Raw genomic sequence first — 58,674 nt, forward strand, 5'->3', positions numbered from 1 at the left:
GAGATCTTAAGGCTTCAAGTCGGGAAAAGTTCCATTAGGAAGAAGAACAGCCGTGGTTGAAGGCCTGCAGAGAGAAATTTTCCGGTATGAAGAGGAATACTAACTTTTGAAAGCTTCAAGTGAGAAGAAATCCATCAGGAAGAAGGCTAGCAACAGATTTTAGCAAGGCTTAAAGTGGGAAACACTCTGATACGAAGAAGAAGAGCAAGGGTTGAAGGTCTGTGCAGAGAAAATTTCTGGCGGGAACAGTTATAGAAAAGATTTGAAGGGCTTGACGTAAGAAGTAATCCTCGGTGGGGGTGGGTGGGTGGGGGAGGACCACATAGATTTGAGAGCTTGCTGCGAGGAAAGATCCGCAAAGATTGAAGCCTTAGAGCGAGAAGTTTTCCTGTAGGAAGAATCCCGGAGATTTGAATGTTTGAAGTAGAATCGTGGAGATTTGAAGGCTTGAAGTGTGGAAAAAATCCACAGGAAGAATAATACCGGAGATTTGGATGTTTGAAGTGAGAAAACATCCGGAATTGTAGATTTGAAGCGAGAAAAAAAATCTAGGTGGAACAAGAATCCATAGATTTCAAGGCTTCAAGTGAGAGAAAAAAGATACAAAGAAGGAGAAGAACAAGACCAGAGATTCGAAGGTTTGAAGTGAAAACAAAGAGAACGGTAGGCAGGCTCTTTTTCTTCCCAAATCTTCAAATTTTTCGGGTTCCTTCCTGCTTCGGTTCTAGAAAGGGACGCCTGATAGGGTTTGGGTCGGCAGAAGCGCTCTTACTGCGGTTGCATTGTGAAAATTACTTCTTGAAATATTTAGCTTTAGGGCGTACCGTTGTTTTGTTGCTGTCTCTCTGTGCAGAACAAGAGATTTATCTTCAAGATCTCTCAAGTGGCTTCACTTGTGTCAGATTCCTCAAAATCTGTACTGGATTTCATCCAGTGCTGCTGAGCGACAACGAACCCCAACAATCCCATCATCTTTCACCTACCATGGTAGGGGAGGAGAACGGTTTAGGAATTTCAGGTGTGTACATATTGCAGAATCCATGCTCTTGCTTCCCTTTTGTTTAGGAATATAAGTGGATTTTCAAAGGATTTTCTCATGCTCCTGATAAGAATTTCAATTAATTGATTGGTGCATTAGTGTCATTAATTCATTGTGTTTTCCCCGTGTGCTTTCCAAATATAGGAGGTGATTCAGTTTCATTTGTTTTAGTTTGAAATTCATAATTGAAGTCAGTACCAGTTAGAATTTATTTGTTAGGTTGTCATTTGTCATTTGATGAAAAAAGGATTAAATAAGACGAATGAGCTCTCTTATTTGTTTCATTTTGTTAATTTAGCATCTTTATCAACGGAGTGCAAAATATTTCATATTAAAAGCCAAACGGTATTTCATATTAAAAGCCAAAATATTTCATATTAAAAGTCAGTACCCCTTTTGTTCTTTTGGTGCACCATAAATAAGTGAAGAAATGACCAAAGAGAAGACAATGTGAGAGGAGGGGTTGTGACTTTATACCTGTGCGCTTTCCCTGCACTTGCATTTTCCTCTCTACTGATTACTCCTGTCAAGCTTCTTGGTCACTTACTACATCTTGTTGGCTTTTGAACCTTTGGTTTTTTTGTGATGCTTTTGAGAATCTTGTAGGGATTCCAGTATCTTGCGCTTGAAAAGTAGTTCACATTTCTTATCATCTATTTCTAATCAGGCTATGATTAACATGTTCATTTTTGTGCAGTTCAAAAGTTTGATGAGCTAGCTTACTGTAGTGAGGTCTTGAATCATAAATCATTCACTTAGGAGTTCATTAGCTTGCATGCAATAGAAAGTGAGCTGCAGAATTTCTCATGCATTCACCATTCTTTCATGTCACAGTACTGAAGGAATGGCTTTCCAGACCATGAAGAGTTCAAGATGAAATTTACAGTGTATTGCTTACCACATAATGCCATCCTTCTATAATTGTGGTGGTCATCAGTGGAAAGGTGTCAGACTGTGGAGCGCATTGGAGAGAAGCTTCTTTGACCAGCATGTGGTGCTTACTGAATACTATTTTCTTCTTATGGTGGTCAGCTTTTTCCCCTGAAAGGCATGAGTCATGATTCTTCCCATATTTCTGGCACTCTGAAGTTGATTGTTGTGCACAGTTGTGGCACAGAATTAATTTTGATTCTAGCCTGTAGCCTCTAGACTAGAAGGTTTCTTGCACGTATTCATATAAAGTTCTGGACACTGAAACCTGAAGAAGTATTTCATTTTGGTAAATATGATCTGTTCCAAGGTGCTGATGAACTTCTCTCATTTGAATAAAAAGGTCCATTCTTTGATTTGCTGGTTTTCTGGAAAAAAGTGGAAGTGGTCTTTCTATATTCTAATTGTATTTGTACTTATGTTGCTTGTTATGAGATATAATATGATGGAAAGTGCAATAGGTTCACAGTATTTTTTTGGATTCTTCACAAATGTTACGACAGATCAACTTCACTTGAAGCATCTTGATGTTGTACCTGCACCTACTGTTCAAAATCCTGAAGGCTCATCCAAAGTTGTGTCCTATGATAATCTAGTTTCCAGTCTATTCATTCAGATAAATGTCTCAGTGGAGGAGAAAAAATCTTTACAAACATGGAAATACCTGAAGCATTTGATCACTCATGCTGGGGTCTTACCTCATGCTGTTGACGCTATTAAAGAAGCAAAAGTTGCATGGGAAACCCTTGTGGCTTCAGTTGAAGAGGAAAGGCTGCTTGGTGCTGGAAATGGAAGTATTGGCCGAAAGGCAAAGCATAAACAATGCCCATATTCTCTTAGTAAGATGAACACCACGGAACTTGGTGTTCCTGAGTTTAAGCTGCAGATTCCTTGTGGCCTGATTCAAGGTTCTTCTGTTACCATTATGGGTACACCAACTGGGCTTCTTGGCAATTTTCAGATAGACTTGAGAGGAACTGTACTCCCTGGGGAACCAGATCCTCCTATCATTTTACACTATAATGTCCGGCTTCATGGTGACAAAATCACAGAGGATCCTGTGATTGTCCAAAACACGTGGACTGTAGCAAATGACTGGGGTCTAGAGGAGCGTTGTCCTTCTCCATCTGGCAACACTGGGAAAGGTACTTGTATGATTCTCTGTTTCCAACATGAGGGGACTCTACCACTTGAGGTAGTTGATCAAAGATTCTTTGTCAAGATAGTGTAGGAAGGCCTTTGTCAGTACCTGGAAACTAAATGCATTTGATGAACTTAAAGCATACTACAAATCTTCTAATATGATATTTGGTTATCTATCTGCTTTAACATCCATACCCCCTTTCACCATGGCATCCATGTCTGATATGTTTTGATTTATTCGATTTACTGAATTTCTGTGTGCAATTTGTTTGCTGCAAAACCTATGCCACGTGGTGTTTCTTCAATCAAAGGAATTGCTACAATTGTATCCAAATATGAGTTCTTTCAGCAGATTTAGCAGCATTATGTCTCCGGGTGTGTTGTGAGTGTTGTGGTGGATGCAAGAATGTTACCGGTGTTGTTTCTGCTTTTTTGCAAGTTATTGCATTTATTTTCCTATTATTCCTTGTTGGAAGAATCTTATAGAATTTTTGTTGTGGTTTTTGAGTTCTATGTTGTGGGGGTTAAATTTTTAATATGGAAGCTACCTATTCACAGGGGCCTTATCCATATAAAGTAATTTACTATTGTAAGGTCAAGGAAGCATTTTTCTTGCAACAAGTGTCTCTTTTCTTCATTTACAAACTGTGGGTATGAAACGTTTGAACATCTGATTTTTCTATTATGAATGACTGTCACCCATTGTGAAAATTGTTCTTCTTTTATGGCTAATGTTATTTGCTGTAATCTGCAGAGAGTACTTATTTCAATCTGAAACTTTTATGGGTTTCTATTTCGTTTGTCATTTTCAGTATAGAATTGACAGTTTACTCTTAATTTTGTATGTATGAATGTCTGCACAATTAAATTGCTGGTTTCATCTGTGTTTTTGTTTCATTGTGTTCATAAATTGTTGCTGGCAATAATCTTTACATGTGCTTGCAATTCCTGTCAATTTAGAATGCAAGCTTCTCCTAGGCAGTGACAGATAGATAGTTGTAAGCCAATGTCAATTCAATTATATGAACTAGGCCATTGCTCTTAACTAATTTTTTTTGAGAAAAAGCAAACAAAATTCCTCATTTCTCATAATAATTAGAGGACAATCCAATATTTGAGTTTCATCTGAACAATAAATTTGTCATTTACCTTCCTAACTTTTGCCATGCAAGCTATGGGGTAGCCTTGGCTGCGACTGAGAACAAAATCACTGGGATAAGATTGTGTGATTATGCATATGTTTCTAAAGAACCTGTACTGGAGCTGTTTAAAAGGCCATGCTATGTTCAGATACCAGGGCCATGGACCTATATCTCCTTTGATCCTAAACCAACCATTTAACTTCTTGCCATATGCGTGTCGAAGTCTTGATTATTGTTGTTTCTTATGGCCTATGCTTGCTATTGTTAGACATAGCCATACCTTGCGGCTTAGAATGGATTAGGTCCAACTTCGTCGAACATAGTTGATGCTGTATCCAAGGAAATCTCCCCTTTTTAGGATGACTTTCATACTACCCTTGCTCTAACCTCTAGGTATTAATCAAACTGACCTGGCCTTGTAAAAACCACCTTAATGATCACCCAATGAATAAAAGTTTTGTATAATTCAATATTTTATAAGTTCTTAGAGTTGTTCAAAAGTAAGATTATAGGCATGCTTTATTGTGAATCTTGGACACATTCACAAACATATGTGCAGTTGTTTCCTTCTTTCCTAGTTTCAGAAGAATACTACCATACCAATTGATGTCTTGTTCTGTCTCTCTCTCTTTGTCTAACATTGATCTAACTGATTGATTCTCCTGTCTTTTGGTCCACTTTCTTACACTTTTACTGAAAGGATTTTTTCATGCGTAGATCTCCTTCTTTAGGCCATTTGATTCTAGACTCAAGTTAAAAGTTCATATTCTTCATGTCCTGTAGTAATCCTTTACCTGCTCACGAAGGTAAATTATTACATCCTCCATAGAAGGGTTGTCTGCAGATAGAGACAATTTCTTACACAATTCTTTTCTTACCTTGCTGCATGCAAGTCTATTGAACAAATGTAATCAACTGTACTAGTTCATGGTTTTGCCTCGATTTCATGAGCTTGTCATCATATTCTCTCTCCTAGTATGCCCCATCTATATTATCCCACTGAAATCCCCTTTCCTATTGATTAAGAACAAGACTACTAATAGTCCAAATCAAATAGTAGAAATAAATTCTTGCGAGTCTTGGATAGCATATCTATGGGAAAAAGTTGTGGATACTTAACCAAAGCAGTTATTGTTCAGACTGCTAAGGTCTGCCTATTGAGATTCATCTGTAGCCACAGCAAGGTAGTGATAAATGCTCTCTCCATCTCGTTTGAGGTGTCCAACACTCATGAATTACCTCAAGAGAGGGTTTCCTGTAACTCTTTCTATGTGGAGATGAGATGGTGGTGGTGTTCATTTATCTTTGCTCAACTTGGTCTTCATCTTATCTCTAGCTAATAAATAGAGCAGTTGGTTGAAGAAGAAGAATGGTGAATGAGTGGAATCAGCTTTGGAGAAAAGGATTTTATTATTCATTTTGAGATGTCGTGTCAAGCCAAAAAGGGTTCAACTTCCAAAAGATAGATCACACAATGCAGTGGGTCAAGCTGGACAATCACTAAAATTACCCATTTTTTCTTTATTTGAATTTGCCCTTAAATTGCTTGCTTTAGTTCATGTTAGTTTGTTCATGAATGTTAGTATCTATCCTGAATCTGTTTGGTGAGTCACTGTAAAAGTTGTAGTTGCATTCCTAACCCTGGGGGAAAATGTAAATTGCAATGTTCTACTCTGATAGGTTTTTCATTATGTGTAAATGCAAAGAGCAATGGTCATTGTTTGGGTACATTCTGGCTTATGTTAGTAATCATGGTGTCACACCCAATTTTTTTTTACCAAGTACTTTTTTTTTCAAACCTTGGTGAAATACTTTTAGCTTTATTCAAAAACATAAAAGCCATATAAAGGTTCTTTCTAAACCATTTCAATCAAACCTGGACAACTAATTGTTAAAATATACATGTAATCAATATATATATATATATATATATATATATATATATATATATATATATAAGTATATTCACTCATACCCGATAAGGGGTATTTCTGTAATATCGCCCAAGGGGCAGTATAGTCTTTTTTCCTCTTTTTACTTTTTCTTTTCTTTTCCTTTTTTTTCTTTTTCTTATTTTTTCTTTTTTCTTTTTTGTGCATTAAATGCACCTTCATTGGGGGCCCCAACAAGGAGTCGTTGGGCCCCCAACGGTCACAATTGTGACCGTTGGGAGCCCAACGACACCTTGTTGGGTCTCCCAATGGTGCCTTTCCCTCTCTCTTCTCTAACTCTCTCTCACTCCTCTCTTGCCTATAAATAAGTGGGGTCTCCCCCTTTGTAAGGCGTGGCTTCTTCAAGCCCTTTAGTGCATTTATAAGATTTTATGCTTTCTAGCCATTATTGGCTTTTGTGTATGTCCTCTTTCGGACTTGTTCTTTGATTTCTATGTGTGAATGTCCATTGTAGGACATACATTTCTTTTCCGCATATTTCATTACATGGTATCAGAGCCTTGGTTGTGCTCTTGATTCATTTTGCTAGTTGTCTAGTTTTATCTCTCTTTGTTTGTCCTCCATTCTTGATTATATAATGGAAGGAGAACAAAAGATTGATCTCTCCTTCAAGCTCAATGGTACTAACTACATGATGTGGGCCGCCGCTATGGAGAACAACCTCAAAGGTAAAAAGCTTTGGGGATACGTTATGGGCACCATTAGGGAACCTCAACTTCAACTTACGAAAATTGATGGTGATCAAGAAAAAGCTCTAGAAGGAAATGCTCGCATGAAGGCTATTGAAGATCACCAATCCAAGGTAGAAGATTGGGAAAGTAAGCATGCAAAAATTCTTGCATGGTTCATGAACAACGTGGAGCTAAAGATTTGCGCCAATATTGCTAAATTCCGCCTAGCAAATGAAGCATGGTTCTTTATGAAAGGTATGTATACCCAAAAAGACCTTGCTCGTCAATTCTTTATCCAAGAAAAAATTCGTACCATTAAGCAAGGTGAAATGAGTGTAAGAGATTACTATAGCACTCTTGGCCCTTTATGGGATGAGCTATCCCTTCTTGAACCCAAATGGGTATCAAGTGAAGATGTAGAAATGAGAAGAGAACAAATGGAGAAAGAACACTTTTTCCAATTTTTACATGGGCTTAGGCCCGAATATGAACAAGTTAGGTCCTCCCTCCTTCATAGATCGAAACCACTTCCATTGGAAGATGCCATAGCCGAAATATGCCAAGAAGAAACACGTCTTGGCATGATTAAAGGAGGAGATGAAGTTCTTGCCGTGTCTAAACCCGGCAATCATATGAAAGCCTACAAGCCTCCACACTTTGGGAGGCAAAACAACTATAATGGCAATTATAGGAAAGCCATTTGCCATCATTGTCAAGAACCGGGTCATATAAGACCTAATTGTCCAAAGATAAATGAACCTCCAAAAGGTAAAGTTGCTATTATTGAAGAAATCCCACAAAAGAAGGAGGAGCCAATGAAAGGGAAAGAGTCCTTCTCCCTTGCTCAACTATCCGAAGCACTTCAAATTCTACTCAAGTCGCCATCAACTTCGGGAGCCGCCATTGCTTCTTCTTCTCCTCCAGGTACGCCTTCTTGGATTCTTGACTCTGGAGCATCTTTTCATATGACCCCTATTGAAAATGGACTATCCAATGTATGTAGCAACTCAAAAAATTCTTTTGTTTCCACCACCGATGGTACCTCTTTACAAGTTAAAAGTTTTGGAACCTTAGATTTTTCAAAAGATTTTTTTGTACCAAATGTAAGAGTAGTACCTCAACTTAATTTAAATCTTTTATCTGTCTCTCAAATATGTGATCATGGATGTGAAATCTCCTTCTCAACCAAGGATTGCTCTATACAGGATCTCCAGTCCGGGAAGCGGATTGGGCAAGGCCATAGGAGGGGAGATCTCTACTACATGACCAATTTGAAACTCCCTACTAACTCATTTTGTAATCATGTCCAAGATAAAAATATAGAAACTTGGCATCAAAGACTTGGACATCCAAGCTTCTAAAAAATGTACTCCTTTCCCTTTGGAAAGAAATTTTGTAATGAGAAACATTTTGTTTGCAAGAGTTGTATTTTTGGAAAAATGAAATTAACCCCATTTCCAAAAAGAACATTTGTGTCAAAAAGACCTTTTGAATTAGTTCATTCGGATGTTTGGGGTCCTTCTCCGGTCATATCAAAAGGAGGGTACTCATATTATGTTACTGTCATTGATGATTTTACTCGATATGTGTGGATCTATTTTCTCAATCTAAAATCCGAAGTTTTTAACTTCTTTAAAAAATTTCATATGATTGTCAAAAATCAATTTTCAACTAATATCTCCATTCTTCGATCCGATTCCGGTGGAGAATATCTATCAAATGAATTTCAAGAATATTTAGAAACCAATGGAATTTGTCATCAAAGGTCATGTCCTAGGACTCCCCAACAAAACGGTCTAGCCGAAAGAAAGCATAGACACATCTTGGAAACCACTAGGACCCTTCTCATTTCCAAAGAAATTCCAAAATATTATTGGGCCGAAGCCGCCTTAACCTCCACTTATTTGATAAATAGAATGATATCCTCATCCCTACAAAATATATCTCCATATGAAAAACTTTTTGAAAGAACACCCGATTTTAATAGATTAAGAATTTTTGGGTGTAAGTGTTTTGTCCTTACACATAAAAGAGATAAGTTATCTCCCAAGGCTATCGAATGTGTGTTCTTAGGATACGGAGAAAATCAAAAGGGTTTTAGGTGCTTCGATCCCAAAAGCAACAAACTATATGTATCCAAAGATGTTACCTTTTTAGAAAATGAGAACGGTTTTGAGAAAAATAAAGATATTGATGAAAGCGAATATGCTTTCTTATTTGATCTTCTCTCTCAAGAAGATGTGACTCCTCACGAGGAGGATATTCCTAATGATTTAGAGGATACTCCTCTTAGTAATGTTGAAAATGAAAGTAATGATGTTGAAAATAGGTCAATTCAAACCTATGTTAGGCATGGTCAAGAAACTCCCATTAGCGCTTTAGAAAAATATTCTCAAAGTTCCAACATAGAAGAAACCTCTTTAAGGAGATCTAGCCGGATCTCCAATCCTCCTAATAGGTTTGTTTCCTATGAGTCCCTAACACCTAAATATAGAGCATGCCTTATTGCATTACACTCTTATCATGAACCGTCACACTATAATGAAGCCAAAAACATTCCTCAATGGGTTGAAGCCATGAAACTAGAACTTAGTGCCCTTGAAAAGGCTAAAACTTGAGAAATAACCTCATTACCCACTGGAAAGAAGTCTATTGGATGTAGATGGGTCTTCAAAATTAAAACTAAAAGTGATGGGTCCTTAGAACGTTATAAAGCTAGGTTGGTAGTCAAAGGATATGCTCAAGACTACGGAATAGACTATGAAGAAACCTTCGCTCCCGTAGCTAGAATGACTAGTGTTAGGACTCTTATTGCGGTTGCATCCGTTAAAAAATGACCTATCTATCAATTGGATGTTAAGAACGCATTTCTTAATGGCGAACTAAGTGAATAGGTCTATATGGATCCTCCACCAGGAGTATCTATTGGTGAAAACAAAATTCTTAAACTAAAAAAGGCGCTATATGGGTTAAAACAAGCTCCGAAAGCTTGGCATAACAGATTTAGCAATGTAATGACTAGCTTGAATTTTCGTTCTTGTTTGAGAAAAATGCAGGGTTTTCAGTAGTTATTTTACTACTATATGTTGATGATATGATCATCACTGGAAGTGATGAAAAAGGAATCCATGATATTAAGAAAGTTTTAAAAGAAAATTTTGACATGTCTGATCTTGGTTTCTTAAGATATTTTTAGGTATTGAAGTAGCCTACTCTCCCCGAGGGTATATTCTCTCCCAGATGAAACTCGCTGCTGACATTTGTTCCAAATCTGGCATTTCCGATGATAAGAAGACAGACACCCTTGAGGTCATCAATGCAAAGTTAAGGTTGGAAGATGGAATACTTCTCGAGAATCCTACTCCCTACCGTCAACTTGTTGGGGCCCTGACATACTTATCCATCACTCGGCCAGACATAGCTCATGCAGTTCACTCAGTCAGTCAGTTTCAACATGCACCTACATCTGTGCACATGAGTGCAGTCTTAAGAATAGTCAGATACATTAAAAACACCATAACTAAGGGAGTTTTTCTTTCCTCTTCATCATCTCTTGATTTAATTGCTTATACTGATGCTGATTGGGGAGGAAACCCCAATGATAGAGTCTCAACTACAGGTTTCTGTGTTTTCTTAGGTGACTCTATGATCTCTTGGAGGTGCAAGAAGCAGCAAAAGGTGTCATTATCCTCAACAGAAACAGAATATCGTGCAATGGCCACTACAACCATGGATCTTGTATGGCTTAGAAGTCTCCTCAATGATATGGGCGTAATCATCTCTACTCCTTCGAAGATGTGTTGTGATAACAAAAGCGCCATTTATATTGCAAGCAATCACACCTTCCATGAGCGGACTAAACACTGTAATGAAATATGCGGAAAAGTAAAGAGTGCTCTAAGCACTTACAACATCCACTAATAAACAAACAACAAGGGCTAATACCCAAACCCAAAGGAGACAACACAACATAAAAATATAAATGCCTCTTATTGAAAAAGAGAGAACTCTCAAGAGTGAAAAATACAAGAGGGGTTCACCCCTATTTATACACAAAAGGAGGAGGGGAGGAGTGGCCATATGGCCTTAAAAGAAGAGCCACCTAGGGGCTCCCATGGAGTCGTTGGGAGCCCCCAACGGTCACAAATGTGACCGTTGGGGGCCCCATCGACTCCATGGTGGGGCCCCTATTAGGTGGACAAAAAACCAAAAAAATAAAAGATAAAAAATAAAAAAGAAATATGCAAAAAGAAAGAAAAGAAACAAGTACCCCTATCGGGTACTTGTGAAATGACTAAAATACCCCTATCGGGTATTTTAGATTATACAAATATATATGTATATAAATATATACATATATATGAATTACATATATTTTAACACCCTCCCTCAAGCTTTACGGGGATATAACCGAAAGCTTGTTAAGGAGAAACAAAAACCGAGGAGCTGCAAGAGCCTTAGTGAAGAAGTCCGCCAACTGGTACTCTTATGTGACGTAAGGTAGTGCTATGGTTCCTCTTAGGTATTCATCACGAACGTAATGGCAGTCCATCTCAATATGCTTAGTACGCTCATGGAAGGTGTGATTGCTTGCAATATAGATTGCGCTTTTGTTGTCGCAACACAGCTTCGAAGGAGTAGAGATGACAATGCCCATATCACTGAGGAGGCTTCTTAGCCACACAAGTTCCATGGTTGTAGTGGCCATAGCACGATATTCTGCTTCCGTCGAGGACAAAGAAACTTTGTGTTGCTTCTTGCATCTCCAAGAAATCATAGTCACCTAAGAAAACACAAAATCCGGTAGTTGAGACTCGGTCATTGGGATTTCCTCCCCAATCTGCATCAGTATAAGCAATTAAATCAAGGGACGAGGCAGAGGAAAGAAAAACTCCCTTAGTTATGGTATTTTTGATATATCTGACGATCCTTAAGACTGCACTCATGTGCACAGTTGTAGGTGCATGTTGAAATTGACTGACAGAGTGAACGGCATGAGCAATGTCTGGCCGTGTGATGGATAAGTAGGTTAGAGACCCAACAAGTTGCCGGTAGGGAGTAGGATCTTCGAGAGGTGTTCCATCTTCCAACCTTAATTTTGCATTGATGACTTCTGGGGTTTCTGTCTTCTTATCGTCGAAAATACCAGATTTGGAACAAATGTCAGCAGCAAGTTTCATCTGGGAGAGAATGTACCCTCGAGGAGAGTACGCCACTTCAATTCCTAAAAAATATCTTAAGAATCCAAGGTCAGACATATCAAAATTTTCTTTCAAAACCTTTTTAATATCATTAATGCCTTTCTCATCACTTCCTGTGATGATCATATCATCAACATAAAGTAGTAAAATAACTACTGAAGACCCTGCACTTTTCACAAACAAAGCAGTGTCAGTATAACATGAACGAAAATTCAAACTTGTCATTACATTACTAAATCTATCATGCCAAGCCTTTGGGGCTTGTTTTAAACCATATAATGCCTTTTTAAGTTTAAGAATTTTATTTTTACCAATACATACTCCTGGTGGGGGATCCATGTAAACTTCTTCATTCAATTCGCCATTTAGAAAAGCATTCTTAACATCGAGTTGATAGATAGGCCATTTTTTCACTGACACAATAGCAATAAGAGTCCTAACACTAGTCATTCTAGCAACAGGTGCGAAGGTTTCTTCATAATCTATACCATATTCCTGAGCATATCCTTTAGCTACTAACCATGCTTTATAACGTTCTAATGAACCATCACTCTTGGTTTTAATTTTGAAGACCCATCTACATCCTATTGATTTCTTTCCAGTGGGTAATGAAGTTATTTCCCAAGTTTTTGCTTTTTCAAGGGCACTAAGCTCTAAGTTCATGGCTTCAACCCATTGGGGAATATTTTTGGCCTCATTATAGTGTGAAGGTTCATGAAATGAATGCAACGCAATTAGACATGCTCTATATCTAGGAGTTAGAGACTCATAGGAAACAAACCTATTAGGAGGGTTGGAGATCCGACTGGATCTCCTTAAAGATGTTTCTTCAATGTTGGATCCTTGAGAGTATTTTTCTAAGGCACTTATTTGAGTTTGTTGACCACGCCTAACATATGTTTGGATTGGTCTATTATTCTCATCTATAGCATTATCAAGAGGAATTTCCTCTAGGTCATTCAAAGACTCATTAGAGATTTCCTCTTCTTGAGGAGTTTCATCTTCTTGAGATAGAAGATCAAATAAAAAAGTATATTCACTTTCGTCAATATCTTTAGTTTTCACAAAACCATTTTCATTTTCCAAAAATGTTACATCTTTGGATACATAGAGTTTGTTATTTTTCAAGTCAAAACATCTAAAACCCTTTTGATTTTCTCCATAACCCAAGAAAACGCATTCAATAGCTTTAGGAGATAATTTGTCCCGTTTATGAGTAAGGACAAAACATTTGCATCCAAAAACTCTTAATCTATTGAAGTCTGGTGTTATTTCAAATAGTTTTTCGTATGGAGATGTATTCTGTAAGGATGAAGATATCATTCTATTTATTAAGTAAGTTGAGGTTAAGGCCGCTTCGGCCCAAAAATTCTTTGGAATTTCTTTGGAAATAAGGAGTGTCCTAGTGGTTTCCATGATATGTCTATGCTTTCTTTCAGCCAAGCCGTTTTGTTGGGGAGTCCTAGGACACGATCTTTGATGACAAATTCCATTTACTTCTAAATAGTTTTGAAATTCATTTGATAAATATTCTCCACCCGAATCGGATCTAAGAGTAGAGATATTACTTGAAAATTGATTTTTAACTATCATATGAAATTTTTTGAAAAACTCAAAGACTTCGGATTTTAAATTGAGAAAGTAGATCCATACATACCTAGTGTAGTCATCGATGAAAGTGACATAATAGGAGTATCCTCCTTTAGACATGACGGGGGAAGGACCCCAAACATCCGAATGAACTAACTCAAAAGGTCTTTTGGATACAAAAGTTCGGTTTGGAAAAGGAGTAGATTTCATTTTGCCAAAAATACAATTCTTGCAAACAAAATGTTTCTCATTACAAAATTTCTTTCCAAATGGAAAGGAGTACATTTTTGAGAAACTTGGATGTCCAAGTCTTTGATGCCAAATATCAATATTTTTATCTTGGACATGGTTACAAAAAGAGTTAATGGGGAGTTTCAAGTTGCTCATGTAATAGAGATCTCCCCTTCTATGGCCTTGCCCAATCAGCTTCCCGGACCGGAGATCCTGTATAGAGCAATCCTTAGTTGAGAAGGAGATTTTACATCCATGATTGCATATTTGAGCAACAGAGAGGAGATTTAAATTAAGTTGAGGTACAACTCTCACGTTTGGCACAAAGAAGTCTTTTGAAAAGTTTAAGGTTCCAAAACTTTTTACTTGTAAAGATGTACCATCGGCAGTTGAAACATAGGAGTTTTTATAATTATTACATAAATCGGAAAGCTCATTTTCAAGGGGGGTCATATGAAAGGAAGCTCCAGAGTCAAGGATCCAAGACGACATACCTGGAGGAGAGGAGGAAGCTACGGCGGCACCCGAAGTTGATGGAATCTTGAGTAGAGTTTGTAGTGCCTCCGATAGTTGATCCAGAGAAAAAGAGTCCGTTCCTTTGATTGCTTCCTCTTTCTTTTGAGTAGCTTCTTCAACGGAAGCAACTTTATTTTTTGGTGCTTCATTCAACTTAGGGCAATTAGGTCTTATATGACCCGGTTCTTGACAATGATGACAAATGGCTTTTCTATAGTTGCCATTATAGTTATTTTGCCTTCCAAAATGTGGAGGTTTGTAGGTTTTCATATGGTTGCCGGGTTTAGATACGGCCAAGACATCATTTCCTCCTTTAATCATGCCAAGACGGGTTTCTTCTTGGCATATTTCGGCAATGGCATCTTCTAAAGGAAGAGGCTTTGATCTATGTAGGAGGGAGGATCTAACTTGTTCATACTCGGGCCTAAGCCCATGTAAAAATTGGAAAAAGTGTTCTTTTTCCATTTGTTCTCTCCTTAATTCCACATCTATACTAGAAACCCATTTTGGTTCTAGCAAGGATAACTCATCCCATAGAGGGCCAAGAGTGCTAAAGTAGTCCTTAACACTCATTTCTCCTTGTTTGATAGTCCGGATTTTTTCTTGAAGAAAGAATTGACGAGCAAGGTCTTTTTGGGTAAACATACCTTTCATGAAGAACCATGCTTCATTTGCCATCCGAAATTTGGCAATGTTGGCGCAAATCTTAAGCTCCACATTGTTCATGAACCAAGCAAGAATCTTGGCATGCTTACTTTCCCAATCTTCTATTTTAGATTGGTGATCTTCAATGGCCTTCATGCGGGCATCTCCTTCAAGAGCTTTTTCTTGATCGCCTTCCATCTTAGTTAGTTGGAGTTGTGGTTCCGGAATGGTGCCCATAACGTATCCCCAAAGCTTTTTCCTTTTGAGGTTGTTTTCCATGGCGGCGGCCCACATCATGTAGTTGGATCCATTGAGCTTGAAGGAGAGATCAATCTTTTGTTCTCCTTCCATAATAATCACACTTAAAAGGATAAAAGAAGAGAGAAACAACAAGAAACAAATATAGCTACACAACTAGCTATATTAAGAAGAAGAGCATACACAAGGCTTTGATACCATGTAATGAAATATGCGGAAAAGTAAAGAGTGCTCTAAGCACTTACAACATCCACTAATGAACAAACAACAAGGGCTAATACCCAAACCCAAAGGAGACAACACAACATAAAAATATAAATGCCTCTTATTGAAAGAGAGAGAACTCTCAAGAGTGAAAAATACAAGAGGGGTTCACCCCTATTTATACACAAAAGGAGGAGGGGAGGAGTGGCCATATGGCCTTAAAAGAAGAGCCACCTAGGGGCTCCCATGGAGTCGTTGGGAGCCCCCAACGGTCACAAATGTGACCGTTGGGGGCCCCATCGACTCCATGGTGGGGCCCCTATTAGGTGGACAAAAAACCAAAAAAATAAAAGATAAAAAATAAAAAAGAAATATGCAAAAAGAAAGAAAAGAAACAAGTACCCCTATCGGGTACTTGTGAAATGACTAAAATACCCCTGTCGGGTATTTTAGATTATACAAATATATATGTATATAAATATATACATATATATGAATTACATATATTTTAACAAACACATAGAGATGGACTGTCACTATGTTCGAGATGAATACTTAAAAGGAACCATAGCACTGCCCTACGTCACATCCGAGTACCAGTTGGCAGATTTCTTCACTAAAGCTCTTGCTGCTCCTCGTTTCATGTTTCTTCTCAACAAGCTTTCGGTTGTATCCCCGTAAAGCTTGAGGGGGGGTGTTAAAATATACATGTAATCAATATATTTATATATATATATATAAGTATATTCACTCATACCCGATAAGGGGTATTTCTGTAATATCGCCCAATAGGGGCAGTATAGTCTTTTTTCCTCTTTTTACTTTTTTTTTTTTTTTTCTTTTTTTTTTTTTTTCTTATTTTTTCTTTTTTCTTTTTTGTGCATTAAATGCACCTTCATTGGGGGCCCCAACAAGGAGTCGTTGGGCCAGCCCAACGACACCTTGTTGGGTCTCCCAATGGTGCCTTTCCCTCTCTCTTCTCTAACTCTCTCTCACTCCTCTCTTGCCTATAAATAAGTGGGGTCTCCCCCTTTGTAAGGCGTGGCTTCTTCAAGCCCTTTAGTGCATTTATAAGATTTTATGCTTTCTAGCCATTATTGGCTTTTGTGTATGTCCTCTTTTGGACTTGTTCTTTGATTTCTATGTGTGAATGTCCATTGTAGGACATACATTTCTTTTCCGCATATTTCATTACACTAATGGGAATGGGTTTAAGAACTTGGTAAAAAATTGTCATATTTCATTCATTTACAAAATATGAGTTTTTACATCACAACCCCAAAATCCCAAAAGGTTCCCTAGAAGGAAGTCCCATAGTCCATTTGTCAAGATCCACGAGCCTCTAGTGTCTGTTGCATTGTATTCTGCCTTCGCCTTAGTCCTTGAAATTTTTAATGATGACGGTAAAAAACAACTTGTCGTCGTACAGTCCCATTACTCACGTGATCACCAGTCAGTATGAGCCAAACCAAAAGTCCATTTGTCAAAGAACCTTAATTCTTAAATACAAAGTGTCGACCCCTCCCATAGGAGTTGACCTTCAGGTTTTCTTAACACAAGAACACAAGAGAACAACTTAAAAGAGTCGACTCACTCACCCCAACTAGGGTCGACTCACAGACCAAAGTGTACATACACATATTAGAAACTCAAAAGGAGTCGACCCTACAAATCTTAGGAGTTGACCCTCAGAAACAGGCCTAACATCAATAGACCAAAAAATGAGTTGACCCTAAAGACACGGGGGTCGACCCTTGGAACACAAAACATTAACTACACAAGCAGAGTCAACCCCCCAAACATAGGGGTCAACTCTTAGAACATAAAGTTATAACTATAATCAAAAGGAGTAGACTCCCCAAACATAGGGGTCGACCCTCAACTACAACAAAACCTCAATTCAAAACAAACAGGGATCGACCCTCCCATCTCAGGAGTCGACCCTCAATACCCAAGGCACCAACTCATGGACTCATGTCATGCCTATGTTTACATGCATGAGTATTTCATTTAAATCTTTCATTTAATTTTTGTTGCTTTATATGTGATGCTTAACATACACATTTTTGTTACGATCTTGCTTTATATATAAGGATCACCACTCTCTTGGCTACTATAGGCATCTTCGGCTTGTTCAAAGGTATTCATTCAACCATTTTCTTATGTCTTTTAACCTTGAAAAATACTGAGATGCTTGCACCATAGTTCAGGAGCCTTCATCAAGGCGCCCCTCTCTCTGAAACCCAGAATACAAAAACCTTATCCCTTTCTGAAATCAACGTAGTGCACTACTAAGCATACTGCAGTAGCTCCACCTTCACCTCAAGTATCAGAGTTCAATGTCCCCTAATCCCTGTGGCTAGGGACGGTTCACAATTGACCAACTAGCATTACCCGCTTTGCCACAAGGTTGATGTTAATGCTTGTTCACAATTGACAAGCTCGATCTAGCCAGATACTTTGGCGAGCACAAATCAATCCTTTAGTATAGCTTATTCTTAATTAATTCTTTATGCATAATATATATCCTCTCTGTACCTCGGGCCGGTGCCCACACAAGCCATACTCAACTGATATCATTCTTATGGCATGCATTCGGTCATGTATTGTACATTCTTGCAATACAAGAACTAAAATCCCGTACTTACATAAGTACTATGACACATATTGCAACACTTGCAAATACAAAAACAAGCAAAGTCGTACAAGTGCAAATCACATAGTGCCACACTTACACTGCTGACAAAACAACTCTTTTTTTTCAGAAATACTGAAAAGTAAAACATGCACAACCATATGCATCATACCATGCATGTATGCTCATGTACCCATGCATTTCAATATAACCCGAGTTCCTCATTAGAGTACCAAACATAATTTTATGCAGTAAACTCAAAAATACCATAAATATAAGCCTCCCATTCTATTCCCAAGGTGATCCAACCCAAACCCAAACTCAAAATACCAAGAAAACCCATTTAAGAATCTTAGGAGTAGACTCTTGGTTCACAGGTAGACTTTTTTCAGAGAAAGTCTACACTCAACATTCAGGGGTCAACTCTTTGAACATGAGGGTCGACTCTCTGAACACAAGGGTCGACTCTCAGCTAGCTTTACATAAAGAACAACAAAGGGGTCGACTGTCTAAACATGAGAGTCGACTCCTATGCATGTTTGTATCTTACTAGAATGATTCAAATATGGAAATAATATGCCAGACTTGGATTGGATATTTGACGATATCAAATCCATTTGGTAAGTCTAAAACCAAACTGAGCATTGATGATAGAGAAGATAGTTAGGGTAATGAATATCCTCTATAGTTTTTCTCGTGGAACTCATTTAGAAAATAAAAACCAATAAATTTTTTGTATAATTATGTGTTAGGAAAAAGTAATTATGTATAATAATTTTTTTGGTATTTATTTGAGATTTTCTATCTTATTGATTGTTGCTTTATCAATAATGCATTTATTTATTTATTTTTATTTTTAGATATTTTTTAAAGTATTTTTTAAGTTTTCAAAAAAAAAAATTGAAGCTTACGCTTTACGCCTCGCCTCAGTTTTTGGTGGAGTGCTTCGCTACGCCTCAATGTTTTAAACAACATTGGCTGGGAGTTTGTACTGTGAATGTGTTGTTGCTTGTTCAAGTGATATTTCACATGCTTAGTTGACTATTGGGGTCTGAATTTAGATACTGGTACCATGGAGTATGTTGAGGAGCTCTGCAATGTATACAAAAAGGGAAAATATTGCGTGCTTTTAGTTTTGGTGATATCTTGCAAGCTTCCTTTGTTTGTTGTCTGACATTATTGGATTCTTGTATGTCTGGAGTGATGCCATGCATGATGCAGTTTCCAGTTAGATTTCACCAGCCCATATTCGTATGACCTCTTATCTGATTGCCTCTTTCCTTGCAAATGTAGTGGACCAGTTGGAACAGTGCAATCATATGGTGGGTAAGGAAAACAAAAGAAAGCTTGCAATAAGTAAAATTTCTCTCAGTTCGAAAAGATCACCAGAATCACAGAATGATGATAATCCAAGGCGATACTTTCCTTTCACACAAGGGTATCCATCTGTCGCTACCCTTCGAGTGGGATTGGAGGGGATTCAGATGACAATTGATGGAAAACACATAACATCCTTTGCGTATCGTGATGTAAGTATTGTGGCGTTGAAATGGGGCAACTGTCACTGTTTTTTTTCAAAAGCAGGCTTCTAGTACAATGCTTTACATATTTATATGCGGCATTCAAATTTCAGAGTCTGGAGTCGTGGTTGGTCAATGATGTAAGAATTTCTGGAGATCTGAAATTGCTTTCTGTGTTGGCAACTGGGTTACCATCATCAGAAGATGTGGACCATGCTGTGGATTTAGATACACTAAAGGCTATCCCACTGCCATTAAAGAAGCAGGTGGATCTTTTTATTGGAATTTTTTCTACTGCAAACAATTTCAAACCTAGGATGGCAGTTCGGAGGACTTGGATGCAATATGATAGTGTGCGGAATGGGAGGGTTGCTGTCCGTTTTTTTGTTGGTCTGGTAATTGTATCCTGTCTCTCTCTCTTTCTGTCTCTTTCTCTCTCTCATGTTGAAAATATCTCCCTTGCAGCACAAGAACAAGATGGTCAATGAAGAACTTTGGAATGAAGCACACACTTATGGAGATACACAATTGATGCCATTTGTTGACTACTACAGTCTCATTGCTTTGAAATCTATAGGCATATGCATCTATGGGGTTAGTTTGGGCTTTTCTTTTGACTTTTAACATGCAGGCAGATTTCTCTCTCTGCTGATACACACATTCATGCAAGTCGTATGTATTGAGTATCCCAATGTAAACTCATGCTGGTTTCTCCATCATTAATCTTTGCAGACAAAGATTGTCAACGCCAAGTACGTCATGAAAACTGATGATGATGCATTTGTTCGTGTGGATGAGATTCTTACTTCTTTAAATCGGACAAACATTACGCAAGGTCTATTATATGGCCTTATCAACTTTGACTCCGAACCTCACCGAAATCCAGAAAGCAAATGGTACATCAGTCCAGAGGTATCCATTTTCAAACAGCTTCTGGTTTCTATGTTGGATCTGTAAGATGTTATGCTTCGTTACTACCATCAGTTGGCCTCTACTTGTTCCATTTTGAATTTTTTTTAATTTGATGAGGTAATTATATGATATCAATAATTGGAAACATTTTCTGCATGTTATCGTGTGCAACAATGTTCTCCTCTACCATAGCATGCCATATAGTGCTTATGGAACATGTGTTGAAATTGCATTATCATAATATATTGTTTTAAGGGTTTTGTCTCAAAATTACGAGGGATAGAATCTAAGCTTTGCCTACCAAATACCCTACATTTACCTAAGTTAGCTTTTTGGTGCCCATTTCACTTCTTTCAGAAAGTTGTTAGATGTTGAGCTGGGTTATCTCTCTCTCTCTCTCTCTCTTGTGCTATCGAGCTCACTGGCTCTTTCAAGCTCTGGAGCCCATGCTCTCCTTCTTCCTACTATTCTCCTTCCCTTTAGCATTGACTTAGTCAAGAGTCTTCCTAATAGAGTCTAGGGTGTGCCTAGTCCTAGTTGAGTCAAAAGGCTATTCAAGGTGGTTCATGTCCAGTTGCTCGGTCTCACCCAGGGCATGGGCTGCCCTTCGCAAGTAGGAGAAAACTCAATTGTATCCTGAGAGTGAAGTTGCACGAATACCCATTGTAAAAAAAAACATCCTAAGTGGGGCAACTATCACTTGAAAGATAGTGCAGTCAACGCATGCCTCTGAGCCTACTTGGTTGAAGCTCAGTTGTCATACCCATTGAGTGAATTTTTCCAACATTGTTGTGTTTAATTTTGGGTGATTAGGCAAAGTAATTGCTATTGCACTTACACAATTGATCCAAAAAGTTTCTTATTTAATGATGTAAGCTGCTAAATTTTTGCTTGAAAAGCTTGTGATGGACTTTTTTTTTCTTAATTTCTTAATGTGGAGCACTTTGTTACCCATTTTCTGGTGATTCTATCATGCTTTCTTTCTATATTTCCATACCTACATTGAATCTTTACTGCATCATTGACACAGCTTCCATTATGGTTTATATAGGAATGGCCAGAGAACACTTATCCTCCGTGGGCTCATGGTCCTGGGTACGTTATTTCGCATGACATAGCTGATTTGGTTGTGCGGAATCACAAAAAAGGGCGATTAAAGGTTTGCTGACCATCTTTTAACCTTATTGTCGTTGAATGATGTGAGGGTGGAGAAATATTTTATCCACCATTTGTGGATGTTGATATTTACCACTTCTTTTTTATGGACCTGTGAGGTTCCACCAGCAAAATGAAATGCTTACGTGATGAGTCTCGTAATGCTAGTCTTTGGTTAATCACTTGGTACTTGCCATGTCTGAATCAGACTTAATAGGTCATAGCTTTAATGTCCTGCAATACACGGGATTTTGGCATGGGCTTAGTCAAATGGATCGAGTTGTAGTCTCTGCAGTTCCATATGGACTTAAAGCCAGTCCCTGAAGACTTGGCTATTCCTTCAGAATTCGGTTGAGTTGGCCACTTGTATCAAGGCCCATAGGTTTCAACTTTGAATCACCATGTGTGGACCTTAATTCTGGTCTTGCACTTGAAAGATATCCAAGTTACTCGGTGATGAGCGTGCAAGGGCTCATCCTGATGCTCTCTGTAAGTTGGGTAGGTCTTGCTTGTGTTTTCTGTCGTGTTGACTTGACCTGCATTTGCCATCTCTGTGAAGGCCACTTGACTGGATCAAGTCTATCCAAGAGTCAGTCCTCAATGCAGTCCAAGCCTATGGACCACGAGTTCTACCAAATTCAGGCATGCAGCCTTACTAAGCATATCACCCTGCCGATTGATGGTGTTCCTTTTTCATCCATGATTATGCTTCCTTGTATGAAGACTGACTCCTTGCACATTTCATCACAGCTATTCAAGTTGGAGGACGTGGCGATGGGGATGTGGATAGCTGACATGAAGAAGGGTGGATTAGATGTTCATTACGTGAATGAGGAGAGGGTATATAATATGGGCTGCACGGATGGTTATGTTGTCGCACACTACCAGGAACCAAGAAAGATGCTCTGTTTATGGCAGAAGCTAAATGAGGGACGTGGGGCCATGTGCTGCAATAGACAACGATAGGGCAGATTACTAACACAACTTGTAGATGGATTCTGCGGATTCTTTTTGTCGCTCAGGTATGTACAATATGTAGAGAGAGAGAGAGAGAGAGAGAGAGAGAGAGAGAGAGAGAGAGAGAGAGAGAGAGGCTGCTTCTTGTTTACCACTTTCATCTTATATTTTTCAGGAAAGAACGTCTCAATAGTATCTGTTTCATGATTTATTCTTTGAATCATCTCGTCATGTTCTTGGGGCTGGGTACTTTGTAAATGTGCCAACTTACGTATGGCCTTCAACATTGGTCTAAGTCAATGTGCAAATTTAATCCGGATGAGAAAATCCTTGCCAAGGATCGCTATTGGATACAACTGCAGCGGAGCTAAACATTGACTTTGCTTCGTGACATGGGGGACACCGGGGGCCTGCCATCATCACACACACACACACACACACAGATGTACTGGAGCTAGGGCTTAGGCCTGCTTTTCAAAAACGTCACATCTGACCTGTTCCTTTTCTCAGGAAAAAGGCCGGTGAACGCTGCCCTTTGCCCGGCCCAACCCCGTGTTCTCATTTTCAACCAGTCGTCTTTTGAAGGGGTTGCGTTGCACCTCGTTGGGCTGTCCTGTCCCAAAAATATAAAAGGGTGAAGCCAGCAATGATGGCCACCTTGGCAGAATCTTGAGGGGACGTTTTTTCACACCCCCACTTTCATGTGAAAGGGATCCTTCACACCAAAGTGGTGCTCTTTCTCGCCTGGTTGAAACAAACGCCAAGCGGGAAAGAGCGAGTGGAGCCCACACCTTTTCCTCCCAAATAAAGAGTTTCATGGAAGCCCGTGTCACACCTCTTCCGTTCCGATATCCCTTTTTTTAAGCGAGTTACTTCAGTCCCAAGGAATACTTCAAAGGTCCATAAAGAAAAAAAAATGAAATAGGGACTTAAATGGATTAGGTAATAGGTATATTATTCATGATCCACATTAAATCTAAATTTGGGTAGAAATTTTGATTCCAAGTTTAGACCAATTAAAATTCAATAAACCCCATCCATTTGCGCTCGGTATGACAATTGAAAATAGGTGGATATGGAGTGACATTTTAGAACTGGATAGTTAAGTTCTTTCATTTAGATCCTTCCATCATAATAGATGGGTTGGCTATTGTTCTATCACGGATGGGTTGAATAATGTTTACATATAATATGACAAATTTTATTTGAGAAATCAGAACTTACATTTGCTCATAGTTTCATTGAAGTGCTATGATTGTGATTTGCAATCACAAAAAAGTTCAGAAAATTCAAGAATCACAAGGCGCTGCAAATGTTATCAAAAGATATTTTTGGATGAGATTTTTTCAAGAATGATAAATTATGTGACATTGCCTATTTTTTTTTTTGACGATGAAGGAAAAATTACACAAAGAACCAGGAATGGGTCCGCCTACCTGCGAGGTAAAACTTGGGGTTGAGGACACGATCATCCAGCCTTACATGCCCCAACCGTGATTAAGCAACGGGTAGCCCCCATGTGGCAGCATGATTCGTCCTGCACCTTCAGATTGACACAAGACAAGACCCCGCTGACCAACTGAGTAACCACCGGCGTGGTGGTTGACGTTGTTGAATTTTTAACATCACGTAGTATCATAGACGCAAAAGTGCCAGATATGGGTTGGGTCAACCTAGACCCGAAACTGAATCCATATGTGGAAGAGAAACTCAAAATTTGGATTCAAACCTGATTCGGACCTCATGATAGTGTCTCAGTTCTAGTTATGGCAAAAGAATTTATGGTACTGGATCCGTTGAAAAACAAGTACAACATACCGGTTTTCAACTCAAAACACCAAAATGGGTTGATTAGTGCCGATTCAGACCCAGATCCTAATACTCGCTTATAGTTCAGTCTGAGTAGATGAACATCTGCTCTAAAACGGACTTGGATTGGGGAATATACCATCTGGATCCGTCAATATGGTTCGGATCAAGTTCAAACCGATTATGAGATCCTACCCGTTGAGATCATACGTAACGTATACGCCTATACGGTATGACAACCTTTTCCGGTAAGATATTTTTAAGTATCTGACAAAGACAGATCCGGACCCGACCCGAACTGGATACACAAAACCCTAATTTTTTGTTACCCACATGATGCCACGACGATCGCCGTTTTATATCTTCGACTGTCACGAGTCTCTCTCTCTCTCTCTCTCTCTCTAATTGGGGGAAACTCTTCCCCTCTGTCCTCTCGAGGTTTTCGGGGAAATCGACCTGACTGGGTACGCCATCTGTCTCTCGACTCTCTTCCTATCTTCCCTGAACGATTTCCCATTTTATCCCAAAATCATTTCTCCCCGTTTCGCTCAGGGTTTAGAGAATTGGGGTTGTCTTTTTTTCTTGTTGTTGCTTCTTTTGTTTTACGTTACTGTATGATCTTTGTTAATGCTGGTAGATTTGGTTTTGATGGATGGTGAAGTTGCATGCAGATCGTTAAGTGATGCTAGGGTTTGTGTTTTCGAGTGTCGTTGATTGGATTTTGATGCTTGATGCTGTGATCTAAACCTTAGGTTCTCAAGTTTTAGCTGTGTGGGATTTTTGGGTTTCCTTATGCCTTTTCTTATCGAGGTTGGAGATTTAGGGCTTCGGATGAGTGTAATTTTCTCGCGTGTTCGTACATACTGAAAATTTGGAAATAACAGCATCCTGACGTGGGGGGTTCAGGTATCATTGTTCTTAGTCTGTTTGAATTCTTGTGGTATAATCCAAATACCGAAATCTTAAGAGAGAAAGTGTGAGTTGTTCTTAGAGATGATTAGAAGTTCCTATTTTCATGATTACCGTGTCAACAACGAGTCCGGATCGGGTGCAATCACATGGCACAAAATTTGTGCATTAAGCACCTGACTGCCCTCCATCAGGCCTTGGCCCCCACAACTGACAGGCCTGTCCCCAAGATGAAGGGTGATCAGGTGCTTAATGCACACATACTTGTGCAATCATATTGCACCTGATCTTTTCATGTCAACAACTAAAGAAAATTTTCCTTTGTACTGGGACATAGGGGATCGGATCCTTGGAAGGGGGAACGCCAGTAGGGAGGGGGAATGAATGGTGGTAGCTGTCAATCCGGTCTTAAGGTTTTCTAGAGAACCAATACCCTGTTATTACTCGATGGATAGATTATTGGAATCCAATGTTGTCAGTAACTAATCACCTGTATCAATTTTTGAAAAAAAGACCTGAATCGCCCATATCGAACAGAATCGCCCTATTTCAAAAACTGTTTGCTTAATTAAAAAACTCATGAAAGTCAGAAAAAATCAGAAAAAAATTTAAAAATTGGAAAATTCAGAAAAATACAAAAAAGTCCATAATGACCTGTAAAGTAAACAATAACATAAGGCTCGAGCACGTCATAATTCATAAAGTCTAAAGAAATGTTATCAGAATCGGTTTCAGGGTCGAATCTATTTAAAAAAAAGGGTAGCCAATTTTATGCACATTTAATGATTGGTAATCCTGATTTTGATGCACAATTTCAGTGAACAGACAAAAACCCTCAAATCAATGCATCCACGAAGGAAAACAACCATAAGTGGTGATTTTATTTGATTACATGATGAACAAAAGATGAAATCACCAAACTTTTTCAACAATTGGCCAAAGAATCAGAGCTATTTCCCAAAATCAGGATTATATTCTGCATGTATTAGGCTGATTTGGCCCGATACCGGCAGAATTGGGCCTGAATCTGCCAATTTTCTATGGATATGAATCACCACTCGTATTGAATCAATAAGGAGCCGATTTGATTCGATTCTGACAACATTGCTAGAATCGACAAACTAAGGATGAGTTCATTTGATTCCTTGGCTTGAAATGCTTGGTTCGAACGCATGCCAGTTCACTCCTTGTGTCAACCGGTGCTATGATTTGGTTAAAGCACCTCTGTTCATTGTGTGGTTTGTTTTGAAAGTGAATAACATGATTACTTTTTAACCACCACTTTCTGTTCTTGAGCATAAACTGCTTCAGAAATATGTTGATTCTTTTTTTTTTACTTCATTTTTCTTACTTGTTTTCATTTATCACATCCTTCCCAGGCCTTGGTGCCGAGAGAGGTCTATTTTTGCTTGAATGGCTGGTCAGAGATACAACTCTGGTAAGCGATCTTATCATCAAGTAGATTCAATGGCCATGAATGAAAATGGTGTTGGCAAGAGGAGACATTCAAGGGATGAGAGAGATGAGTATGTCCCAGGGCCAGATGACACTGTTTACCGTTATTTGTGTCAAGGGAGAAAGATTGGGAGTATTATTGGTAGAGGAGGTGAGATTGTTAAGAAATTGAGAGCTGAAAGTCAAGCAAAAATTCGTATTGGTGAAACAGTTCTTGGATGTGATGAGCGTGTGGTGACCATATTCAGTCCACGCCAGCATGGTAAAGGGACTGACGTTGATGAAGAGGAGATGGACTTTCTCTGCTCCGCACAGGATGCACTTTTCAGGGTACATGATAGGATAGTCGCTGATGAGACACCTGATGAAGAAGAGTCTGACCCGGAGAACTGTGTGGTTACTGTTCGTTTGCTTGTACCTGCTGATCAGATTGGATGCATCATTGGAAAAGGAGGTCAAATCATTCAGAACATGCGTAGTGAAACCGGGGCTCAGATTCGCATCTTGAAGAACGATCAGCTTCCTCCATGTGCCATGAATACTGATGAGCTGCTTCAGGTAATGGTTCATACTTTTCTGATGGTGCCTAAATTGTTTCAAAAAGTCCAGCAGCTTTTATTTTTTTTTCTGTCAAAAAACTGCCAGGTAATTAAATAAATTGAACATGTTAATCTAATGACGTAAAAACTTGAGAGAATAGGAACATGAACATGATAACAATTAGTTGAGTTCTTGGTTTGGGTGAATAATATATTTGTTTATTTATTTCAGTTTGTTATTACCCCAATAATGGTCAAGATCGGGATTGGGCTTATTAGCCAGTGGACGGGGAAATGCTAAATTTTTGTGTTAAATTCTTCCACATGTTCGTTCGGTTGTTCCATGGTGAATTATAATGTGTGAGGGTCAATGTGCGTGGTCTCTGAAGTCTGAACATCTGCCTTTTATCCTCTTATTTTCTGTTTTCTATTGACAATCTGACTGCTTTAATTTGATTTGGTATCAGATATCTGGAGAGCAATCTGTTGCGAGAAAGGCACTCTATCAGATTTCATCTCGTCTACATGATAATCCTTCAAGGTCGCAGACTATGCTATTTCCAAGATCATCAAACATGTATCCTGCTGGTGGTCAGTTCATGGGTCCTAATGCAGCCAACCCAATCATGGGCCTTGCTCCACTTTTAGGTTCATTTGGTGGGTACAAAGGTGATGCTGGAGGGGATTGGTCCCTTGGATCCTCCAATCCTTTCTTTCCTGCTCCAATTAGGGATGAGAATTCTGCTAGGGAATTTGGTCTCCGTTTGGTATGCCCGACTGGCTTAATTGGTGGTGTTATAGGCAAAGGTGGTGGTATTATCAAGCAAATAAGACAAGAGTCTGGAGCAGTTATCAAAGTTGAAAGCTCTACTGCTGAAGAAGACTGTATAATATCAGTCTCCTCTCGAGAGGTAAATTCCTGACCTTTTCTATTGTCAGGATGTGGCATTAGATGACAGCTCCTGTTTCTGAAATTTCTGTTTTACATGGTTTTTGTTTATTTCTTTCAGTTCTTTGAGGACCCTGTATCAGCAACTATTGACGCTGCAGTTAGACTTCAGCCAAGATGCAGTGAGAAGATTGACCTGGAATCTGGCGAGCCTTCATATACCACCCGCCTTCTTGTTCCAACAGCCCGCATAGGGTGCTTAATTGGTAAAGGTGGGTCAATCATATCTGAGATGAGGAGACTGACCAGAGCTAATATTCGTATTTTTTCCAAGGAAAATCTCCCAAAGGTTGCATCTGAAGATGATGAGATGGTCCAGGTTGGTTGACAGTTTTCGGTCTTATGAGAAGTGGTAGATGAGATATATTAGGAATATGTACTAGAGTAGTGGTTTTCTTAACTGCTGCTATAATCAGATCTTTGGAATTCTAGCTCTGTTATTATAGTTCTATGTCAGATTTTGATAACTTATACTGTTTGACTGGCACTGCGTTGCAGATCAGTGGAGATCTTGATGTTGCTAGGAATGCCCTTGTTCAAGTGGCAATGCGGCTGAAGGCTAATTGTTTTGAAAGGGAAGGTGCATTGCCTTCATTTTCCTCAGCTGTTTCTTATCTTCCTATTCCAAGGGGCCCTCCAGAACCTCTGAAGTATGGAGGAAGAACGGATGCTAAATCTAATGGGAGGGGATACTCTTATACTGGTGGAGGTTCTTATGGTGGTCATACTGATGTGTCACATTCTGAAAATTACAAAAATTATGCTGGCAACCAGGTGATGTTTATAGTCATTCTGGTTTTCCATGGAGGTTCTTTTTCTTTTCTTTTTCCGGAGCTTGTGGGAGGTGGGGAAAGTGTGGATGGTGGGGGTTTGAGTCTGCTTATCTCCAGCTTTGATTTGTCTGCTTATGTTTCTTGTCTTACATATACCACTTGCACTAGTAATCTTGTTAAAAACTAAAAATGGTTCTCTGCTTACAGGGTGGCAGTGGCTATGGATCATATGGCAGTTATGTATCAACCAAGTCAGGTAGTTCAGGGTAAGAGACTGGTTTGTTTGTTTTCATTCCATACTAATGAGTTTGTTCTTTGAATTTGGTTGCCGAGGCCTCTTTTTTTACTTTGCTGTATGATTTATGCATCCTCTGCAGCTGATGCATTTTCTGTTGTAGCCTATGTCACATGGGTGCGGGTGCGGGTGTGGCGATGCAGCACTTTAAAAAAACTTGGGTGCGGGAGAGTATATATAGAGTTACCGGTGTTAAAATGTAAAACTGTACATATATGTATATATAATAATATTATATTATTATATATATATATATAAATACATTTTTAATTTCTTTCTTTTCTGTATTTTTTTTCCTTTATTTTTATTTTTTTGTCTTTATGTCATCTAGTTCAGTTTGAACTAGAATGACTGTTGCTAGTCAAGTCCTGTCCAGACTTGACTAGCAATAGAGCTGTTGGACTGACTAGAGCTGTTGGACTGACACATTCCAACAGCTCTAAATAGAGCTGTTGGACTGTGCCCAACAGCTCTATTGAGTCCTCTTTCAGCTGTGTATATAAAGGGGTGCAGCCCCTCTTGTATTTCACCCCAATGCTTCTTAAGCAATTGGTTTTTCATATCAATAAAGAATACATTTTTATTTTTATTTTGTTTCCAGTTATACCCTTTTTAAGGGTTGTGCTTTACTGTCATTCTTGACACTTGCTCTTGTTAATCAAAGCACGTGTTTCGAAGATCCCCATTTCATTTCATGGTATCAGAGCCGCGGAAGTACTAAATCTTGAGGAAAAGCTGCATCGGTTTCCGTGCCCGTTTGCAAAAGTGTTCGCCACTTGAAGAGAAGTGTTTTATCACTTCATTGGAGAAGATTTCACATCTTGTTGTATTGTTTTTTTTTTCTTTCTTTCTCATTTTCCTTCTTGTTTCTCTTCTATCCCTATTCTTTCTCTCCTTGTAATTGATGGATGACAATGATAAAGTCACCATCATGCCTATGAAACTAAGCGATACGAACTATGTAACATGGGCTTCAATCATGAAGCACCATATATGGGGAAAAGGCTTATGGGGGATTGTGGATGGTTCCGATTCGGAACCTAAGCTATCTCTTACTAAAAAGGAGGGAGATAAAGAGGTCCCTCTATCGGAAGAAGAGAAAATCAAGGCTATTGCCTCATACGAGAAGAAATGGAAAGAATGGAGAATATCTCATGCGAAGATAATGTCATGGCTTATCAATAGCGTTGACATTAAAAAATGCTCAAGTCTTGCCAAATTTGATCATGCCGATAAGGCATGGGAATACCTTAAGAATATGTATTCCCTTAAAGATATTGCACACGTGTGCAACCTCCAAGAAAAAGTTCGAATGATGACACAAGGAGACAAAACTATTCGTGAATATTACAATGGGTTGTCCAAACTTTGGGAAGAACTTTCCCTTTTAGAACCAAAGTGGCATTGTGCCGAAGACATCGAGCTTCGTCAGAAACAACTCGATGCTGAACATTTTTACCAGTTTATCACTGGATTAAGGCCGGAATTTGAAACCACTAAATCGACCCTACTTCACCGGGGAAAAATTCCTTCTATTGTTGAAACTATTGAAGAGTTAACAATGGAAGAAAATCGTCTCCGGAAAGGTTCTTTAAAAATTGAAGATGATTCCGTTTTAGCCGTGTCTAGACCAGGGAATCATGTTCGATCATATAGGCCTCCTCACTTTAACCGACAAAATGGTGACTATGATAAGAAGAAAGTTATTTGTCATCACTGTCATGAACCGGGACACTACAGGCCACAATGTCCCAAACTTAAGGAGCTGAGAAAAAAAAGAGCTGCAATTGCTGGATCGGAGCCTAAAGATCAGGATGCACCAGTTTCCCTAGCCCAACTAATGGAGATTCTTCAGCCTCTCATCAAAGGTGCCTCTTCCTCATCTGAAGCTTCAACCGGCGCAGCAGCCTCATCTTTTTCTGATTTAGGTAAAATTTCTTGGCTTCTTGACTCTGGTGCATCTTTTCATATGACCCCAAATAATCAAAGTCTATCCAAATGTGTTAAAAATAAAACAAGTGTGTCAAAGGTTTTTACTGCTGATGGGACTTCTCTTGAAATAAAAGGAATAGGAAATTTTGAAAAAATTTATAAAACAAAAAATTTTTTTATTCCAGAAATTAGACATGTTCCCAAATTAAATTTAAATCTTTTATCTGTATCTCAAATTTCTGATTATGGGTGTAATATTTCTTTTTCTTCTCATGGTTGTTGGGTACAGGATCGCCAGTCAGGCAAGCTGATTGGGGAAGGCCATAGAGAAGGAGGACTCTATTACATGGATTTTTTGGAAATGCCGAAGAAAGCTTTTTGTTATAATATTCAAAAAATAGAGTTGGAACTGTGGCATAAGAGACTTGGTCACCCACATATAGCCAAAATCCAACATTTTCCAAATCTAGGAAAATTTTGTAACTCTGAATCATTTGATTGTAAAGATTGTATTCTCGGCAAAATGAAAAGATTACCATTTCAGAACAGAACCTTTTTCTCTTCAAGACCACTTGAATTAATACACTCGGATGTTTGGGGTCCTGCACCAGTAATTTCTAAAGGAGGATTTGTTTACTATGTTATTTTTGTCGATGATTTCTCCCGACATACGTGGATGTACTTTCTCAAACATAAGTCTGAAGTATTTTCATACTTTCAAACTTTTCATAATATGGTTAAAAACAAATTTCAAAATGATATTACTATTTTTCGCACAGATTCAGGGGGAGAGTTTTTATCCACAGATTTTCAAAATTATCTTAAATTGCATGGCATCACACATCAAAGATCTTGTCCTTATACACCTCAACAAAATGGACTGGCAGAACGAAAACATCGCCATATTATAGAAACCACTAGAACTTTATTAATAGCAAATCAAGTCCCTAAAGACTTTTGGGCAGAAGCTGCCTTAACTGCTACCTATCTCATTAATAGGATGCCATCTTCTTCGTTACAAAATATCACTCCCATTGAAAAACTAATGAACATTTCTCCAGACTACTCTAGATTAAGAATATTTGGGTGCAAATGTTTCATATTTACTGACAAAAATGATAAACTTTCCCCTCGTGCGATTCCCTGTGCCTTTTTAGGATATGCTGAAAACCAGAAAGGTTATAGATGTTTTGACTTCAAAAATAATAAACTATATGTGTCTAGAAATGTTTCCTTTCTTGAAAAGGAGAGCTTCTTTGATTTTAGAAAATTAAAAGACGTCACTGAGTACTCCTTTTTGCTAGATCTAACATCAACATCTGATGAATATGACCTTGATTGTAACTTTGATGATGATCAAAGAATTATTGATCTTAATGTTGAAAATGAAGAAGTTCATAGAGATACTAGTATTCAATATTCCAGGCGACAAGAGTCTAATACTCCATGTGCACTTGAGAAATATTCTAACATTCCAACTAGACAATCATCCCGAATCTCAAGGCCTCCAGAAAAGTTTGTATCATACGAGTCTTTCTCACCCACATATAGGGCAGTTATTGCATTAATTCACTCATATGAAGAACCATCCACATATTTTCAAGCAAAAAATGATATCAAATGGATAGAAGCCATGAAAGTTGAATTAGATGCACTTGAAAAGGCTTCTACATGGAATATTCAAGATCTTCCTCCAGGGAAGAAAACTATAGGATGTCGATGGGTTTATAAAATTAAAACCAAGAGTGATGGTACTCTTGAAAGATATAAAGCCCGTTTAGTAGCCAAAGGTTATGCCCAAGAATATGGGATTGATTATGAAGAAACCTTTGCTCCGGTGGCTCGTATGACTACTGTCCGAACCTTAATTGCCTTAGCTTCTATCAAAAAATGGTCTATTTTTCAAATGGATGTCAAAAATGCTTTTTTAAATGGAAAGCTAGTTGAAGAAGTATATATGAAACCCCCTCCTGGTCTAAGTATTCCTAAGGGTAAAGTCCGCTTAGAAAAAGCTCTTTATGGACTTAAACAAGCACCAAAAGCTTGGTATGATAGGTTTAGTCGTGTTATGATTGATATTGGTTTTCAATTCTGTTTAACTGACACTGCTTTGTTTATTAAGAATTCTGATGCAGGGATCATTGTGCTTCTTCTCTATGTGGATGATATGATCATCACCAGAAGCGATAAACAGGGAGTTAAAACAATCAAAACACTTCTTAAATCTCATTTTGAAATGACTGATTTGGGCTTGTTGAGATATTTTTTAGGTATTGAAGTTGCTTATTCTCCTAGAGGATATTTATTATCTCAGACTAAATTTGCTTTTGATATTATTTTCAGGTCTGGTATTACTGATGATAAGAAAGTTGACACTCCAGAAGTTGTTAATGTTAAAATGAAGATTGATGATGGAGAACTTCTTGCAGACCCTACTCCTTACAGACAGCTTGTCGGGGCACTTTCCTATCTATCCATTACCAGACCAGATATAGCACATGCTGTTCATACAGCAAGTCAATTTCAACATGCTCCTACTTCTGTTCATATGGGAGCAGTCATGCGTATTATCAGATACATCAAGTCCTCTCTTTCACGAGGACTTTTCTTATCTTCCTCCTCTTCTCTTGATTTAATTGCATATACTGATGCTGATTGGGGAGGTGATCCCAATAACAGACACTCAACCACTGGCTTTTGTGTCTTTTTAGGGGAATCATTAATCTCGTGGAGGTGTAAAAAGCAGCAGAAGGTATCTCTCTCATCCACCGAAGCTGAATACAGAGCCATGGCAACCACGACCATGGAAGTAGTTTGGCTCCGACGACTGCTTGCTGACATGGGAGTTGAAGCAACAAAGGCTTCACAAATGTGTTGTGACAACAAAAGTGCGATCTACATTGCCAGTAACAGAACATTCCACGAACGCACCAAACACATCGAAATGGATTGTCACTACGTCAGAGAGGAATATCTACACGGGATAATTGATCTGCCATATGTCACTTCAGAATATCAGTTAGCAGACTTCTTTACAAAGCCGCTCGCTGCTCCCCGATTTCACTTTCTCTTAGACAAACTTTCGCTCATTGTACCGTAAGTTTGAGGGGGAGTGTTAAAATGTAAAACTGTACATATATGTATATATAATAATATTATATTATTATATATATATAAATACATTTTTAATTTCTTTCTTTTCTGTATTTTTTTTTCTTTATTTTTATTTTTTTGTCTTTATGTCATCTAGTTCAGTTTGAACTAGAATGACTGTTGCTAGTCAAGTCCTGTCCAGACTTGACTAGCAATAGAGCTGTTGGACTGACACATTCCAACAGCTCTAAATAGAGCTGTTGGACTGTGCCCAACAGCTCTATTGAGTCCTCTTTCAGCTGTGTATATAAAGGGGTGCAGCCCCTCTTGTATTTCACCCCAATGCTTCTTAAGCAATTGGTTTTTCATATCAATAAAGAATACATTTTTATTTTTATTTTGTTTCCAGTTATACCCTTTTTAAGGGTTGTGCTTTACTGTCATTCTTGACACTTGCTCTTGTTAATCAAAGCACGTGTTTCGAAGATCCCCATTTCATTTCAACCGGAAGCGCCTAGGTAAAAGGGGAAGCGCGAAACATCGCACTTCCGAAGCGTGAGGGGAAGCATCCCCCTTTTTTGGGAAGTGTGCTTCCCTTTTATGGGAAGCGCACTTCCCCCACACTTTCCCATTTTTTTTATTTTTTTCGCTTCCACCTCGCTTTCGGTTCACTTCCTAGGTCACTTCCGGTTCGCTTCCTAGGTCGCTTTCGAGACAGTTCAGAATTTTCTTCTAAGTGGTCCCATGCTTCCCCGCTTCCTAAATTTTTGAAAGTGCTTCGCTTCCCGCTCCCGCTTCTTATATCGCTTCTCGCTCCCGCTTCCTCGACTGGTAACTCTGGTGTGTGTGTATATATATATATATATATATTAAGTTTTATTGGTCAACATCAGTAACACTAAGGACATTAAAAACAATTAGCATAATATCGTCAAATCAATTCATCATCATGCATGCAATAAATCAAATTAACAATCTACAATTCTATTCTACATCATAAAAACTAACACAACAATTTTGACAGACTCCCGAACGGGCCATACTATTAGGATTCTAACTTGCAACGTCCCAACAGATATATTATGTATAATGTTTAAATGTATATTATGTATAATGTTTATATTACATAGGTTTTACATGTAAAAACTCTTAAAAGATAGATTTTTGAGAAAATGAGTCACTTCGTGATCAACTCTTAACCAGTCGAACTGAGTTATTCCTAAAATAGGTATAATAATTTTTTTTAAAATAGGCAACAATGGTGTTTAGCCGAGATTGAGAGAGAGAGAGAGAGGCATGCGGTAACATATGAAAAAGGGGAACATAGAGAGAGAGGTAGCCGAGAGACTGAGAGACGAGTTGAGAGAGATATTGAAGGAGAGAATGAGAGAGAGAATGCGTACCATGGAGATGAAGAGGAGGTGTTGCCGGACGGTGGCAGCTCGTAGGTGTCGGGGTTGGGAGACAGGTCGCAGGATCGCAGCATCGGGGTCGGGAGATAGAGGAGAGAGCAAAAATATTTTGCCCTAATCCTCAGCCCATTTCATCGGGCTCTTTTTTTTTTTTTAAAGTTCAAAATTTGGACATATATGACCCTGGGTGTGTTGACTGCACCCAGGGTCAGGTTGACCGCACTGGGTGCAGCACTTGGTTGGCCGAATTCCTGTGACATAGGTTGTCGCTGTTGTCATTATATCTGCTGATGGGACTTTCACTTTAAGCAGATGGCTACAAATAATTTCATTCTTTTAATTTCCTGAATCTGAATTTAGTTTTTTTATCAGGATATCTGGTCAAACCCCTATTTCCCATGGAAAACACCACGGTTATTAGGGTCCACGCTGATTAGGGCATGCAGGTAGACTGTTGTGTCCTTCATCCATCTTTGTGTGGCATCTCTAGTTGCTTTTGACTTTATGAAGCCAAATCATCTATTTTGTCAAGCTTGCTTATCTTAACCTAGCCAGACCTGCCAGTATGTAGATTTTCTAATACTCCTTTTTTTTTTTACCTTGTTGCCTTTCCCTTCCTATACGCACAGCTGAGATACAAGAAGCCTGGAGCCAGACCCACTGTCTTTTGTTGATGAAGCCTCCAGCCTAAAACTGAAGACCAGATGAGTAGTGCTGTGTAATTGAGCAAACTATAATATTTGAAAGCAGTTTTAGGAACCTTCTTGAAGTATCGAGACCTCTAATGTTGCTTTCCTATCGCAGCTTTAGCCTTCTTAATGTTTGTTGGTTATTTTTGTTACTTAGATCTCATTGAGTTGTCTTCTACTGTGCGTAATGTTAGAAACTGAACCCATTGATGTTTAGCCTTTTCCGCCATGAGTGGTTCTGCCTAAAGAAAATGTTCCAAAATCGCTTTAGCTAAGATTGTTGTTTGGTGCATTCATGTGCTCCCACCCCCTCTTCTTTTTTCCTCTGGGCAGTGTTTATCTGAGCGACCTTGTTGCTTCTGTGTCAATTTCTAGTTTCTTTACAGAAATTAGAGAAAAAAATTAATGTGTATGGGTTACTGCCTTGCTGACCTATATAATATATTTTTTCGTGGATGAGAGTTGAAGCCATGTTGCTCGAATATGTTGCTGAGAGTTTGTTTATTTTAACCTGAGCATCTTATCTGTGCTTGTGGGGGATAGAAAGTTTGCAGCGTTTCCAACAATGTTTTGCAGCTAACCACCAATGCAGGCCTTGGATGTGATTCAAATTGGCGCTACATGGGGAGCAGCAGGTAAATCATAATGTGCCATATTAATCTGGGTGTGCCTGTCATGTTGATAATTAGCCATCATGCATGCGTTATTGTCCGATAAGCCCTCCTAGAAGAATTCAATCGGTTGACCTGTCGAGTCTTCCCCAGAAGCTGCATTGGCTCTCCATATTTGGCTGGCCTTGCTACTCTACTCCAGGATTACTGCATGAAAGATGCCCAACACATTGGACAGTTTAGATGCAAAACACTCGTTTTAATGCTGTCAAGATCCATCGTTGAATTCATTACTGCATTGTCTGCTTTTGTTTGCAAGTGGTGTGTGTATCACTGGAGTTCATGATGGTCCCTTGCAGCTCTTAGTTTGGGAATCCTAAAAGTGTGATTCCATAGGAAAGATGGCAAGACTCTGATAAGAAGAAACCATGTGTTTTGTATGGTTAGGGCCCTGGCGCAGAGTGAAAACTCCTCTCTAGTTTGTAAATTCTGTCCTTGTCGAGAGAGAGAGAGAGAGAGAGAGAGAGAGAAATTTCTGCATGTTACTCAAATAGTCGAGAGAGAGAGAGAGATTTCTGCATGTTACTCAAATAGTCGAGCTTCAGTGTATGTGCGCCCTTGTAGTGCCTGTGTAATGTGGTGTTTGATTGTAAAGGGTTGCGGTTTAGCCAAGGAATTGTTTGAGGCTGCCTGCCTGCCTGTTGGATGCTCTGGCTGTAAGCTTGATGGTTCCGGTGCTTTTGTGGGTGTAAAGATAACGAGGGGTCTTGAATGTTCCGTTCCTAGTCAGGTTTTCAACTTGAAAACTAGGACGTTCTCGTGAATGGCCTTGGAAGCAACAAAATAACTGAGCAAATGAATACGAGTAGTATCGGTTAGGATCGTTTGGACTGTGACAAGAGCTTTGTAACCCAGTCTATTGACCCCATCGGATCGTTATTACCTTGGATCTCTGGTTTTTGTTTCGCCTGTTGCATCAGTCGTTTGGGTTTTGTCAATCAATTACCATGGCATTGATTTGGGTCCGGTGTAGTGGAGGCCTCAATCTCACTGAATGGTATGACATGGGATCCAAAATTGGCCATGTGGGCTACAGTGAAGCTCTGTTTGTGTTGTGGTCTAGGTTTGAGAGTTGTAGACTAGGGGAGGTGAAAGGTCTGGGTTCTTTGACCCGTCTGGCCTTGTCTGCTCCTTGAATGCTGCTGCTGCTGCAGCTCATAGAAGGTTCACACTAGGTTAACCTTTTTTTAAGTAATGGTTTTTCCTTGTGTTTTTGGGGCTCAGCAAATGCCATTGAGTTGGCCCGTAATCCTATTAGATGGACTCGGTTCAGATTAAGAGCGCGATTGCAACACCTTGTAAAAGTTGGATGTTCTCAAGCTCGTGATTTATTGTAGTGAATTATATATACTTGCCTTGCCTCCGTGGGGTGTGATTTATTTATTTATTTTTTATTTTACTTGAAGAAACTGCTGCAGGCTCAGGGACCTAATCGTGCTGGCTCAGCCTGCCGTGCTAGGGTCCCTGTCCATGTCGGCTCAAAACTTCAGAGGGCTTACCCCTTGACCCCAGGGAGTTGCCAAGCTTCACCTTATGCAGGGGGTGATCCTCATGGGATTTGAACCTAGACTGCCTGTCAAATAGTCTAGGCCCTCATCTCACTACGCCAAACCCCTTGGATTTTCTTATATTTTACATGTCTGGTCTGATTGGTTTCTATTTTGTGCTTTTTTGTGCGACTCCAAACAGTTGACAGTTGCTGTTCCAGAATTCATGCATTCTCTAAATAATAATTGTTCCAATTTGAGTGCTCCTAACTTTAGCCTACCCATGATTAGGGGTGGCAATCGTGTTGGGTTGGCGGGTCAGCATACCTCAACCCGAAACGGGTTGGCTGTGGCAAACACGAACCCGGCCCGTTTAATAAACGGGTAACCTGACACGACCCGCCAACCCATTTAATAAATGGGTTGGGTTGGGTAAGCGGGTTCTCAGGTTGGTGGGTCAGGTTGGCGGGTTCGGGTTGGGCTTAAGCCAACCCGTTTAATAAACGGGTCGACCCACCTAACCCGTTTATTAAACGGGTCAGCTGGGTTGGCGGACTGGCATACCCCCAACCTGAACCCGACCCGTTTAATAAACGGGTTAGGTGGGTTGACCCGTTTATTAAACGGGTTGGCCGGTCGTGTCAGGTTTTGCCACCCCTACCCATGATCATCTATGAATCTGTGAACAAAATGAATCTCTCCACGAGGTTGAATCGGCTTGAAAGATGAAAATGCAATGCGCAATGCCGATTCTTCTGTTTCGAAGTGTTTAAATACGCATATTCATCGATTGGCGCACAGATGACATACAACACATCACGAGAGGGAGATGTGTTCGTCGTGCTTGTCATGCGTTTGTCATTGTTCTTATAAGATATATCAGTGAGCTCGCAAAAGAATTTGACAAATAACAAAATAATAATAACATATTATCTAAGTAGAAAGTCAAAGTTGCAGGGTTCATTTGGTTAATAGATGTGTTTGGCATGGGTTGTTTGTTAAGATGCTTTAGGTACGATTGTTTTGACATGAAATGACAAGTTGGGGATGCGTATAATAACAACTAATATCATAAGATAATTCTAAAACATGTTAGTTATGTCTCATTATTAGATTATTAACCCTTTGTGTTAAGAACATGAAAATGATAGCGGTGACTTATTTCTTTTTCATGTGATGTGGAAGTTGATTATATATTGTCTTTTAAGACATGTGAGTCTATTAAGACTTCAATATTTATAAACATTAACTTTATGAAGTATGTATGAAAAATCTAAAAAATCTGTGACCAGACTACAAGTAACATCAATATACAAAGATAAGCCCATGAATGAAAGAAAACTGTGAGAGTATTCGTCCTTATGGCCAAGTGAGAGATGTTTAGAATATATGGCAATAAAGTAACCATTTAGGAGAGGGTCACTTAGAACAGTTACATGTCTTTCAAGGGATGCAACCCTTGAGTTGAAGGGGCATTTCTCTATTATACATGTCTCAATTCAATCATCTTTCAGGATTACAAGAGCCCTAGGGGTCAGTTATACATATGATAAAAGTGTAGGGATTATAGGATTTCTGTAACAATAGAAATCTAACAATGAAAAGCAAGAGGTTGTGAAAAGATACTCTCTTTGTGGCGATTTCTTTGCATAACAGCGTGTGCCGTTCAACTTGGGTTCACCCTCTTTCATAATCTAACAAAATCGCGCTGATGCATGAGGTGACCATTGTTTTATCACAATTGGGGCATGTAAGGTTGGTTGGTTATGTCCTCAACCCAGAGTTTTACCTTGTAGTGAAGCAGGCCCATTAAGTGACCCAATTTTTGGTGAGTCCTGCGTTATAAAAACAAAAAAGATTGCCATTATGCACATATTCTCAATGTATTTAAACCATAGAATGTTCATCTCTCCTATTTTTTTGGGATAATCAAGCTTTAGGTTAGTCGGACCCCTACCAGGTTGCATGAATCACATTACAATTATGTAGAAAGACTCCAAGAATGCCAATCTGGTGGTTTATTCATCCATATACGATCACAATTCAGGAATCATAGTTTTGATAAATACAAGGAATATAATTGCTTTCCTTAGGAATCCATTTGCTTCTCTAACTGTGAGAATATTAAAAAAGAAATCAACGACTTCACTGTCCACCCCTCTTGCAGATTCTCTACCTTATAAAGGCTCTTTTAAAACTTTTTTTTTTAAGGCAAGCTGGGGTTAGGCAAACCCCTATCAATTATACAACTGTACCATTGGGTTTTGAACCTGTAACATCCCAACACAAGGCGACCTGCACTAGCTGCTCCTACCGAACAACCGGAGCCCCTGTTTGTCCATGTGCTATAAAAAATGCCATACACTGACAACTAGCACTCAGGTGGCTGCCTCCATCTGTTAGTGTAGAGCCAATTGCTTCTAATTATGCATTCAACATTCCACAAAATTAAGCAGGGATCCAGGGAGCTGCTATGTGCCATGGCACTTAGCCATAGCTAATCACATGCAGCATTTCATGTGGGGCCTGCACTCTGTAACTGTAGGCCCCATGCAATGCTGTCATGTGATTGGCTATGGCACATATGTCACTTAACCGCTCCTTTGATCTCAACTTCATAAAATGGCCCTAACACCATTGAGGAAATCAGAGAACCTTCTATCCGATGATTGCTCCTTCTCAAACAAAACTCTCTTCCTTAACTCCCATATCATCCTTACCACAAGTTGAAATGCCACCATCCATGCTCTCTTTATCATTTTCTGGCCAACCTGCCTACGGTTCCACAGTTGGATGGATACACTTAATGATTGTCTAAGCCCTGAACCATTTACCAAATAGCTGACCCACTTTCCTCCAGACCTTTCGAGCATCTGCACACTCAACAAACAAATGGTTATTGGGTTCTACCTCACACTTACATAAACTGCATCTACTAGCCAAGATAACATCGAATCATTGAAGTTGATCTTAAGTTAAAATTTGATCCTGCAAAGCAAACTTTTGACCCAAACCATACGAAGGATAAGATTTTATTCCTTTCTCATGACACCTTTCACAAGTTTCCTTTGAGCTCGGCTCCTCTGCACCATGTCAAAGAAGGTGATCTCCCATCTGGTTATCAATCACCAACCTATTGCATGCTTTCTCAACATGACTGTGAACCTGTAACAACACACTTGAAAGATACAAAGTCAGGTAACCATAACTAGATATAATATAATGCACCGTAATATGCCTAAAAGCTTGACTAGCTGCTTGTTTCGTCCATCATCCATCAAGGGCCTGTTTGGTTAGTACAAGATATTCGGATATATTAGATACTAGAAAAATGATGTCTTGGATATCTTTTTTTTTACTGTTTCGTTAGCTAAATAAGATTTTTCAGAATCAAAATAAAAAACATATATATGTTAATCCAGTGGGTACGGATTAATACAAACCGAAAAAAAAACAGGTTTCTTTTTATCCTAAAACAAGGGCTTTACACCCCCCTCACCCCTGAGCCAAACCCCAACCCACCACCCTTTATGGCTCTCTAATCATCTTGGTTGATCTCTTCAATTGAAAGTACACAAGCTCTCTCTTTGAATCATTTTTTTTTTGTGATTTTTCCTCTGTTTATCATGATTTTTTATTCTTGGTTCTACTGGTCGGTTTGATGACTTGTTAAATAAGTAATTTAGGGTCTCATGATTTGAAATTAGTTTTTTTTTCTGACCTCTACACGATTGATTTCTTTTCTCCCTTCCTTTTTCTATGATGGGGATTTGCGATTTTGACATCCTCTTCCAGTCTTTCATATGTTGTGTTTGATTCCAAAATCTTTTGGTGATTGGGATGGAAATTGTTGTTCGAACAAGAGATCACACACCTACTTTAGCTACCGTAAGCTTTCACCAGAGACAAAAAGCATAAGGTTGTCATTAATAAGTATGGATAACCCATAGAGCAAGAGGTACAATAACTTAACAACTTCATAGGGACCATTACATGAGATCCTTACGAGACACCTTTACATTTTTCAACATATCGTGTAATACCACATTCTTACATGTAGCTCTTGGGGTTTCGGTGTGAAATGGTCTCACTGGCTCAAAATCCAAGATCCAACAAATATTTCCTTGGCTAATAACCTTATCCCTTGTCTTTCCTTCTTCATACTTCATCTACATGTCGAGTCTAGATCTTACTTTGAGTTTGGATCTAGATACGTTCCTCTAATACCTAACACCTGCTTTTTGTGCAATTCTCCTCTCACTAATTCAGACAGGTTTTGTTTTGGGAAGGGGGACCTCCTCCTCTATCTCATGCTTGATTTCATGCTTACTCTTGTACTCTAAAATTTATCTCAGTAAAAGGAACTTAAACCCCAGCATCTCATATTGAAAAGTGAAAGAAAAACTCGAAATCTGCTTATACACAGAGATCTAGACTGTATAACAATGGTGGTGGTGTGAAAACACTCAATGCACAAACAGGCATCTTTGTCCATAGGGATGTAAACTGTTTGGATTCAGGTCAAATGGGGTCAATACTAGATCTGATACATTTGGTTTTGGCTTACCAAATTCGACTAAATGGAGTTGGAATCGGTCAGATATCGGATATAATCCAATCCGACGATATCGCTACTTGTTGAATTTTGAGACGGGCAGGGGGTGGTCCACTGTCATTCCTACAACAAAGCCCATTTTAAGCGTGAGAAAGTACATGGGAAATGCCTCTGCATAGATAAAAAGGAATCTCCCTGTATCCTACGTCAGATGAATGCCATGTGGAGACAGAAATATGTGATTTTTATGAGAAGTTAACATATTTTTTTAAAATATTAAATTTATAAAAATATGTTTAGTTTACTTTTATGTATTATAACTATTGAAAATAGTTACAATAATGCACATATAGTTATTAATAATAAAACACAACAAAAATATATAAAATACAAAACATAGTAAACGTAGCATGTCGTTTGGTGCGTCTGCATTTGGGGTTGTCCCCTATACCTAAATGCAGGTTCCCCCCCCCCCCCGTGAGTACAGATACCTCTCACCCTGCCGGTGCCGTCCACAACGGCGAGCTCCTATGAGCCGGTGAAGCGGGTGCCGAAGGTCTGGTCGGCCACCGCTGAGCTCGGGCCTACCCGTCGCCGGACGACAGGTTTGCGGTGGGAATTGTGGCGAGGTTGGGAATTGTGGGAGGGAGGCCCAGATCACGTGACCCAACTTTAGGTGCATGAGTGCTCATGCACTAACACCCCCCTCTTGTTTACTTGAAAGAGGTTCCGTGGTCAACTTTGGTTTTCCTACGCGTCTTGCCTTTCTCCCTTTTTGTTTTTCGTGAGTTGGATTTATCTATTTTTCAATGACTGAGAATCTTGATGCAGATCCTTTGGTTTTGGGTATGAAAACCAAACTTTGACTATGGCTGCTGCAACCTCATCTATGGGGTACCACAACCATGCTTTGCCTCCTTAGTTTCCAAGCTGTCTGATCCCACTTCCTTCCTCTCTCTCTCTCTCTCTCTCTCTCTCTCTCTCTATATATATATATATATATATATATATATATATATTCAACAAAACTAGCACCCTGTTTTAAGACACGTCTTTGTCACAAAACCACCATTCCAAGGACAAATACATGTTACCTCTTTTTCAGGACGCAAGCTAAGAAGTTGGTTTTTGTAAAAAGGGAAAAGTTCACGAACAAGAAAAATTTGTATTTATGAATAAAAAATATTGAGAAATTTTCAAAAAAACATGCGCCTAAAGTTTTGAAAATAATAAAAAACACAACTAAGTTTTGGAGAAAATTAAAAAGTCACCTTAATTTTTGCACTGTTAATGAAAAACAAACTTCCATCCATTTAACCATGGTTATCAATAACCCAAGATGAGTTAAGAGAGTTAATTTACTAGTTAACCTCTTTTCTAGGTGCACTTTTTAAGAATATGATATTAAGGGTAAAATGATAATTTTACATCATATTTAACAGGAAATTTGATGGTAGTGGAATCCTGGGCTTTTTTAATTAACCATGATATATTTCAGTAGTGTTTTTAAAATTTTCCAAAATTTAAGTGCCTTTTTTATTAGTGCACAACTTTAGGTGTCTTTTTGAAAATTTCCCTAAAAATAGTTTTCAAGAAATCTTTAACATAGATTTAATTTCACGATAATTTACTTTGAACCCTTCACAGTCTTGGATTCGGCCGTTTCTTTGTACGTCCTTTTGAATGCAAAAGATTGTTAATCTGTTTCCCATATGGCTACCGTGGACTCAAGCGCCAAATAAAAGACCCTGCTTCTTTTTTTCTTTTCGTTTTACTAAATTTCTGGGACAACATTAATGAGACTACAAAGGCTATTCAAGCGTCTATATCCATCTTTTTGTCTAGTGTGGAATATCTTCATCATGGTGTCTTTTGAAAAACTCTTAAAACGATGGAAAGGAACGACCTAGCATTGCAAGCCTCCATATCCATCTTTTTATCTAACCCATGTAAAAATTAACCCCCACACTAATAAAAATGCATTGCAAGTTTTTCTTTGCTTGTTTGTAGAGTTTATTTTGTCATATGTACTTTGGTTCACAGGTTAAAAAATACCTTAAAGGGTCAGCCCGTACACTACAAGAAAACACGTTGTTAGCGACGGACGGTAACGACGAAATATTTCCGTCGCTAGTTAGCGACGGATTAACGAGCGAAAAACATCCGTCGCTATAATCCATGAAGCATACAAAACCAGCGACGGAATATAGTCCGTCGCTGAGTCCGTCGTTATTTAGCGACGGATTTTGTGGCATACTATTTTGTCGTTACGGCCGCACGATATACCAATGACTCTTGCGACAAACTCTAGTCTGTCACTACTTAGCGACAACATATAGTCCGTCGCTAAGTTTCGAATAACCTTAATCCCAGACAGCTTTTCCTTTTCTTCTTTCGTTGTTCCCGCCGCTCGTCGGTCCCACCGTCCGCAGGCCCTGCCGCCCGGAGAAAGGTAAAGGACCCCCCCCCTCCGCGCGCATTTTTCGGCAGAGGGTCGACCCCCTGCGTTTTCCCGCAAGGGGTTAGCCCCCTGCCGGAACAACAAGGGTTTAACCCCCTGTGTTTTCCGGCAGGGGGTTAACCCCCTGCCGTTTCTGGCAGGGGACCCCTGCCCCCTGCCTTTTCGGCAGGGGTTAAACCCCTGCCCCCTGCCTGTTCCGGTAGGGGGTCGACCCCGACAGGGGGGTAACCCCCTGCCTTTCCGGCAGGGGGTTTAACCACCTGCCGGAACAGGCAGGGGTCAACCCTCTGCCTGCTCAGGCAGGGGGGCGACCCCCTGCCGGAACAGCAGGGGAGTCGACCCCTTGCCAGAACAGTTTTTTTTTTGTGGTGACTTCATTTTAAAACAGTGTTTTTTTGTGCAGATTTTTTAACGGAACCAACTCGTGCCACCTGTGGTAAGTAAGTGTCAAAAACAATGCAAATCGGGTAAATACCTGTGGTGAGTAAGTGATGCAAGTGTATCATATGTTATTTAATTTATTAGATGTAACACTTTATTGTTCACACACTCACTTAGTTGTTGTTATTTAGGGTTGCTTTGTTGGAGTTCGGAGATCATGTTGAGCATGATTTTAATGTATGAATATTGAAGTGTTCTTATTTTTGGAGTACGGAGTCCATGCTAGGCATGGTAGTAGTCAGTGAGATATTGAAGTGTGTTTACTGCATGTACATGTTTGCCATTTGTTTGATATGAATGATTACGATGTATTGCAATGTTTGATGTAATTGTATCCATGCTTGCATGTAGTTACTTTCAATTTGATTATGATTTCCATGTGAAATTGTATAATGAAAGCATGTTTTAATTGATTGTATCGTGTCATTAATAGTTTGGACATGAAAATATTAAGTTATCAATGCATGCATCAAAATTCTTGTTATTGCATGACATCATATATTGCATAATAAATTTGATATGTTTTTCATCGTAGCATTCTGATTGTTCTCTTTTAATTCGTTAGGTTATTATTCGTAACATCATAACAAAATGACTGCAAACCGTGAATGAATGTATCGTAGGATAGTGAACAATGAGTTATCGCATGAATATATAGATGGTGTTTACTGTTTTATTTAATTTGCAACGACAAGTGTCAGTACAGTGGATCCGACAGGTCAGATTAGGTGTCCCTGCAAGATTTGTAAGAATAATCGATTTGTAGAACCTCATAGCGCTAGACATCACCTATACATGAAGGGTTTTATGAGTGATTATCAGAACTGGACGTTTCATGGAGAAAAATTTAGAAACAATTTTGATGCACGGGTGAATGTGGTGCACGATAATCCATATACAGATTTGATATTTGATGCCGCAGGAACATAACTGGGTTCTGCTATGAGTTCTAGTGATGTAAGAACAGTCGTAGATGAAGAATCACCAAACAATGCAACTAGTAGATTTTATGATTTACTTAGAGATGCTGATGAGCCACTTTGGAACGGTTGTGAGAGTCACACTATCTTGTCTGCAGTTCTTCAACTAATGAATTTGAAGTTCGAGTATAATTTGAGTCAATCATGTTTTGACCGTTTGTGCATGATTGTGAAGAGTATGTTGCCCAAAGATGAGAAATTGCTACAAAATTTTATCGTGCGAAAGTTATGGTCAACGCTCTAGGTATGAGTTACAAAAAGATTGATGTTTGTCCAAATCACTGCATGTTGTATTTCAAGGAGCAGGAAACAACATATCATGCCCGTCATGTGGGCATCCTCGGTTCAAGCCAAAGACAAGAGGCAATGGTAGCACGAGATTAAAGGAAGTTTCATACAAGTCACTCTGCTATTTTCCTATCACTCCTAGATTGTAGCGATTGTATATGTCTTCAAGGACAGCTAAACACATGAGATGACATGCAAATAAAGTTCGACACGATGAAAACAAGATCACGCATCCTGTTGACGCTGAAGCTTAGAAGCACTTTGATCGTACTCATCAGAACTTCGCAATGGAAGTGCGAAAAGTTAGACTCGGTCTATGTACATATAGATTTAATCCATTTGGGATTACATAAACTGCATACTCATGCTGGCCAGTATTTGTAACTCCATACAACCTTCCACCAAGCTTATGTATGAAACATCCAAATCTTTTCTTGTCTCTGTTGATCCCTGGTCCGACCTCACCTGGCCAAAATCTTGATGTATATTTAAGGTCATTGATTGATGAACTAAAAGTACTGTGGGATGACGGTGTTACCATGTATGATGCCCATAAAAAACAAAATTTCAACATGAAGGCCGTTGTTCTATGGACAATCAGTGACTTCCCTGCATATGGTATGCTATCTGGTTGAAGCATACATGAGAGGTTGGCTTGTCCATACTGCATGGAGGATTCCAAAGCTTTTAGATTGAGGCATGGAAGGAAGCCTTGCTGGTTTGAGTGCCATCGTCGATTTCTACCCAGCGACCATCCATTCCGATGACAAAAGAATGCGTTTAAAGCAGGCACAACTGAAACAGAAGGTCTATCCTCAAGATTGTCTGGCATAGAGATTCTAAAAAGATTGTGATATTTTCCAGATGTATTAACAAATGCCCGATGTCCTACACCCTTCCGTGGATTTGGGAAGGATCACAATTTGACGAAGAAATCTATTTTTTGGGAACTACCGTATTGGCCGACCCTATTGATACGACATAATTTGGATGTGATGCATGTGAAGAAAAATGTGTTTGATAATGTGTTCAATACAGTAATGAATGTTAAAGAAAAAATGAAGGATAATCCGAAGGCCTGTATGGATTTAAAATTAATATGTAAAAGACCAGAATTGGAACTCAAAGAGTATAATGACAAAGTATTGAAACCAAAGGCAAAGTACGTGCTCGGACCTGATCAAATAAAACATGTATGTCAATGGTTGAGACAACTGAGATTTCCAGATGGATATGTCTCTAACATTGCTCAGGCTGTGAAGATTGACGATGAACAGTTATATGGGTTGAAGAACCATGATTGTCATATCTTTATGCAACGATTGATACCCCTAGCATTCCATGATATGTTAGACAAACCTATATGGGGGGTATTGTCTGAGTTGAGCGGATTTTTCAGAACATTGTGCGCATCGGAGGTTGTAGTATCAGATATAAAGAATCTCGAGGACTCTGTCATCACCACTGTTTGTCTGCTAGAAAAGATATTTCCGCCAGCATTTTTCGATGTTATGGAACATTTGATCATACATCTGCCATATGAACTAAGGGTTGGTGGCCCTGTATAATATCGATGGATGTACCCATTTGAAAGGTATATGTTTTTTTATATTTGTCTCTTTAATGACAGATATTTAAAATTTGAAATGTATATTCTTGTCAGATGCATGTTCGACCTAAAAAAAAGGTTCGTAATAAAACAAAAGTAGAAGGCTCTATTTGTGAGGCGTACACTTTAGAAGAGATTTCAAATTTCTCATCTATGTACTTCGAACCTCATATTGCAACACATTACACATGCCTGCCCCGTAACGATGATGGAGAACAAGTAACTGTAGTTGACAAGCTGTCGATATTTCAACCACTTGGGCATGCATTTGATAGTTGCCGATCAAGGCTATTGACAGATCAAGAGCAAGATGCAACACACATCTATATTCTTTTTAATTGCTTAGCGATCGACCCATACATCGAGTAAGTATATGTAGATGCAACACAATTATAAATCCTTTTATGTTTTATATGTGGATACATGGCTCGGTAATATAAGTATTTGTGGTTTGCAGATGATTTGATCTGGAGTTGCAAAGAGAAGTTTCACATCTCACTGATGCAGAAGTACAAAAAGAACGTGAAACTAAGTTTATGGAGTGGTTGAAACAGTTGGTAAAGAAGCTAACATAAATTTTGTACTTATAAACAACACTAAGTTACTTAATTGATCGTGATCACAATCATTGTTTATGTCTGTACGTAGGTCCGCCATGGTGATGTTAAAGATCAAGGAATATGTGATTTAGAAAATGGTCCGACCAAAGTTGTGCAATGCTACAACGGGTACATCGTAAATGGTTATCGATTCCATACAAAAGATTACAGTATAAACAAATCAACGATAAATAGTGGCGTGTGTGTCAAGGGTAGCAGCTACGGTGAAAATGAACATGATTACTATGGTGTTATAGAGGAAATAATGGAGTTGACTTACTTAGGCATAAATAACAGGGTAACTTTATTCAAGTGTCATTGGTTTGATCCAACTGCAACAAGACTCGACAAAGCTTCAGGCATTGTGGAGGTGAATCATAAATCCAGGTTTAGAACATATGAACCATTCATATTAGCCTCGCAAGCTCAACAAGTTTATTATACTTCATATCCGAGTATAAAAAAGTCAGATAGAAATGAATGGTGGGCGGTTTGCAAGGTGAAGTCCAAACTATACCCTTAGTATGATCAGTTACAGGAAAATGAGTTAGCTGAAGACAGTGATTACTATCAATCAGATGATGTTTATGACTTCGCTTATGGTCACGATGTTGCGCATGATATGCATGTCATATCTCCATTGGCCGATGAAACATTCATAGAGGAATGTGATCCAAATGATGTACCAAGTGGATGGGCAAACAATAAAAAAGAAGAAGAAGAAGAAGAAGAAGAAGAAAAAGAAGAAGAAGAAGAAGAAAGTCAAACTAGTGACGAGGAAGAATTCTCAAGCTAGTGAGCAAAATCTTGTACTACAAACCTCTATTTAAATGCATTGCAGTACTTGATGTGAATGATTTGAATGTATTGTAATACTTGATGCGAATGAATGAGTTGTATTTCAATACTTGGTGTGAATGATTAAAAATTTTATTTGAATGTATTATAATACTTGATACGAATGATTCGAATGCATTGCAATACTTGATGTGAATGATTTAAATTATTTGAATGTATTGTAATACTTGATGCAAATGCATGAGTTGTATTGCAACACTTGATGAGAATGATTAAAATTTTTATTTGAATGTATTGTAATACTTGATACGAATTATTTGAATGCATTGTAATACTTGATGTGAATGATTTGAATGATTTGAATGTATTGTAATACTTGATATGAATTATTTGAATGCATTGCAATACTTGATGTGAATGATTTAAATTATTTGAATGTATTGTAATTTATGCAACAAATGATTTGAATTATTGCAATACTTGATGTGAATGATTTGAATTATTTGAATGCATTGTAATACTTGATGCGAATGATTTGAATGCATTACAATGCTTGATGTGAATGACTTGAATGCATTGCAGTACCTGATATGAATGATTTGAATTATTGTAATACTTGATGCGAATGACTTGAATGTATTGTAATACTTGATGTAAATTATTTGAATGTATTGTATGACATATGTTATTTGTTAGAATATGGTCCGTGGAGGTTACAGTGGTCGCTCATCCAGTAGTAGCCAGGCCCAACCTTCATCTTCACGGACTCCTGTGATAGATATATCATTTAACTAATTGGATGCTTGATTAGTTCAAATGCGCACTCTGAGAATTTCTAACGTATTTTTTTACAGATGATGTTTCGCCTATACACGACCCACCTATACCAGTTGATCACACAAGTCAGGAGCCAACACAGGAAGCAGGATCTTCTCAGTCTGGCACAAGAAGACTCATTCGAATAGTGTATATCGATAATCGATCGTAAGTATTTCATTTTCAATTATTGCATATCTTATAAATATTTTATATTGATATTTACTGTGTAACAATTCATGTGCAACACGAGGTTTGAGTCACAAGAAGTAGTACGGGAGATTAGGAATTCACTTCTTCAACATCTACCAGGACCGGTTTCTCAATGAAAAGAGTACCCAAAGGAGGTGTTAGACAAATTGTGGTCCTCATTCACGATATACAGTTGTTCCTCATAGTTAATGTGTTTCATATTTAATTTTTTTAAGTAATGTCTACTAACTTTCTGAAAATATTTGTAGGCTTCGAATCGCTTTGCAACTACGGTGGAAGAAAATGATGCAAGGAAGGTGTGGCAGAAGGTGACTGACAATCGATTTGCAGACATGCTGCACACTATGAAGACTGCAGCAAAAAAAAACATCTGGCATAGTAGATGATCCACTATAGTAGAAGGACCATGGCCCTATTACTATCAGGAGAGATTACTGGGATGAAATGTGCGATAAGTGGGCGGGAGATGCATTTCAAAATCGCTCTGCGAAGCCTGCACAAAATCGAGCGAAAATGTTCGAAGCCCATCTACACACATGTGGATCTAAGACATTTGGGAGCCACCTGAAGAAAATGGTAACTCATCAATATATAGTATTAATTTTATAAGTATTGTTGCAAACTTGTGTACTAAATCTTTTGTCCTTTAACTTCGCAGGAAGCAGAAAAAGGAGGCATTGTACCATATAAACATGTGTTTGTTGAAACACATAAACGGAAGACCACGGGAGTCTTCGTATCAGAGAAGACGAGAACGACAACAGTATGTATTTATTCTATTAATAATCATTGCAATATGCAAGTTATCATAATGTTATCATTAATTATTAATGCATACTTTAAACATTATTTTGTATGAGGCATATAAGCAACAAATGGTAGAGCGATATGGCGATGACGCTACTTAACATCCATCATTTGATCCTACAGCATGGGTGACTGCAGCAGGTGAACCCAAAAAAGGTCGCGTGTTCGGGTTTGGGAGTAATCTGAACACTTCACCAGTTATTGCTTCTTCCAGTTACGACTCACAGGCTACTCTCGCCGACATAAGCTCCAAGCAGCAGTCTATTCTTTCCGGTGATGATGTACGCCAGATCATTAAGGACACAATGAATGACTACTTCCATGACACTGTCGCCCCCTTTCTCCGAGATGAGATCACCAGTATTGTGCTGAATAGAGGATCTTCGATTGCAGGTCCCTCTCAGGTATAATCACATATTCAGTTTTTTGACTGCCTTAGCACACATATGAGCATGATAGAATCACATATATAACTTTTTGCCTGCCTTAGAGCACATATGAGCATGATAGAATCACATATAGAGTTTTTTTATTGCCTTAGAGCACATATGAGCATGCTATAATCACATATAGAGTTTTTTTTATTGCCTTAGAGCACATATGAGCATGCTATAATCACATATAAAGTTTTTTGTCTGTCTTAGAGCACATATGAGCATGATAGAATCACATATAAAGTTTTTTTGACTGCCTTAGAACACATATGAGCATGCTATAATCACATATTCAGTTTTTTGACTGCCTAAGAACACATATGAGCATGTTATAATCACATATTCAGTTTTTTGACTACCTTAAAACACATATGAGCATGCCAAAATCACATATAGAGTTTTTTTACTGCCTTAGAACATATATCATTTATGATGGAATCACATATAATTTTTTTTGCTTTGCCCGCCTTAGAGCACATATGAGCATGCTATAATCACATATTCAATTTTTTGACTGCCTTAGCACACATACGAGCATGATCGAATCACATATATAGTTTTTTGCCTGCCTTAAAGCATATTTGAGCATGGTAGAATCACATATAGAGTTTTTCTAGCTGCCTTAGAACACATATGAGCATGCTATAATTACATATTCAATTTTTTGACTGCCTTAGCACACATATGAGCATGATAGAATCACATATATAACTTTTTGCCTGCCTTAGAGCACATATGAGCATGATAGAATCACATATAGAGTTTTTTTATTGCCTTAGAACACACGTGAGCACATGATAGAATCACATATAGTGTGTAATTTATTTCATTATATTTTGTTTATCAATACTGACTGTTCTTTTCTTGTGTAAGCTGCTAGCGATAATCAGCGTATCGGAGCTGAAGGGACAGATAAAGGCAATGAACAAGAAGACGCATAAAATCTTGGCGATGATTAGAGAACTGTGTTGAAGAAGTTCTATTTTTTTATGTTTCCTAATTGTAATTGTTGAATTGTAAATAATTAAACTTGTTAATTTTAAGGTGGAACGATTAGTTGTTGTAGATTCCTTTTATATGATTTTTTTTAGTGTAGTTTGTTTTTTATTTACAGGAAATATAAATTGTACAGGAAATATAAATTGTACCGTTCTCGGTATTTAATTTTCAAATACTTTTTTTTATTTTTTTTCGTATTTGCGACGGATTAGCGACAAAAACATCCGTCGGTATGCATATAAATCTAGTGACGGACGTAAATCCGTCGCCAAGCCAAGGTCACCGTTTAGTACCGGCGGATTGGCGTCAGAATACAATGCTCATTAGTCCGTCACAACTAGCGATGGATCGAGCGACGAATTTATTCCGTCGCCAGTTAGCGTCAAAAAATTCGCGATGTAAGCATACCATCGCCTCGTCGTCGCTAATCCGTCGCTACGCTTGTTAGCGACGAAATAGATACGAAATGTGGTCGTCGCTAATCTACTGCTTTGTTGTGGTGGTAGATTTGAACTATAACAAGTTCTCAGGTAAAAAATGTGAATGAATGCAAATGCGAAGAGCTTTATTTTGTTAACCTTCGTTGTTATTGCTTTCGAGGGATTATGATTTTCTCTCCCTCTATTTTTTCGCTCTCTTGCTCTCTCAGTTATTAAAGCTTTCACAACAGCAAGTGAGCGATCAAAAGGCTTTCAACGATAAAAAAGGATCATCGTGTCACACTAACCAATTGAAAAAGTAGGCCCGTGACAAGTGGTATGAGAGTCCGTTCTCGAGCTGAAAAAGAAACTCATGAGTCTGTGTCGAAAGATGCACCGACAAACCATGATTTGTGAGCAAGATATCATAACGCACTATTATAAGTTGCAAAGCACAAAAGAAAATGTAGTTGTCGAGGCCGAGGAGATGGGTTCATCTCGAGGCCATGAGCAGATGACCACGATCGTCAATAGACTGTTGGCTGATGTAACTTCGCACGAGGAAGCAGTTTCACGCACAATTGAGTCTTTCAAATGACTAGACAACGATATGACGAGCTTGCGAGAGTAGGTAAACTTACTGATGGAAAATGTTACTTTGTTGACTACGACAGTGACCACCTTGCAGACTGAAGTTGATGAGCTTCAGTTGAAGAACCACACTTTGCACCAGACAGTTACCCTCAATGACGAAAGTAGCGATAGACCATTAAAGATAGATGTGTTGAGGCTAGCTAAATTCAATGATTCCAAGGATAGCAAGGTCATATAAAACTTTCTGTTCTAGGTGAAAGACTACTTGAACATTCATAATGTATTGACTAAAGACTTCAGGGTGAAGATGATAATAACTTTATTTGACAAAGATGCTATAGCCTGGTAGAGACAAAAGCATAGTGACATAGAAAGGGGTCAATGCATGATTAATACCTTTGAAGCCTTCAAAACTGAGCTACGAAACTACTTTATTCCAATAAATGCACAACGTCAAGCTTATCGGATGGTGGCAGAACTCAAGCACACTGAAGCCTAGCAAGACTACATCAAAATATTCTAGAAGCCCATGCTAGACATACCCAACATGTCGAATGAAGATAAACTCAACTGGTTTATTGTGAAACTACAACCTTGGGCACAACCCAAAGTAAAAATGACCAATCCTCAGACTTTGAAACATGCGCATATGATGGTCGAGCGACTAGTGGATACATAGTGTAAGTCCTTTACTCTATCGGCTAAGGTTGTGAAGAAACTACACCATAGAGGCAAGAAGGAGGATTAGTGTGATAATAAAGGTGAGTCGTCGACCCAGTACCATACTAACAATAAGTAGAATTATAGAAAACACAATAATTACCACAACAAAGGGTTGGTTGTGACTTATTAGTTCTATAGCGAGAGACATATTGCCAGGCAATGTCCAAAGCACCTCATGAAGGACGACGGGCAGACCAATGCAGTGTAAGTAGAGAGTAGTGACATTGAAGTCATGCAACCAAGGATGAGAGCCATGCAAACGATTAACACAGATAGAAGTTGCACAACCAAGAGCATGCCGATTAAAAAAGAGTTCATGTATCTGAAAGTCATTACGAATGAGAAGTCTACTACGATAATGGTAGACTCTGAGGCCACACATAATTTCATCTCATGAGAAGAGGCAGAGCGGTTGGGCTTGAAGCCTGGGCCAAAGTAGAGGACCATTAAGATGGTGAACTATGAGGTCAAGCTAATCCTTAGTGAAGCAAGGGATATGGATATCCAAATTGGGAGATAGGCCGATAAAGCTAACTTCTTAGTGGTGTCTCTAGACGACTTTAGAATAATTTTGGACATGGAGTTTCTTCGCAGCCAAAATATGATGATGTTGTTGAAGTTCAACTCATTGACAATCATGGGGCCAAACTTTTTACACACGACGCAGTGTCTTACTCTTGGAGGTAAGTCTTCAATGCTATCTGCTATGCAATTGAAGAAATGTGTCAAGCATGGAGATAAAACATTCCTAATCGTCATGCACATCGAAGAAAGAAAGGTGGAAACAACAGTGTCACCGATCTTTGCCCCACTATTGGCTGAATTTCGGAGAGTAAAGCCCCCGAAATTGCTGAAGCATTTGTCGCTGAGATGCGAGGTGAACTATAAGTTAGAGTTAAACCCTTAGAGCAAAGCTCTCTGCCATAATCCCTTATTGCATGGGGCTGATTGAATTGAAGGAGTTGTAGTTGGACGAGATGTTGGAGGCATGCATTATTTATCCTTCTAAAGCACCCTTTAATGTCCCAGTACTCTTCTAGGATGGCCATCCAATAGACTATGAGAGCCAAAAGCTAAAGGATGCGAAGATGCGCTACATAGTGCACGAGAGTTAAATGATGGTCATCGTACACTGCTTCAGGATCTGGCGGCACTATCTTTTGGGTATCAAATTCATCGTCAAGACAAACAACATCGCCACAAGCTATTTTCAGACGCAAAAGAAGCTAACACTCAAGCAAGCTCAATGGCAAATATTTTTAGCTGAGTTCGACTTCGCTTTGGAGTATAAGGTGGGGAAGGCCAATGTTGTTGCTGATGCCCTGAGTCGCAAGGTAGAACTGATGGTAGTACGAGCATTGCTGGACTACATCCGCGAAGAAATATAGCAGGACATAACATTGCTGCACCTTGTCTCTCTGGCGCAAGCGGGAAAGATTCGATGATTCTGGCCACGAGATGACCTCCTCATAACTAAAGGAAGATGCGTCTTCATGTCGCGATAGGGAAGGTCATCCTTTGTCTATCAGTTTGTGCGAGATTGACACGGACATCGAGCTGGAGAAGGCGTTTCTGTATAAAGCGACCAAGAGGATGAAGAAGTGGGCGGACAAGCACCATCGTCCTTCTGGGTTCCGTGTTGAGGACCAGGTGATGGTGAAACTCTACCCAGATCACACAGACATCTTTCGTGGACACCACCGTAGACTGATCAGAAAATACAAGAAACCATTCACCATCACCAAGAAAGTTGGCAACCTAGCGTACAAGCTGGACCTACCCCCAAACTTCAAAGTGCACCAAGTGTTTCGCGTGTGCAACCTGAAACCCTTTCATGTGGATGATAGAGATCCAAAATGTAACGTGCCACAATACGCTCATATCCTACAAAGGGCTCCGATAGCACAACGAGCCGAGAAGCGTCTCAACAAGATCCTTTGTCACAATGTTAATTACTTGAGCAAATAGAAGAAATTATCTGGTGCAGTGGGATGAGACAACGAAGCCGACGTGAGAGTCAGTATTCCTAATAAAAAGCCGCTATCCGACCGAAAACAGGACTTACTACGAAACAGTTGGCGTCGAGGGCGGCACATGACTTAAAGGGGAGAGTCTGTTCCCCCACAACCTACTTTGTTTAGTTGTGTCTAGAGTTTGTTTTGTTTTGGTTGAGTATTGATATAAAGTATTAAGTCACTTGTAATTTATTTAGGTTGAAAAATACTCTTAAGGGTTAGTCCGTAGATCTGAAGTGTAACTAATTCTTGGACAAAAAATGTCAATGAATACAAAGGAAAAGAGTTGTTTTTTTTTTTAACCCTTGTTATGATTGCTTTCAAGTGATTATGATTTTCTCTCTTTTTCTATTCTCTTGCTTAGTTATCAAAACTTTCACAGCCAACTAAACTACCAAAAGGTTTGCAGTCATAAAGAAGAACAGTCGTGCCGCAGTGACCTATCGAAGAAGTAGGCCCTACCACTATGAGAAAATAATGATGACCCTATTATATATCATGTAAATCCTTCAACCCGGACACTTTCCCGTCGTTTTTCTCACTACCCGCCCATAATGTGCGTGGAATTATTTGAAAGGTGAGTGCTAGGATTGCTTAACCTTATTGAAGATGACAAAACCTAAAAAGCAAGCGCTGGGTCAGCCTTCTCTAACGTGTCCACAGGCATGACAAACCGTGGACATGATTTTGCTGTACTAATTAAGCGGCTTTTTGAAAAAAAGGAAAAGCATGACCTTCCATGTGAAACCCTTCTTGGCGGGAAGGGAGGCTCATTATATGATATGGACCTTTTATACTACGTAAATGATGAACCATGTAAACTAGTATTTTCACTATTTTGCTATCTTAATTGAGAATAGTAATAAGGTGTCATGATCTTGTACGAATAATTTACTTTCAACACCTAATAACCGTGCATGGTTTTGTTTCTTAGAGAACTTATTTTTCAAACAGCACCCATAAAAATCTTTTTTTTATTTTTTAATTTTTGGGAGGTGTGTGTGTGTGTGTGTTTGATACAATAGCCAATTCTTTAAATTTAAATTGCAGACTAGCATGCAAATGATTGATAATTGCTGATAATATCAAGCACCACCATGCGTGCTTAACTGGTTCGATAAATATCAAAAAGTGGTAAAAACAAGCGGCTCCCACACAGACTAACGAAAAAAAAAAAGGCAGCTCTCCACCAAAAAAAATGCTAGAGCT

General features: G+C 38.9%; 3 protein-coding genes across 5 annotated transcripts; all 3 read left to right on the forward strand.

Annotated features, from left to right (window-relative positions):
* The first annotated feature begins 404 nt into the window (after window positions 1–404).
* LOC149847052 (beta-1,3-galactosyltransferase GALT1-like) lies at window positions 405–26,933 on the forward strand. 2 transcript variants are annotated; one of them, XR_016430336.1, is made up of 9 exons: window positions 408–1,018; window positions 1,874–3,114; window positions 19,451–19,686; window positions 19,791–20,072; window positions 20,143–20,271; window positions 20,410–20,589; window positions 21,641–21,748; window positions 22,495–22,766; window positions 26,799–26,933. XR_016430336.1 is itself a non-coding variant. In XM_089996771.1 (8 exons), exons 2-8 carry the CDS (start codon window positions 2,265–2,267, stop codon window positions 22,708–22,710), a joined length of 2,001 nt encoding a protein of 666 aa, XP_089852897.1. In that variant the 5' UTR covers window positions 405–1,018; window positions 1,874–2,264; the 3' UTR covers window positions 22,711–23,038. The 2 variants fall into 2 exon arrangements, 1 of the variants encoding a protein (XP_089852897.1); XM_089996771.1 differs by lacking the exon at window positions 26,799–26,933 and having other exon boundaries at window positions 405–1,018; window positions 22,495–23,038.
* Window positions 22,652–36,848, forward strand: LOC149847053 (KH domain-containing protein At4g18375-like). Of its 2 annotated transcripts, none has more exons than XM_089996774.1 (7): window positions 22,652–22,766; window positions 26,799–27,432; window positions 27,881–28,324; window positions 28,424–28,681; window positions 28,861–29,136; window positions 29,343–29,401; window positions 36,497–36,848. In XM_089996774.1, the coding sequence occupies exons 2-7, from the start codon at window positions 26,833–26,835 to the stop codon at window positions 36,498–36,500; spliced, it is 1,641 nt and encodes a 546-aa protein (XP_089852900.1). In that variant the 5' UTR covers window positions 22,652–22,766; window positions 26,799–26,832; the 3' UTR covers window positions 36,501–36,848. The 2 variants fall into 2 exon arrangements, with proteins under 2 accessions (XP_089852900.1, XP_089852898.1); XM_089996772.1 differs by lacking the exon at window positions 22,652–22,766 and adding an exon at window positions 24,846–24,974.
* A 20,195-nt stretch (window positions 36,849–57,043) lies between these two features.
* Window positions 57,044–57,418, forward strand: LOC149847054 (uncharacterized). Its single transcript, XM_089993102.1, has one exon. It carries the CDS (start codon window positions 57,044–57,046, stop codon window positions 57,416–57,418), a length of 375 nt encoding a protein of 124 aa, XP_089849228.1.
* Window positions 57,419–58,674: the final 1,256 nt, after the last annotated feature.

This window comes from Nuphar pumila, chromosome 2 (genome assembly GCF_984573655.1).
Source record: "Nuphar pumila chromosome 2, dmNupPumi1.hap1.1, whole genome shotgun sequence".
NCBI classification, from domain to species: Eukaryota; Viridiplantae; Streptophyta; class Magnoliopsida; order Nymphaeales; family Nymphaeaceae; genus Nuphar; species Nuphar pumila.

Bases quoted from the DNA above. Each gene is read 5' to 3' on its own strand.
- LOC149847054 (XM_089993102.1), top strand. From the start codon at position 57,044: ATGAAGAAGTGGGCGGACAAGCACCATCGTCCTTCTGGGTTCCGTGTT.
- LOC149847053 (XM_089996774.1), top strand. From the start codon at position 26,833: ATGGCTGGTCAGAGATACAACTCTGGTAAGCGATCTTATCATCAAGTA. The intron at 27,433-27,880 runs GTAATGGTTCAT...ATTTGGTATCAG, and splicing joins ATACTGATGAGCTGCTTCAG to ATATCTGGAGAGCAATCTGT. The intron at 28,682-28,860 runs GTTGGTTGACAG...ACTGCGTTGCAG, and splicing joins AAGATGATGAGATGGTCCAG to ATCAGTGGAGATCTTGATGT.
- LOC149847052 (XM_089996771.1), top strand. From the start codon at position 2,265: ATGATCTGTTCCAAGGTGCTGATGAACTTCTCTCATTTGAATAAAAAG. The intron at 19,687-19,790 runs GTAAGTATTGTG...TTCAAATTTCAG, and splicing joins CATCCTTTGCGTATCGTGAT to AGTCTGGAGTCGTGGTTGGT. The intron at 20,272-20,409 runs GTTAGTTTGGGC...TAATCTTTGCAG, and splicing joins TAGGCATATGCATCTATGGG to ACAAAGATTGTCAACGCCAA.